The following is a 68,386-nucleotide window of genomic DNA, read 5'->3' on the forward strand; positions in this document are numbered from 1 at the left end:
CACAGACCACCTGAGCCCCACACACCACCTGAGCCCTCCCACACCACCTGAGCCCCCAACACCACCTGAGCCCCCACACACCACCTGAGCCCCCACACACCACCTGAGCCCCCACACCACCTGAGCCCCCCACAGAGCACCTGAGCCCCACAGACCACCTGAGCCCCCCCACACCACCTGAGCCCTCCACACACCACTGAGCCCCCACACACCACCTGAGCCCCACAGACCACCTGAGCCCCCCACAGACCACCTGAGCCCCACACACACACCTGAGCCCCCCCACAGACCACCTGAGCCCCCCACACCACCTGAGCCCCCACAGACCACCTGAGCCCCCACAGACCACCTGAGCCCCACACAGAGCACCTGAGCCCCCACAGACCACCTGAGCCCCCACACACCACCTGAGCCCCCCCACAGACCACCTGAGCCCCCCACACCACCTGAGCCCCACAGACCACCTGAGCCCCCCACAGACCACCTGAGCCCCCACACACCACCTGAGCCCCCCACAGACCACCTGAGCCCCACAGACCACCTGAGCCCCCCCACACCACCTGAGCCCCCACACACCACCTGAGCCCCCACAGACCACCTGAGCCCCACACCACCTGAGCCCCCACAGACCACCTGAGCCCCCACAGACCACCTGAGCCCCCCACACCACCTGACGCCCCCCACAGACCACCTGAGCCCCCACAGACCACCTGAGCCCCCACAGACCACCTGAGCCCCCACACCACCTGAGCCCCCCTCCCCAGGGAGCCGGGAGTCTCGCAGACTCAGCGCCCACAGTTGCAAGGCAGGGAGCAGGATGCCCTCCCCCAGCTCCTGTGAGGGTCAGGTGAGGCCATGGTGGGGGTGGGCAGGACAGGGTGGCCACCCAGGCCGCCCCTCCGAGCCGCTCCCAGGCTTAGGGTGCTGCGGTCCGTAGCCTGGATGGCAGGCCGGTGGCAGAGCGGAGGAGGGGCTGGCCGAGGGTGCACCTGCTCGCACTTCCAGGTGTAGGAGGGGCACAGAGACCATCTGCCCAACAGAGCCCACACCGCACCCCCACGGGGGTCCCCGAGCAGTGTCTTGGGCTGGGCGTGGCCCTGGAAGGGGCTGGGGAATGACCCAGAACGCAGGAAGCTGTGCCCGCCGCCTGCCGTGTGGCGCCAGGCTGTCCCCCACCCTCTCCGCACCTCCGCCTCTGCCTCGCCTCCTCCCCAGGAGAGAGGCCGCAGGAGGTGAGGGGGCTGCGCCTGTGCTCCGGACCAGCCCTTGCTGTCTGCCCCGGACGGCGGCTCGGCAGTGTTAGGTAACAGCCCAGCCTGCTCAGCTCCGAGCCACGGCTGCGGCTGAGCCGGGTCTGCAGGGTGCCCGGCAGGCGTCTGCGGGCAGCTGGGGGGGCCGTGCCCGAGGGCCCCTGGGGGTGCAGCAGGGATTGCGGGTCTGAGACCCCGAGTGCCGCCGGGACCTGCAGCGCCTCCCACCCTGGCGGGCGGCAGTCGTGGCACAGTCCCAAGTCGGCTGCCTGTGGTCAGACTCCACGTCCCGGGCTGCTCCAGACGGGGACGGCGGCAGGTCCCCCACCCCCCCCGCCAGGACGAGCCTCCGCTGGGGGCCCTGCCATTGGCCGGGCGCACTCGGTCGGTCGGCACAGCCCACGGGACCGGGACCGCAGAGCTGAGCGCGGAGGCGCAGCACGGACCAGCCCTGCCGGGAGGAGGGACCCCAGCCCGCAGGCTCATGCCGTGCTGCACGGTGAGTGCTGGCCTCGCGCCTGGCGGCTGGGGAGGGCGCCGCCCTGCGGGCAGGGTCTTGGAAGCACGTGGGGAGGGGGGCCACGGAACAGCCTCTACCTGGGAGTGCACACCCTGCCCCCGCCGCCCCCGGCCCTGAAGAGTCCCTGGGGCAGGGCGCCCGCGCCAGCTGGGGCAATGAGCTCTGCCAGGGCACCGCCGCCCACCTGCTGTGTCCCCGGCGGTGCCCAGCCCCGCGGGAGCACAGGGGCAGGTTGGGGTCCCAGCATCGTGGTGTGCAGTGCCCTCAGGGCACGCTGCTGCATTGCACCCACATCAGGGCTCCCAGCTCCTGCCTCCGGGATGGCTCCCCCCACCCCAACTGCCACCTGCAGGGCCAGGGCGGGGCAGGGGCACAGCCCCTGGGGCCCCCGCCCCCCTCCTCTGTGCCTTTGCGTCTCTCCTGTTCCACTGCTGCTCCCAAGTTCCCATCTCAGGAACCTGGCTTCAGGGGCCGCTTCCGGGCAGGCGGAGGGGAGTTGGGGGTGGAGAACAAGGAGGGGCTGCCCGGGGCGGGTACACACGGGGGTCAGCAGGGCCCAGCTGTGGCCAGAGCTGACCCCTCCCGCACCACTCCTGGGGGAAGTGCAGCCCAGGGCGTGGGCACCGGGGTCCTGGGGTCAGGGTCCCTGGCACTGCGTGGTGAGGGGCAGGGCCAGTGCAGGCTCCTGGGGCAGGGGGGCCCCCCACCGTGTTCCAGCGTTTTCCCGAGGAGTCCGTGAGGGGCTGCTGGCTGGACCAAGCCCCCCTCCCGCATTTGTACTGGAGGGGCTGGGGTCACACAGGCAGAGTGCGTGGCAAGGAGGAGGGGGCGGAGGCTTGGGGGCAGCCATGGGCCAGGCACTGGCCACTCCGGAGACTGCACTCCCCCGCCCCGTGTAGACAGAGAGCCCCCGTGCCTGCTGGCCATGTGGCAGTCACAGGTGCCGTGGGTGGGCTGTGCTGCTGAGGGGCGCGGCGGAGGTCGGGGCCACCACTCGCCCACAGCACGAGATGTCCATCGCTGTCCCCCAGCAGTGGGTACAGCTGGCCCTGAGCCTGCTCGGCTGTCACATCCAGGGCCCCAGGGCCGGAAGGAGGCCACTGTCTCTGTGTGGTGCGGTTTCACAGAGAGCAGAGCAACCTGGTGCCTCCTCCAGGCAGGCCCCTGGGGCACAGGCCTGGGCTGAGGCCGGGCACTGGAGGCCGGGGGCCGGGGAGCCGGGGCCTGGGTGGGGCTCCAGCTGTGTGACCAGGCCCCTGGGCTCCTCACACAGCCTGGCTCTCCCCACCTGCAAGGTGAGAGGACGGACTCGCTCCAGGCTGGGAAGGGCGGCAGGGGGCGGAGAGTCCGCAGGCCTTGAGCGTGGCGATTGGCTGCGTGCCCGGCTGGCTGTCGCCAAGGCCAGCAGTCAGCCCAGGCGGGCCATTGTGGTCCTGCACTGGGCCCAGCTCCTGCTCGTGAACGGGGATGGCACCACTGCCCGAGGTCCCCAGGGTCTGAGGTTCTGGTAGGAGTCTGGCAGTGAGTCCCCAGGCCCTGCCGCCCCCTGCTGTCCCCTGCTGCCCACCCTGCCGCCCCCAGGTCCCCTGCAGCCCCTGCTGTCCCCAGGCCCCTGCCACCCCCTGCTGCCCCTGCTGTCCCCTGCTGCCCTGCCATCCCCTGTTGTCCCCTACCACCCCCTGCCGTCCCCAGGCCCCCTGCTGTCCCCTGCGGTCCCCTGCCGTCCCCTGCCCCCTGCCCCGAGGACCGGGCAGGACAGGGTGGGGGTGCTGCTGTGCTGCTGGCCCTGTAGGCACACCCGGCCGCTCGGCGTTCCCACACGGCGACCCTCTCTGGTCCTCAGGGCAGAGAAACCTATTTCCTGCCCCCGCCCTGGGCCCCCTGATTGGCAGAGCCCCCCTCGCCGGCCAGTTTTAAAGGGCCCGGGGACATGCGCAGGGTCGCCCGGGGCTGCTCCCTCGGGTCCCAGCCTCTCTTGCAGGGAGCTGGGGTGGCCCCAGGCGCCTGGGACGAGGGAGCAGCGGCCAGGCCTGGACCCCTGGCAGCTGCCGTCCTGGGGCCCTGACGAGCCTCCCTGCCTCAGTGTTCCCGTCTGTGGTGTGGGACCAGCAGCCACGCGCACCGTACCCTCTTCTAGGGAATTCCGTGAGCCACACGCGTGGGGAGCCTGGCGCTGGGCACAGCGCTGTGACATTAACTGACACGCGCTGGACAGCCGTGATTTCCACGTCGTGTGTCCTCCAGGACACGCCCGAGGCCAGCAGAGGCTCTTCCACGTGGGAAGGGGACACCATGCTGCCCCCCGCCCCAGAGGGCCCTGGCTGGGCCTGCCGGCCCCAGGGAGGCTGTGCCCTCTGTCCTCTGGGACCTGGGCCCACTCGCCGCTCACCGCCATCCACCGCTGGCCGGCTGCTGGTGAGGACAGGAGCAGCAATGGCACGCGAAGCCGGCTGCCCTGGGGGGCCATTGCTGGCTCTCCCGGGCCGGGGGCTCTGCATGGCCGTGCTGGTGGGCATGGTGTGGGGCTGGGCCGGGCAGGAGCCCGGAGCGGGGGTGTGGGACATCACTCGGGGTGCCCCAAGCCCAGCACCCAGGAGAGCCCCACAGACCGCCAAGCACCCTGAGCCCAACAGGCCCAGTGGGTCAGACACCACTGGGCCTCCTCCCACCCCCAGGGCGAGGCTGCAGCAGGCACAAAGGACACCCCGGACCCCGGCCAGAGGAGCCTCAAGACCCCTAGCACCAAGGTGACTCGGGCCCCAGGGCATGTCCTGGGCCCCCTTCAGGGATGGCTGGGCCCGGAGCCACCTCGTCGGGGTGACAGGGCCTGTGGCTGGTGGGGGAACTCCTCCCGGGCACTCGGGCGTCCCACCTCTCGGGCCCCCTGCCTGCCGTGGCTGCCCAGTAGTGCCAGCTGGTGTTCTGCTCCGTCCTCCAGGCCCTGGCCGGAGCTCCCTGCGGTCGCGAGGGGCGAGGGCCAGCATCGCTGCTGTCGCCACACAGGCGGAGCGTGGCGGGGTCTCTGGGCAAGCACAGCCTTGAGCCAGCCCGGTGCTGCTGTCTGCTTGGCCGGCATGCCCACTCCCGGGCACTGCCCCACAGCCCACCTGGATAGCCTGCCAGGCCCCCAGGGCCTCCCAGCAAGCTGAGGGCCAGGCCCCCAGGGCAGCCTGGGACAAGGACAGGCCGAAGCCGCACAGCTCTGCGGCGCTCAGAGCCGGCCTGTGCACTGGACCGGCTTCGCGTTGCCGTCTTGGTCGGGTGTGGGAAGGGGCAAGGTCGGGGGCGGCCTCCTGGCTGGCTGGCTCGGTCACTGCTGCCCCGGCCCGGCTGCCACACCTTCGCCTGGGCCCCCCGGCCAGCGCCGTCTCTCCCACACGGAGACGCCGCGTCTGTGCCAGTGCTGCCGTGCAATCCGTGCCCTTCAGGCGTCTGCTCGGGGTCACCAGCTGCACCTGTGCACAGCCCCGCCGGAACCCGGGCGCAGCCTGGCACGGCCTCTATCCCTCCGCACGAATGCACCCGGCTTAGCTTCCCGGGCTGCCTCGCCCCAGGAGGCCGCAGCCAGGACCCAGGTGTGGGCAGGGGGCAGGCTCCTCCGTCTCACCAGGGTCTGGCCCAGCCTCTCTCGGCTCCGTGCTCTCCGGTGGATGGAACTTGGCCAGGCCCCACCCCCTGCCACCCACACACCCACCCACCCACCCACCCACACACACACACACACACAGGATGTGCGGTGCCCTGTCCCCCTCCATCAGCGTCCTCTGCCAGCAGGGGTCAGTGTGGTTGGGGCTGGGCTGAAGGCTTCCTGGCAGAAGCGTCCCTAGGACAAGGACAGCAGGTGGGGGGGCGGCTGAGCGGCCAGGCACGGGGAGACCAGGGCTGAAGTGAGGAGGGCTGGGCCGCGCTCCCTCCCGTGCCCCATCCAGCCCTAAGAGGACCTGGAAGCCCCTCTCACAGACGGCGGGACAGCCACAGACTGCAGGCTCCGGGCAGCTCTGAGGGCCCGCCCCTCCCCTCCCCTCCTCTCCTCTCCCACCCCGCAGTGACACACAGGGGAGGGGACAGCAGCCACGCATTCGCATTCCTTTTGGATGAGGAGAGGCTTGGCTTCTCATTACTATGCAAAAAAACATTTTCAAGGAAAGACTACACTACTAGCAACCACTCACACCCTAGTGAGAGTTAGAGGGCGGCTAGCCTTGTGGCCCTGGGCAGGGTCTGCCCTGCCCACGTCTTTTTGCTGGCGCTGTGGCCGTTTGTCCATCTTCCATTCTGTCTATTCCAGACTTGCTCTTGTTATTTATTTATTATTTATTATTATTACAGGAGAGACGGAGAGAGTCTCTCACCCACTGGTTCACTCTCACAATGACCGAGGCTGGGCCAGGCACAAAGCCAGAGCCAGGAGCTCCATCCGGGTCTCCCACACAGGTGCAGGGGCCCAAGCACTTGGCCGTCTTCCGCCACTTTCCCAGATGCATCAGCAGGGAGCTTTGGGGGGGGGGGGAGCAGCCGGACTGGAAGCAGCAACCACGTGGGCTGCCGCCGGCAGTGCCCTTGCCGGCCACCCGGGACGCACGGTGGCTCCCTGGAGGCAGCCCGGCTTCCACACCTTTCTTCTCTTGCTCCTACTTCTAATGTTGTATCTAAAAACCAGCATGAGAATGGACCAAAGACCCGAGTCTAACAGAACGGTAGCAGCTGCCAAAGCGCTGTGCGAGGCGGGGACTCCACCCCCACTGTGCACCTGGGCCTGGCAACCCCCTGGCTGCCCTCACCCAGCCCGGGGCCAGGCGGTGGCTGCTCCCCTGCAGACCCTCGCCCATGGCTCGGGTTTCACTCTCAGAGACCCCGGAATGGCTGTGACCGTGGGGCCCCTGCCCCCACCACGGGGCCCTGGCACAGCCCTGGGGTCAGCCAGTGTGAGCACTGAGCTTCCCGACCCTGGCGCCGGACCCTCTCGGCAGCTCCGCCGGCGCCCGTGGTCTCCTGGTGCCGCCGCCAAGGCCGCCCTGGGCTCCCGGGGTCTCGGGGTCCGCAGCCCCCGCCCAGCCCCCGGCAGAGCGACTCTGCGTCTCAGTGCCCGCGCTCCCGCGGGGCCGCGAGGCCGGGGACTCCGGGTCCTCCCCGCAGCCGATCGCGGTGAGGCGCGCGTCCTCGCCGGTGGCGGAGCCCGTCGCTCCGATGGCAGCGTCCCGCGCGGCTTTTCGGGGGACACCGCTTTCAGTCCCCGAGCCAGCAGCGCGGCCCGACTGCCCCGCCGCCGGGGCTCGCGAGCGCTCCGTCCGCGCGGGTGGCCGCCCGCGCCCCTGGCGCGGCGTGGTGGCGCACCCCTGTGGCCGCCTGGCCGTGGCCCACCCGCGCGTCGTCTGCGGCTCCCGGGTCCTCAGCGCCGCACCTGCTTCCGGACCTGCGTCTTCTCACGCTCCCAAGCATCTCAGAGAGAAGCTTTTGCTTCTCATGAATGCAGCTGATCATTTCATTCCAGGTTGGCGGGTAAAATCCCGGTGTGGGGGCCGGCGCTGTGGCGCAGCGAGTTCACCGTCTGCAGCTCCAGCATCCCATGTGGGCACGGGTTCGAGTCCGGCTGCTCCACTTCCGATCTGGCTCCCTGCTGTGGCCTGGAAAGCGGTGGAAGATGCCTCAAGTCCTTGGACCCTGCACCCGCGTGGGAGACCTGGAGGAAGCTCCTGGCTCCCGGCTTCAGTCTGGCGCAGCCCTAGCCACTGTGGCCATTTGGGGAGTGAACCAGAGAGGATGGAAGACCTCTCTCTCTCTCTGCCCCTCTCTCTCCCTCTCTATAACCTGCCTTTCAAATAAAATAGATAAATCGTTTTTAAAAAACTTTTCAAATTACTTGCAAACAAATCCCGAACTGAGGTAAGAGCGATTCTTCTCCGGAGAGTTTTCTCGGGAGGTGTGCGGTGTTGGCCATGACGTGTAGGTCTACGGTGCGGGCCGTGGTGATTCTGGGGCCAGGCAGGGGTGAGGTTTGTCCCCTGCTACCGGTGGGTTGCCGGGGGGCGCCGGTGTCTCTGCACCCGTGTGGGAAACAACACTCGTCTACACCACTCTGCCCCTCATCCGCGCATCTCTGCTCTGCCGAGGCCCGGCCGGGGCCGGGGCCGGGGCCAGGCTGTGCCCTCATGGTCGGGGTGGAGGAAGTCGGGCAGTCCCCCGCGCCGGCCTCACCTTTCAAAATGGCTTTGGCTATTCCGGATCCTTTGCCTTTCCGGAAATCTTCGGAGCCGCGGGCCGCGGGGCCCAGGACAGCCTGCTGGGATCTTCCCACCGGGATTGTGTCGCCGTGGGGCGGCGTTGGGAGGGCGAACGTCTCGGCCCTCCGTGGTTCAGGCTCATCAGACAGACATCTCTCGTGTTTCCACAGACGCTGTTGTAATAGTAGCAGGGACCTTCCATAAGCTTGTGGCAAATGGAACTGACAGGTGAGTTTGTATTTGTGCAAAAACGTTGGAACCCATGCACGCCAGGGGCTCACGCAGGGATCCCAGCACCAGACGAAACGCTTCGCGCGCCGTGTTCCGTGAGCCCTCGGAGGCGCCGGCTCGTGTTGGCCTCCACGGTGCGTGTTCACTGCTGCGCGCAGGGACGGGCCCGCCCAGGCTGGCGGCGGAGCGGGCTCTGCGTGGGTGATTCCGGCACCCGCAGACAGCTCCTGGACGGCCGTGCCGGGCTCTCGGCGAGCTGCCGGGGGCGGCTGCTGGGCTCCGGGCTCGCACTGGGCGGCCTGCGGCCGCAGTGGGCGCTTCGTGGGCGTTCTTTGCCGGGTCGGAGGTGTCCCTGGCTCACGGCAATCCCCAAGCGTGGGTGCTGAGTTCCGCCAGATGTCCTTCTGCGCCGACTGACGCGGTCACGCGGTCTTTGTGGTCACGCGGTTGCTGTGGTCACGTGGTCACTGACGGGCATGTGGTCGCTTCTTGCTGCCTTGTTGCTGCGGTAAGTCCTGTCGATTGACTCCCGGATGCCCCGCCAGCCTTGCGTCCCGTGGCCAGTCCCGCTGGCTCCCGGTGCCGTGCCTTGTCGACGCTCCTGGGTGCCCGGGGGCTCGTCGCCGCTGTTTGTAGCTTCGTTCGCGAGGTGCCGGGGCCCATGGTTTTGTCTTCACTTTGGAGCACGGGGTGGGGGGGGCCTCTGGAGAGGAAGTCAGACCATGCCCAGCTCTCACTCAGGGCCTGAAATGCGCCCCAAGCCCCCAGAAATCACTGACTCCCCCCACCTCACCTCGGGTCCCTCCCCCCTCACCTCAGGTCCCCTCCCACCTTGGGTCCTTCCCTTCACCTCGGGTCCTTCCCCCCTCACCTCCTATCCCTCCCCCCTCACCATGGGTCCCCCTCACCTCAGGTCCCTACCCCCTCACCTCAAGTCCCCCCAGCCTTGGGTCCCTCCCTTATACCTCGGGTCCTTCCCCCCACACCTCGGGTCCCTCCCCAAACCTCAGGTCCCTCCACCCCACCTCACCTCGGGTCCTCCCCCTCACCTCGGGTCCCTCCCCCCCTCAGACCCCCCACCTCACCTGGGCCCCGCTCTCCCCACGGCACTAGTCTCCCTGGGAGGGGCTTCTCCTGGGGCGGCGTGTGCTCCCCAGCAGTGGTGACAATCCCAGCAGCTAAGAACGGGGGAAACCGGCTTGGGTGGCTTCCTGGGGTTGGGCGGTGGCCGGCGGTGCCGTGCTGGGAGATGTGCTCAGCCTTTGTGAGTCCTGCTTCCTGCGTGGGATTTGAACACCTGCGCGGCAGAGCCCAGGGGACCACAGGTGACGGCTGTGTGGCGCCCAGCACGGTGTGCGCACAGCCGAGGGGACGTGGTGGCTGGGACGAGGAAGGCAGCGGTGGGACTGTGGTCATGGTCATCGTAGGGGCAGATACGCTGGTGGTGGAGATGATGGCAAGGGTGAGGGTGGTGATGGTGGTGATGGTGGAAATGATGGTGAGGGTGGTGATGGTGAAGGTGGTGGTGATGGGGTGGAAGTGATGGTGATGGTGACGATAGTGACGCTGGGGTGGTGGTGATGGTGGTGATGATGGTGGTGAGGGTGAGGGTGATGGAGATGATGGCGACGGTGATGGTGGTGGTGATGGCGATGGGGATGATGGTGATGATGACGATGGTGGAAATGATGGTGATGGTGGTGATGGTGAAGGTGATGGTGATGATGGTGGTGAGGGTGAGGGTGATGGTGAAGGTGATGATGGCGATGGTGAAGATGATGGTGATGATGGTAAGAGTGATGGTGGTGAGGGTGAGGGTGATGGTGGTGATGCTAGTGGTAAAGGTGATGATGGCGATGGTGAAGGTGATGGTGATGATGGTGGTGGTGGTGATGATGGTAGTGGTGCTCATGCTGGGGTGGAGGTGATGGTGGGAGTAGAGGAACAGATGGGGACGGCACAACCTGGTCCTCACCTGCGCTGACCTCAAAGCCCTTGCCTCACCCCCCACTGCACAGTGCACCTGCGCTTCTCGGACCATTTGGTCTCGGGACCCCAGTAGAAGCGTGTTTCAAACCTCCATATGTTTGGGGACAATAAAATGAAAAAGAGAACATTATTTGGGTACAAAGGTCTTGAACCCAGTGCACGTGAGGGGCCTTTACAATTCATGGAAAAGGGCCGGCACCGTGGTGTAGCCGGTTAAAGCCATGCCACACAGTGCCGGCATCCCATCTGGACAGCTGGTCGAGTCCTGGCTGCTCCAGTAACCATCCAGCTCCCTGCTGTGGCCTGGGAAAGCAGTAGAAGATGGCCCAGGTGCTTGGGCCCCTGCACCCGCGTGGGAGACTGGAGGAAGCTCCTGGCGTCTATTTCTGCGGGTTCTGTCCGTCGGTACCCACTCCCGGTCTTTACGAACGCACTCACCCACTCCCAAGTGGCAAGGAGAAGCCCGCTGTGCTAACAACCCGTCCTCTAAGGTGAAGTGGGTGGCGCTGAGGTGCCCAGAGACCCCCAGCCCTGCCCGGAGCCTGCACTCCGTCTGCCCCAGAAATATGGCCTGAGATGCAGGGGGGGAAAAATGAGGCCCTGGGCGCCTGGTGGTGCCTGGTGTGACCACGACCGCGGCTGCAGCGGCTCAGGCCCCTGGGGGCTGGGTCTGCCCATCTGGGAGGCTCCAGGCGCCCCCTGGGGACGGCCAGGCAGGTTCCCCACAGCGTCAGCTTCAGGGTGTCGAGGTGAAGAGCCCAGAGTCACCTCCCCAGGGCTGACTTGTCCTGTGACGGGGGGGGGGGGGACTCAGTCACCCTCGGGGGGGCTCGGTCACCCTCGGGGGCAGGAGCTCACCCGGGGCGGCCCCGCAGGCAGGGGCAGGTGGCCAGCAGCACAGGGTCGGGACCAGCAGCCCCACAGTCTGCAGAGCTGCCCCTGGCCCCCGCCCCTGTGGGTTTCAGCCTCTCCCGAGTCTACATCCTGCTGGGGCCCCACCTGGGGGAGAAGGAATGTGCCGGATTCCTCGCGGTCCCCCAAGGCAGGCTGGAGACCCCCGGGGGCAGCCAGCCTCCCACCCCAGGCACATCTCCCAAATCCTGTCCCGGCAGGAGGTCCCGTGGGTCCCAGCTGACCAGCAGTCACCTGGCTGACAGCTCAGCCACCCACTGCTCAGGGGAGCGTCCTGGGCACCGGCCTGGCCGCTCCGTGGCTGTGGGCTGTTCCAGCTCGAGGCGCAGGGCCAGGACACCCGGTCCAGCAGCTGGCGTTCGGCCCCCGAGGCTGTGTGCTCACTGGAAGGCCCTTCCGAACAGGAAGAGCCCAGCGCAAGTGAGAGGCCAGCTGCCCAAGGCACACCCACCGGTGTCCACAGGGAAGCCGGAGCAGGGCCGCCGAGGTCACCTGGGGGGCTGCAGTGACCTGTGTGCCCCAAAGCACGGGCCCACGTCCACCCTGCCACACCTGGTGATGCTGACCTTGTTTGGAAGCGGGCTTGGCAGAGTTCACGAAATCAGACAGCTGGCAGCGCCGTGAGAGGAGGGAGGGTTGGGACACAGCACACGGGGACGATGCGGGGGAGACGGAGACAGGAGCTGGGCCGGCACCTCCAGCCGGGATGCCGAGGGCCACCACAGCCTTGGATGGGGAATTCTGGCCCCAGGACCGAGAGCAGGTCCCGGGCTTCGGGAGCCCCGGGCGCCTGTTCCGCAGCCGGCAGGAGAAGCGTAGTGGAGCCTGCCGTCTCCCGTCTGCCCGGCACAGCCCATCGGGCCTGCGTGCCTGCACAAAGCCGTCCCCCGAGAGTCCTCGTGGCTGCGGGAGGCTCAGGCTGCGTCCGTCAGGAGCCGGAACTGCCCAGGGTGGCCCTGGACGGTGAGGGCTGAGTCCAGGGAGTGTCCGAGAGTCCTCTCTCGCAGTGGACACGCCGGCTGCCTCTGATGGACAGGGACAGCTCCCAGGCTCCCGCAGCCGCGTCCGCATTTTCTTTTCTTTTTAGAGATTTATTTATTTATTTGAAAGTCAGAGTTATACAGAGAGAGAAGGAGAGAGAGAGAGAGAGAGAGTTGGTTCCCTCCCAATGGTTCACTCCCCAATTGGCCGCAACGGCTGGAGCTGTGCTGATCCGAAGCCAGGAGCCAGGAGCTTCCTCCAGGTCTCCCACGTGAGTGCAGAGGCCCAAGCACCTGGGCCATCTTCTACTGCTTCCCAGACCACAGCAGAGAGCTGGATGGGAAGTGGAGCAGCTGGGACTAGAACCGGCGTCCATACCAGATGCTGGCACTGCAGGCGGCGGCTTTACCTACTACTCCACAGCACTAGGCCCCAATGTCCTCCATTTCTGTGTCCCGTGGCTCCTCCCTCTCTGCTCTCGGCCTCAGCCCCACCCTCCTTCCTACCTTAGGAAGCCACCCAGAAGCAATGCCTGGCACCCATAGGTGGAGTGAGCGGCTCCCTGGACCTCTGTCTGGGGCCTCCAGGAGACAGGCAGCGCCTCCTGGGTGAGGGCTCGGGGGGGTCACCCCCTCATGATGCCCCCTGGTCTGCTCTTGGACAGTTGAGCCCCCCTTCCCCGGTCCCCAGGGCCTCACCCCGACTCCAGTCCACGTCTGCTCCCAGTAGCCCCAGGCAGAAGCCTCCGGCCACCCCTCGTGGCTCCCCACCCTAGGCTCCCGTCCACCTGCCCTGCCACGGCCCCCCCACAGCCAGGAGGACACTGCAGGACCGGCCTGCCCAGCGGGCCCCAGGTTCAATCGTGGGCTCACCGGCATCGCCAGTGCTGGCCGGCAGCACCCACCGCCCTTTCCGGCCGCCCAAGCCTCCTCCAGTCTTTCAGAGGACTTGACGCTAGAAACAGCACCTGCCACACACTGGACATGGCCCGAGAGTGTCCCGCACTGAGCGCCGACTCGGGTCCTGGCTGCTCGGCGTCCAATGCAGCTCCCTGCTGAGGGCCTGGGCAAGCAACCGAGGACGGCTCAGGGGCTTGGGCCCCTGCACCCAGGTGGACAGCAAGGAGGGAGCTCTGGGTTCCCAGCCTCAGCCTGGCCCAGCCCCAGCCGTTATGGCCATTTGGGGTGTGAGCCAGCCGATGGAGGGTCTCTCTCCCTCTCTCTGCCCTCTCTCTCTCTCTCTCTCCCTCTCTTTCTCTGGATCCCCCTCTCTCTCCCTCTCTCCCCTCCCCCCCCTCTCTCCCCCTCTCCCCCTCTCTCCTTATCTCTCCCTCCCCCTCTCCCCCTCTCTCCTTATCTCTCCCTCTCCTCCCTCCCCTCCCTCTCTCCCTCTCTCCCTCTCCTCCCTCCCCTCCCTCTCTCCCTCTCTCCCTCTCTCCCCCCCTCCCCCCTCCCCCTCTCCCCCTCTCTCCCTCTCTCCCCTCCCCCCTCCCTCTCTGCCTCTGCCTTTCAAATAGCTAAACCTTTAAAACAACAACAACAATAACAAAAAAATAAACACCTTCCTGACCATTCAACGTGGTGTTGCGGCCATCTGGGGAGGAAATCAGCAGATGGGAAATCGCTCTCTCCTTCTCTCTGTATTTCCGACTTTCAAATCCATCAATCAAATTTTAAAAACAAGAAAGTCCAAACGCTGTCACAGAGAGTGGGGAATCCCGTTTTTATGATAATCGGTGTTTGCCTGAGTCACGGGTCTGGATGTCTTCCTGGAAGACGGATGTGTGTGTGTGCACATGTATGTGTGTGCGTGTATGTATGTGTGTCTCTGTGTGTGCACGTGTGTGCTTGTGTGCGTGTATGTGTGTGCATGTGTGTGTTCATGTGTGTCTGCCTGTGTGTGCGTGTGCCTGTGTGTATGTGTCTGCCTGTGTGTGCGTGTGCCTGTGTGTATGTCTCTGTGTGTCTGTGTGTGCGTGTGCCTGTGTGTATGTCTGTGTGTGCCTGTGTGTGCGTGTGCCTGTGTGTATGTCTGTGTGTGCCTGTGTGTGCGTGTGCCTGTGTGTATGTCTGTGTCTGCATGTGCGTGCGTGTGCCTGTGTGTATGTCTGTGTGTGCCTGTGCGTGCGTGTGTGAGAGGCAGACGGGGAGGGCCACAGCGGCCATACAGGCAGAGGCCTGTTCCGCAGGCACCAGGGCTGTGGGCAGCACCGCCCGGCACTGAAGGAGACCCTGGCTGAGCTGTGCGGCAGCTGCCCCCCCCCCCTGGCTTGGCACAGGGAGCCCAGGCTTCAGGTGTGGGGAGGGGGGGGTGGGGGCGTGGAGCTCTCTGCTCCTCCCCATCCCCACCTGTGGCCTTGGGATCCCCGATGGCCGACAGCTGCTGAGCCACCACGGTGGCCGCGAGGTCCAGCGGGTCTGGGCCACGGGGGCGCAGAGGGTAGCCAGCTGCTGCGCCCTAGGCCCCGGCCCTGCCACCCAGCCTGGAGCTGGTCCCCCATGTCCTGAGCCCCCAGCTCCGCCTGCACGAGGAGGCAGATGCTGGCCCCGAGCCTGCAGGGCGTGGGGAGGAGGTGACTTGGGCACCAGTGCAAAGCTGAGGCTGTGGCGCCGGGCGCACAGCACACGGTCAGCAGTCGGCATTGCCACACCGGGGGCTCCACCCACTTCCACGGTCCTGTAAGCCCCGCCCCTCCAGGAAGCCACAGGGCCCTGGGACAGGTGTGCCCTCGGGCAGCCGCTCACCCGTGGGTCACTGCCTGCGTACAGCCCAGACTGACGCCCAGCGAGGAGGCGGGGACCCCGTCAGCCCAGCTGCGCCCCTTACCCAGCGAGGAGGCGGGGACCCCGTCAGCCCAGCTGCGCCCCTTACCGCCTGGGTGAGTGGGGAGAAGCCATGGCCCCAGGCGGCTGGAGAGGATCAGCACACGAAAGGGCACCTGGCGTCCTCCTGAGGGCCCCTCCCCCGTGGAGGCAGCAGCCACCTGTGCAGGGCTCCGGGGGTCTCCCCCGGCCAAGGCCCAGAGCTGAGTGGTCAGGGCTGAGCTCAGCGCCAGGCCGCGAGGGTCAGCCCTCGCTGTGAGAGCCCGGCCTCAGTTTGCTCAGCTGTAAGATGGCCCACCGTGCTGCACTGCAGGGGGATGTTGGGTGGACTCAGCCTGCCAGCAGAGACACCGCCTTTAACCCTTCCGTGTCAGGAGCCTGGGAGGGGCCCGGGGGCTCCTGCCGTCCTCACACCCCAGGCCCCAGGGCGAGGGGCGAGCGCCACGGGGGCAGGGTGTTGCTCCTAGAGGAGGCTTCTTCCCTCGGGCCAGCCGTGCTGGGTGTGTTCAGCAGTGCAGCCGCCCCCACTGACCAGGGCAACAGTCCTGGCTGCAAATCCCTTCCTCCTGGTAATGCAAAGACGACTTCAACAAGCTCACCGATCACCGATCACCGATCACCGACACAGCGGGCGCCTCCGCACACGCCCCAGCGGGAGCTTGCCTTCCTGCCCCCAGGGTGCCCCCGAAGTCATGGGCTCTGCGGGGACCAGGAGGAAGCTGCTCTCGGGGCTGCCGTTCCCGGGCGAGGAATCAGGCACAGACCCCCGGGAGCGGGCAAGGGCCCGCCCGTCTCCAGGGCTGCCCCGGCTCCAGTGCCCTGAGCTGGCCAGCTCACACTGTGTTTGACAGGCAAGGAGCCGGCTTCCGGCAGCCGCGGGGCTCACACTGGCCCCGGCGGGGGGCGCCCCCTACTCCTGAGCAAGAAGGGGGGATTTCTGGAGGTGTCGCACCAGCAGGCCCCGACACCTGTCCTCATGCCCAGCACGGCGGCCAGCAGACTGTTGTGGGGAGGCTCAGGCCTCACCACACCCTGCCCCCGCCCCGCCTTGGGGCGCCCCGTGGGCCTCTGTGCCCGCAGTCCAGGGAGGAATCAGCCTCAGGGCCCCTGGGACCTGCACCCCGGCAACAGGGGCTCTGTTTTCCTGCACAACTCCCCACGGGGCGGCCCCAACCCACCAAGCTCCCGGCAGCCCCGCCCTGCCCTGCCAGCAGGTGTGTGTGGAGCGCAGACCCTGCCCGTGGCCCCGTCCTGCACCCCGAAGACCCCGTGGGCCCTGACATGGCTCTGAGCGTCTGGTCCGGGCAGTGCTGCATCCAAAGGCCGCGCAAGGTGACCCCGGTCGGGCAAGGCCAGTCCTGGGGGGAAGCCGGGAGAGGTCCAGGCAGCCCCTCTGGTCAGCTGCCGCAGCTGGGCTTCTGCCCTCGGGAGCCTGCCGGGGCGGAGGGGCAGGGCTGGGCTGAGGGTTCCCCAGAGTGCCCCCTCCTGCTGCGGGGCTGGGGGCTGCTCCAGGCCTGCCTTCCTCCCCCACCCCACTAGGGCCTGGCGGCAGCACCCCCTCCCCACAGTGGGTCTGCAGCAGGCGCATTGCACCTGGGATGGCCAAAGAGGTGCCCCAGCTCCCATCGGGGGACACTGGCAGAGTCCCAGGGCACCTCATGCAGGGCCAGGGGGCAGCGCAGTGAGCCTGTAGGGGTGGGGAGGGCTCCTGGGCCCCCACCTGGGGCTGTGCACAGAGGACCTGGAACAGGTGTCTTTTATGGGTTATATGGGGAGGGGCAGAAGGAACCCCCCCGGGGGGGGGCAGGTTCTCAGCCAGAGCCCCGGGAAAGCAGGCGGCTGGTGACTTTCGGGACAAGGACGCTGGATTTTGGGATTCCTCCCGCGTTCTGTGGCTTCTGAGACTGGGGGGAGATGTGCGGGGGGGGGGTGCTTCCGTGGCTCAGGAAAGGGGAGGGGACGCCGCTCACATCCGCGACCCTCCCACACCCCCACTCACCCATCCCTACCTCGGGGCCTTTTTCCACCGAGGGTCGCGACCCCCGGCCGCGGGGGCGCGCGGGCCCCTGGCAGCGCCGCGGAAGGGAACAGGGCCCCCGCCCCCCCAGCGCCCGCTCCGGCGCGGCCGATTCCGCCCGGGTTTTGCGGCCGCCGCGCCCTCGTCCCCCGCGCGCCTCCGCCCTCCGCCGCTCCCTCGCTCCGCCTAGCGCGGCCGGAGCCCTTCTCTGGCATTTCCTGCGGCCGGCCGGGCCGCACCGCCCGCCGACCCCGGCCCGCGGCCCGAGCCCCCAGCGCGAGGCACGGTAGGCGCGCGCCGCCCGGGAGGGGGCGCGGAGGGACGCGGGGAGCATCCGTGGGCACGGCGCTGCGCCGGGCCCGGAGCGTCTGGCGGGCCCGGCTGCGGGGTCTGGGGCGCCCGGCGCCGCGGACCCTCGCACCCGACACTGGGCGCCGCCCGGGGCCCCTGACAGTGGCCGGCGCTGGGAGCCCGGGCCTGGGCGCGGGGCGCTGAGGAGCCGAGGGCGCCTGGGCACGGCCCGGGGCGCGGTGTATGCGCGGGTGGGGCCCGCGTGCGGGAAGCGGCGCGCCCAGCCTGGCTAGCTCCCCGCTTGGCGGGGCTTAAAGGGGCCGGGGCGGAGGGGAAGGGTGTCGGGGGTGCGCGGCCCGTCGGGTCCAGCAGGGGCCGCCGGGATGGGGTCTGAGGCCCGCCCTGGTTCGGATCCGCAGAGTGAGGGGCCGCTTGGACCGCGGAGAGTCCCCTGAGGATGGGGAACCTCAGGGACTGAGATGGGGGCTCCCGGGTTCCAGGGGGGTGGGGCGGCCGGGAGGAGGGCGGAGCCTGGGGGCCCAGCCCCCTGCCCTGACAGCTGGGCCGGCAGAGGTGGGGTTCTGAGGGCGGAGGCGGGCGCTCCTCCGGGGCTCCTCCCCTGCCCCGCAGGGCCTGGCCGCCTGGTGTCCTGGCCTCTGCGCGGTTCACTGAGCGCAGTCACTCACCCCTCCCGGCCGCGACGCGGTGCCTCTGACAGGTGGGCTTCTGCCACGGGCCCTGCCGGGCTGGGAACCGAGAAACCTGTGTCTCTGGGAGCGCGGGCCCGGCCGTGTCTGCCCCACTTCTTGCACTTGGCAGGGTTGGAGGAGAGCCGGGGCTCCGGGGGTGGCGGGCCTGGCCGCGGGGACCCAGGGCCCGCCTCCCTGAGGGCCGCTCCCCTGCAGGCTCTCAGCGCCCTTGCCGCAGGTCCATTGTCTCCCTGCACGTGCGTGGGGCAGGCTGCGGGCCCTTTAATGCGGGGAGCCGGGGAGGCGGTGCCCGTGTCTGCCGGCCTGTCTGGCTGGGCTCTGTTTGGAGAAGGTGACAAAGCGGACGGCTGGGCCAGGAGCCGTGGAGCCCTCCACCGGTGGAGCTGTGCAGAGGTCCCAGGTCCCCGAGGGTGCAGCTCACGGCCCAGTGCAGCTCCCGGCTGCCCCGCCCCACCCCCAGGCTTCTGTTTACTGCGCCGTGGATGCCGGGTCCGTCTCTCTCCTGAAATCCTGGCTTCCCAGCTGCTTCTCGCTCTCCAGGGAACGTGGCTTTCGGTCGGGCAGAAAAACCCCGTGAGGGGCCAGCCGGCGGTCCAGGATGGTTGTGTGGCTCTGGCCGTGGTGTTCTGGGCCCCGGTGCTCTCTGCCCGTCTTGCGGTTTGGTCTGCGCTTGTGTGCACACACAGTGCTGTGTGTGCGCGTGCACTGCACCGGGGATAGAGGTGCACCTGCCCCACTCCCCGCCCTGCCCCAAGGCGCTGAGCGTGTGCCCAGCTGGCGTCCTGGCGAGGCCCTGCCTGCAAGCATGAACCTGTGCCTGGCCAGGCAGAGGGTGTCCACTGGCCCCTGGGACACGTGAGGGCTGCCCCGCGCGGCTGTCGGGGGCTTCAGCAGCCACGCCGCTGGTGGCGTGCGGCTGCGACCGGCTGCTGGGTGGGGCAGGACGCTGCCCCGGCCTCCTGAGGCCGACCGGCCCTGCTGCCCTGAGTGTCCGCGCACCACTGTGGAGACGGCGGCGCTCTGGGTGCCAGATGTGCCGTGTGACTTCCTGGGCCACCAAGGACCCCTGAGGGCTTGTGGGCCACAGCAGCTGGCCCCGGCCGGGACGGGGTAGCCCTCACTGTGCCACTGCTCACGTGCAGCTGGGCTTGGAGCTCCTGTTCTCTTAGCGTCTGTTCTGCTGAGCCAGGGCCCCTGGGAGTGTGCGTGTGCAGGTGTGCAGGTGCCTTGTGCTGCGTCTCAGCTGCACCCTGGGCACGGCGTGGGCTGGGAGTGGGCATGGGGCCTGCAGCCGGGGAGCCGACCATGCGAGACAAGGAAGGCCGCAAGGCAGGACCACGGCGTGGGGGTGCAGGGAGGAGAGCCCAGCACTCCCAGCAGGGGCTTAGCGTGGTCATCCAGGCTGTGCTCCTTACCTGTCAGACGGGGCCTTGCCGGCCAGCTCAGAAAGATCTGGAACACTCAGATCTCAGGGCAGCCTCCACAGCTGCTGGTTCACCCCGAGGCCCTGTCCTGCTCCTCGCCCGGGGCCTCCCCGGCCTGCAGGCCCTCCCAGTGGGTCTCCAGCCTGCAGCCAGCACCGTCTCTAACAGCTCAGACCATATCCCAGAGCTGGCCCCTCGGGGCCCTCTGTCCAGCAGCCGTGGGTCTCAGAGTGAGTTCCGGGACCAGGTCCTCAGCACCGTGGCCCCCACTGCCCCTCCAGGGCCCTGGCACCGGCCGTGCCCTCCACAGTCTGCGCGGGCCGGGCTCCGTCCTGTCCAGGTCTCTGAGACGTCGCACGGGGTCCTGTTTCATCAGCCGCGTGCGTCTGCGCCCGCAATGATCCTGGCTTTGTGTTTGTTCAATCGAGTGGCTTAATTCAGAGAAGGCCATCGGGCCGGAGTGGGCCCCGGGCAAGTGCTGCGAGCCCACACGAGGCCAGAGGAGACGCCCAAGCCGAGCGGTGCCAGCCAGGGGCAGCCGGGGCACGGCGAGCGGGTCACCTCCTCCCTCGGCCCCACGCCCGGGTCCCTGCACGGAGGAGTCAGGACCGCGGAGGCAGAGTGTGCGTCCCTTGTCCCAGCTGATGTAAGAGGGCTCGGGTGTACATTGGCTGAGACGAAGCTGGGCTGACAGAGGGGAGTTAAGACCCCCAAACTCCTCAGCTTCTGAAAACGTTCACAGAAACGCGAGGAGGGCGCCCTGGGGACGCTGCGCCCCTCCAGCCGCAGGCCAGGCTGCTCCTCGTCACCGCCCCTCTGTCCCTGGCAGGGATTGGAATCTCAGCGTGGGCCACACCGTGCTGGCCCGTGGGGTGGTCCAGGGAGGAAGCAGGCCAGGGCCCAGCCCGGCAGTTGGGCGCTCGGGTCCCTGTCCCCTCCCTGCTGGCCTGGGAGAAGTGGCCCCCTTCTGGGAGGGGCGGGAGAGCCTTGATGCGCGGCCTGTGGGGATCGGGGTGGGGGGAGCCGCCCTGGCCCCTGCCCCGGTCACTGGCACTGGATTTCTAGGCCCAGACATCGGGGTGCAGCCGTTCCCCTGCTGTGGCTTGAGGCTTGCAGCCGCGGTATTTCTCTGACGTATTTCTCTGCCCGCCTGGTCGGGTGAATACGGTTCAGGCTGCCCCTGCACTGGCTGGGCTGCAGGAGCAGGGGACTGACCTCCTGGGACGACCCTGCCCTCTCCCCTGCCCCCAGCTGTGTGGGATCCAATGGGATTCAGGCCAGGAAGTGGGTGGGGGCTGTGACCCCGTTCCCGGAGGGGAGCCCCTGGGTTGCTGCCGGCCACTGCTGAGCTGGGCAGTGTGGACCAAGCTCCCTCCGGGCCAGGCCACGCCTCCCGTGCGGGAGCCCAGAGATGCTTCTCAGGGTTTCTGGCCCCTGCCCCCGGATCAGAGCGAGCCCTTGACAGGTCCTTAGGTGGCTTCCCGGGGCGTGGGGGCCACGCCAGCCTTCCTCGCCCACCCCCAGGGCCTGGCCAAGGGTTTCCTCCGCCTGCCATCCGGGGACCCCAGTAGACCCTGCCTCTGCCGGGAGACCCTCCCTCCGCCTCCCTGCCCCCTCCTCTGCTCCTGGTGTGGCACCTGACCCAGCTGTCTTGAGCTGTCGCCTCCGTGGGAGGCGGCACCAGCCCTGCTTCCCTGTTTCAGAGCCGAGGCCGGCACCGCGGGGCAGCGAGCCCTGGGCATGGAGCGGCCAGCTTTGAAGGGAACCCTCGCCCACGCCGCACCCACGCTGGGCTCGGCCCCTGCGGGAGCACGTGGATCCCCTCCCGTCCCAAGACCTAGATTCGGCCCCTGAAGAGCGGCAGCCGGCTCTGCAGGGCCTGGAAGGGGTGAGGTGCTCGGCCCCACGAGGCTGGCAGAGTCCGTGGGGTGTGGCCATGACACCTTGACCCGGAAATGGAAGATGGGCCCAAACGTGGGAACCCCAGGGGGAGGACCTGGCCCCGCCCTGGGAGCCGCCAGGGGTCAGCCTGGCTGGTCAGGCCGGGGGGTCTCCTGCAGGCTGCGAGGCACAGAGGGCCCCCTGGATGACTGTCCCCACCATGTCTCAGTGTCTGTGGCACGGCTGTGCCGCCGCGAGGACGTGGCTACCACGTCCAGACCCTGCCCTTGCCCTCCCTGCCCTCAGCCCCTGCGCAGCACACAGCCACCCGGGGAGCCCGCCTGCCGCGTGGGCCTGGGCCGGCTCTCCCTGCGCCTGGGCTGCGAGATCCCAGTAAAACTGGTCACCCAGAGCCCCTCTCTGTCCTCTGGGGACTGCAGGCTGCTCCCTCGGGCGGGCCGCACCATTGCTGAGCACGGGGCTCACCGGGGGGTGCCAGCTCGGCTGCCTGCACCCCTCCGGCGTCACAGCTGCCCCTCCCGGCCTGGGGAGTCCACTCCTCTGCCTGCACCTGTAGCACTGACTCGGTGTCCCTGCAGGGCCTGGCCGCTGGCGGGTGTGCGTGCACCCAGGCCTGCCCCGGCCTCCCCGGGTCTCCTGGAGCCCCCACCTCCCCACAGAGTCCCATTGCCTCGGGGTGAGTCTGGCCACAGCCCTTCTCCGTCCCTTCCTGCCCTCCTCCAGGTCAGCATCGCCGTCCTGCTGGCCCTGCCCCTGGGATCCCGGCCCTCCCGGCTCAGCGAGCTCTGTGTTCGTGTCTCCTTGGGTGCGAAGGGGCAGCTCCTGTGGCTGGGGTGGGGTCCGGGCGAGGGGTCTTGGGCTCTGCACGGAGCCCCCAGCCCAGCGCCGCAGCCCCGAGCTCAGGCAGTCACCGGTGCCTTGTGGTGGCTCAGGAGGACTCGTGGCTCACGGGCGCAGAGCCCTGGGTGCTGCCCCGCCCCGTGCAGGGAGCCCTCAGAGCGCCCAGCTGGCCCTCGCACCCTGTGCTGGGGAGTGCAGGGCCTGGGGGCGCCGTGGAGACCCCCACGGAGGCTGGCAGCTCCCGGCTGGGACCCGCTGGAGGGGGCGTGGCTTCAGGGAGCCTGTGCTGCCCGCGGCTCTGCCTAGAGCCCCGGAGGCGGCTCCTTCCGCCAGGCGCCCTTGCCACCGTGGCAGCCGGAGGAGGCCGTGGGCGTCCAGGCAGAGGCTCAGCGAGTGACCACAGGCAGGTGCTGGCTCCGGCGGGCGCCTGGGCGTCCCTCCAGGGCCTCGGCCCGAGCGGCAGTGCCGTGGCTACTGCTACTAAGTGACCCCGGGCTCCTGTTCTTAACCGTGCTGCTCGAGGGTTTTGGTCTCTAAGAAGAGCTTCTTCCTCCGGTGCTGTGGTCTGGGAGCCCGACTGTTGGAAGCTGAGGAGCCCGAGCGCGCCCTGCGGTCCTGCGGCCCAGCCTGCCCTGCCGAGAGGCGGCCCCCGCCCTCCTGTGTCCTGCTTCCCGTGTGTGTCTGGGCCCCGCCCCTCCTGGGTGTCTTGGGGGCTTCTATGCTGTTGGAGCTCAGGACAGGTGGGGGGGCTCGGAGACCCCCCGGGGGCTGGACAGAGCCCGGGTGCTGCAGCCGGAGGGGGGAGGGGGCGGGGCCTGGGGCGGGCTGAGCAGGCTTGGTCCTCAGCCGACTGCCTCCATGGTTTCCGCTGCTCGCCTTTTATTCTATAATGAAAGCCGCCACAGGCACCCCTGCTGCTCTCGGGGGAAGGGGGCCTGGGCAAGCCGAGGTCCGGGCCCCACGCTCAGCGGCAGGGGGCACAGGGGCCTCCTGGTCAGGACGGGGCCCACGGGGTCAGACCTGGTTCTCGACATCAGCGCGCGTCTGCAGGCAAGAAACGCGGGGTTGTGGCAGCATTTAGAGAGCCCACGGCGGCCGAGACGCGCGAGCTTCGGCCACCCACGGGGGCTTTGCACCCACGGCCGCCCAGCTCGGGGCCACAGGTCGGAGGGTCAGGACTGTGCCGAGCCGGACCATGGGGTGCCGAGGGAAGCCCCCTTCAGCGCCCGTGGTCTCGGAGGCACAGGTGGTGTGGCGCTTTGCCTGGGCGGCCAGAGCCAGGGGTCAGGCAGCTGTGCCGGCCACAGAGTGGCCGCACGGAGGCCGGGAGAGGGTGACCCTGGCGACAGGCCGCCCCGCACCCCACGCCCCGCGTGGTGTTGTTCTGTCGCCTGGAAGCCCCTCCTGGGGCCGGGCTGGCATCCGTCAAGAAGCCGCCCACTTTCTCTCTGGGTTTGAGCCAGGACTGTGCAGTGGGTGCCGGCCTGGGAGGCCTGGGAACTGCTCTCCCGGCTCCTCAGCCGCGGGGAGGTCCCTGTGCCTGGGGCTTCCCCGTCAGCCCTGGCTTCTTGCTGGGCAGGGGCCGGAAGGCAGCTTGTCCCCTGGCCTCTCTGGGGCGCGAGGGTCCTGGGCAGCCGTGACCAATGCCCACAGCTGGGTGGCTTCAGGCCTCGCCTGGTTGTGGCCGCCTCCCTCCCCCCGCCCCAGCTTCACGTCCCTTTCTCCTCTGGCTCTGTGTCCCCAGGGTGGCCTCCTCGTAGCCTGAGTCTGTGAGCAGCTTCTGTGCCGGGGCCGGGGGCTAGGACGTGGACTTTCACCCAGCACAGGGCCCATGGGTGCAGGCAGTGGTCAGGCTGCTGCCACGCCTGGCGACATGGGTGCAGAGCCGGGTCTGCTGGCCCAGCCGAGTGGACTGGGAAGGAGGGGGAGAGGTCGTTCCTGGGGACCCAGGAGATGGAGCCGGTGCTCACGGCCGAGCGTGGGGCAGGGCGGGGCGAGAGCTGCCTGGTGTCACAGATGGGAAAAGTGAATCCGCGCCGGGAAACCCCTCCCTAGGGAGGGCTTGTGTCCTGCTCTGCCCAGAGACCCTGCCGGACACAGGCACCCATGGAGCCGGGTGCCGTGTCCCCCGTGTGAGCAGGCCTCTGCTGGCCCCCGGCTCCCACGTCCAGCCACAGTGGCCACCTGTTGGACGTGCCTACCTTGGGCCCGGTCCTTGCCCTGCCCCCTCCCCCGGCCCCCAGGAAGTTGACCTGAGAGAGAGCAGCTGCCAGTGCCGCAGACTTGTTGACCTGGAGACCAAAACACGGCTTCAGGAAGAGCCGGCAGCGTGCCGTCCACTCCCCGGGCCTCGGGGCCCTGGCTCCTGGCGCCCTCCCCCTGCGGAAGCTGCCTCCAGGCACCCCCAGGCCCCTGGGGACACGGTGGCTGACGGTGCAGAAGCCCGGGGCGCCCTCGTTTGCTCTATGTGTGAGTCTGTGTGTGCATGTGTGTCTGTGGTTGTATCTGTGTCTGTGTGATTGCGCATGTCTGTGTCTGCATGTGTGTCTGTGTGTCCACGTGTCTGTATGTGCACGTGTGTCTCTCTGGGCACATGTTCCGTGTCTCCAACTGCTGGGGACAGGTCCGTGAGAGGCGGTCACTTTGATGACCCAGGTCAGACAGCGCAGGGGCTCAGGCATCACGCGGCCGCGGGGCCGCTGTGTGCATCACTGACCGCGGGCACTCAGCCCCAGGCAGCACAGCCTCCCCGCCTCCCCGCTGCTGGGCCCGGCCTCCCCGCCTCCCTGACACTGGGCCCGGCCTCCCCGCCTCCCCGCTGCTGGGCCCAGCCTCCCCGCCTCCCCGCTGCTGGGCCCGGCCTCCCCGCCTCCCCGGCGCTGGGCCCGGCCTCCCCGCCTCCCCGGCGCTGGGCCCGGCCTCCCCGCCTCCCCGCTGCTGGGCCCGGCCTCCCCGCTGCTGGGCCCGGCCTCCCAGCCTCCCCGATGCTGGGCCCGGCCTCCCCGCCTCCCCGGCGCTGGGCCCGGCCTCCCCGCCTCCCCGGCGCTGGGCCCGGCCTCCCCGCCTCCCCGCTGCTGGGCCCGGCCTCCCCGCCTCCCCGACACTGGGCCCCGCCTCCCCGCCTCCCCACCACGGGCCCGGACTCCCCGCCTCCCTGCTGCTGGGCCCGGCCTCCCTGCGTGGCCCTGAGAGCTGACCCGTGGCCGAGGCTGAAAAGCTGGCCAGGCCAGCCGCGAGCTCCGGGCAGGGGCCAGCGCTGCCTCGGGCAGGTGCACAAACCGTCCCTGAGGTCTGTGAGGGCGGCCTCGCCGGTCCTCGGAGCCCAGGGAGGGGCCATGTGCAGGCTGAGGGCAGGGAGGCCGGGGAGCAGAGTTCCCGTGGTGATGATGGCAGGGAGGGCGTGGGGGCGGCCGTGAGGTCACGACCCTTCCAGGCCCCCATGCAGGGGAGCTAGGACGATGTGGGCTCCAGGGGCTGATGGCTCTGGCGGTTGGCCCCTGGGGCTGGACGCAGGGAGAGCCTCTGGGGGCCTCTGGAAGGGTCTGATTGACAGGAGGCAGGGCGCGAGGCCCTGGGCAGTGGCAGCGGCTTTGACAGCTGGAGGCGGGGCTGGGGGGGAGGGGACCTGGAGACACCAAGGAGATGGGCAGGCCCCCGCCGTGTGCCTGCTGTGGTGGGGCCACGGGAGGCGGGGTGGAGCCAGTGGAGCGCCGGGTTGGCTGGGGCCTGTGGACGAGAGGCCGGTGCTGTCCCTGCGGCCATAGCCGGCAGCAGAGTCGACAGCCCAAGGGGCCTGCTGGCCGTGGAGGCTTGGGGAACCCCAGGGCTGCCCCAGCTGCACGGGGTCGTCGGGGTCAATGCCGCCATCATCTCGGGGGGCCTGGCTGCTGGCCGGCCTCCCTAGGAAGCAGGTGCCTCGTGTGGGGTCTGGCCAGGCCAGGGTGCTGGGTCCAGGGGCCGGGCGAGCCTGGTCGCCGGTGCTGTGGGTCCGGATGGTGGGGCTCAGGGTCCCTCGCCCCTCGCTGGCCGCCGGTCTGGCCGGTCAGCGGGTGGACGAGGCCAGAGCTGGAGGCGGCAGCGGGTTCCAGGCCACCATGGCTCCCGGCTCCGTCTGGGGCAGGATTTTGGCTTCCTGGCAGAGGGGACTCCGCCACTGCCTGCTTCCCGGGAACCCTCAGGGGCCTGTCCCTGGGGCTTGGTGCTGGGGCCCAAGCAGGTCCGTGTCGGGGCAGGGGAGGGGACCTGGGAGGGGCGGTCGAGGGGTCTGCGGCCCCCTCCCCAGCTGCCTCTGTGAGCCCCCTGTGGCCCCCCGTGCTGTCATCACAATCGCAGCAAGAGGAGAGGACAGGCAGACGGGCAGAGCCAGCAGGAAGCGGCCGCCCCCAGCAGCAGCCGGCCCAGGCAGCCATGGAGTCAGACGAGGCCCGGCGGCTGCGGGGCCCGAGCCGGAGACCAGGACGGCCGCGGTGTCCAAGCACGGCGGACGGCAGCGAGCGCGCTGATGTCCTGGCCCACAGTCAGTGAGGTGAGGGGGGCCGAGGCCGGGGCCGGGGCCGGGGCAGGCAGAGGCCCACAGACACCGCTGGTGCGCGGCCGGGCCTGCCCTAGCCTCTTGGCCTTCTCCCTCTCTCTCGGGCCAGCTCAGTGATGTCCGCCCCAGGGGTCTCCATGAGGGCAGGCGGGGGAGGGGCAGGGTCTGGGGCCAGAGCAGGTGTTAGCATCCACTGAGCCACCACCCCCACCCCTGGCCTCTGAGCCTTGGGGGCCCCCGTCTGCTGGGGAGGGAGCGAGGCAGACCTGGGCTTGGGTGTCTGGCAACCTGTGGCCAGCAGTCTTCCTGTGGGGTTCTCCTGCCCCCAGGCCAGGCACAGGGGCAGAGCGTCTCTCCAGGGCATGGGTGTGGAGTCCCTGGGAGCCCAGGCACTGTGGCTGGCAGGGGCGGGGCTGAGAGTGACAGGGTCCCCTGCTGGCTGCAGAGCCCCCTCCCACGCCTGCTTGCGCAGCCCCCAGGGGAGCTTTAGGTTGCCCCTGAGTATTAGAGTCCTTCCAGTTGGGACAGGCAGGCGGGGTCTGTGGGACCACGTCCGGCATGGCCCCCGTGGACTGGCGGAGCGAGTGGCAGGTGTGTACGCCCGGGACAGCTGACCACACACTACAGAGCTGCATTGAGGGCCGGGGTGGTCGAGGCTGACTGAGCACAGCCAGGCCGGCCCCGTGCCATCCCCTGCTCGCCGGGCCGTGTCTGGGAGGCCCCCGTCCTGCCTGCCTGTCTGCCCTCAGCCATCCCCAGTGCAGAGGACTCGCTGCGCTCGCCTGGGGAGGTTCTGGGCACGGCTGGGGCCCCTGCGTCTTGGGGCCTCCCCACCTGTCAGCCGTCCCGACCCAGGCAGAAAGAATGTAAGGGCCGGGGCTCCGAGGGCCCATCGGCACAGCGGGAGGCCTGGAGGGGCCGCCCCCTGCTCCTTAGGGCCCAGCTCCCAAGCCAGAGTGGGTGCCAGGGGGCCCTGAAGAGACGGCCTAAGAGAGCCCCGCGCTGTCAGCCCAGCCCAGGGACAGCAGCCTGGCAGGTTCCAGCCCTCGTGCTGGTGTTTCCTGGCGGAGACAGCTCTGCTGGGCTGGGCCGGTGCTGGCCTCCGGTGGGGGGGGGGGGCACTCAGAAGGCACCAGGCTGCGTCCAGCGGCTTGGGCCAGCCTGCTGTGGCGCCCATGACCTTCTGCACAAGGCCGCATTGTGCTGGCTGAAGGTGGGCATCTGGGAATGCAGCAGGCGGGGGCGGGGAGCGCACATGGGGCCAGACGGAAGGCAGCGTGGGCGGGCACGGCTTGCGCGGGGCCCGGGGAGACTGCTGCCCGCCAGCCGGCCTCAGCGTGGGGTTGGAGAGCTTGGTGCCTCCCCGGCTGCCTGGAGGTGGGCACCCCGAGGGGCCCGGGGCTGCCCAGGGAGGAAAGGCCTGACCCGTCTCCGCCGTGTGCGCCAGGAGCTGGCCCCCCCGACGCTGGATGTGTGGACGCGGCTCTCAGGCCCACGGAGTTGGATCTGCCTCCCCCCCAGCTGTCCCCTGGGCCCCTCCCCAACTCCCAGGTGGCCCAGGAACCTGTGCAGGGCAGGGGGAGGGGGGCCCGCAGGGGCCTGTGACCCAGCAGTGGGTGGGAACTGGGGTCGGCTTGGCAGGGTTCCCAGGGCGCACGTGACCCCAGTGGTGGGGTTCCAGCCTTCCACAGCCGTGAGGGTGAGACCTTCCGGAAGGCGGAGGCTCGGTGCTGTCTCCAGGGACAGACAGGAGGGCCATGCAGTGGGAAGCACTTCGGGCCACACCCTGGTCTCCCGCAGAGGACGGGCCTGACCTTCCACGGTGCAGGCGGCCAGCTTGGACGTGGTGTCCGCAGGGGAGGCCGTCCCACGGCCTGTGCCATTTCCTGTGAGCTCCCTGCACCCCTGCCCGGGCCGGGCAGCGTCCCCTTCTGCACCTGGGCCTCGGGATCCTAAGGGCCAGGGGAGGCCACGGCCCATGTATGAAGGGCAGGACCATGGCCGAGGACCGGCCGCATACAGACCAGCAATCGAGGGGCAGAAGGAGGGAGCATGGCTGGCACAGGCAGGAGCCAGGGTCCGAGGGTCCCAGGTGGGCCCAGGAAGTCAGCCGTCCCTGTATCTGAGACCACAGAAACCGAGAGATGGGGCCGGCGCTGCCCTCCGGGGACTTTGCGTAGTGCCAGTGTGGGCGGCCCCGCCCTCAGGGAGCGACATTTCAGCAGTGTGGAATCCGGGGAGGGGCCAGCTCTGTGGAGCCGGCAGGGGCATCCCGGCGGGAATGGGCTTGGCTTTCTCCAGGACCACAGCGGGGGCCGGCGTGGCCGAAGCCGAGCAGGCGAGAGCGCGGGCGTGGGGGCACCTGGGGGCATGGGAAGGGGGTGGAGGCTGGACTGTGGGCTGAGGGCCCAGAGGTGCGGCCTGGATTGACCTCTGACGTGACCAGGCAGCCCCTCCTTCCCCCCTCAAGGCACCTTTAACCCCAGGGCATGAGGAGGACTGAGGCAGGTGGGGTCCTCGCGGGCCAGGGCCCTCCCCGTCTGAGGTCAGAGTGTCTGCAGGGCCCAGCCACTGGCCTGCGGCTGTCAGCTGCCGGGCGGATGCCCTGAACTGTGCTGGGGCTGGTGGATCGGCACCTGATGTGTCTGATCGTGACAGGAGGGAAGGGGGAATTGGGCTGCAAGGCCGACTGACCCCAGAGATTCTTGGATTGAGTCAAGGAGCAGGGGAGGGGAGAGGGGATGGGGGGAGGCTGGGTGGATGGCGGGATGATGGGCGGGTACTGGGTGGATGTGTGGGTGGGTGGATGGATCGTGGATCTTGTGTGGGTAGTGAGCTCACCGGCTGGCGAGTCCCTCTGGTCGTGACCGGTGCTGGAAGAAACCGTGGTGAGAGAGGAAAGGCGGTTCGTGGTCCCCTCCCCACACCGCCTCAGGTGAACAGGGCGGAGGCCAGACAGGGTGGAGGCAGAGCTGTGGGCCAGGCTCCGGCCGGGCAGATGGCAGCCCTGCCCCTTCCCCAGTCTGCCAGACTCAGGTCCTGAAGAAGGGGGCTCCAGGAGAGGGAGCCCCCCACCCACGCTCCCCTGGCCCCCATGCCTGGGAGAGGGAGCCCCCCCCCCGGCCCACGCTCCCCTGGCCCCCGTGCCCGGGAGAGGGAGCCCCCCGCCCACGCTCCCCTGGGCCCTGTGCCCGGGAGAGGGAGCCCCCCCCCGGCCCACGCTCCCCTGGCCCCCGTGCCCTGTGCAGCCTGGGTGCTCCAGACTCCGGGCCTCCTAGGTGTTGACTCCCTGGCTGAGATGCACCTGCGTAGGTGGGCCGTGTTGTCCCTGACTCCGAAAAGCAGGAGCAGGTGCCCAGGCCCCGTCCTCTCTTTCCCAGTAGGCTGTGAGAGGCAGACACTCGGGAGCTGGGTGGCAGAAGCTGCCCGACTTCGCTCACATGCAGGCAGTGACCATCACTGGGTCAGAAGCCCCTGCCCCGGAAGACAGGGCTCCCTGGGTGCAGACCGGCCGGCCAGGTCACCACCAGCAGGGGGCGTGCTGGAGCTCGGGAAGGGGGGGTCGCAGGCCACAGCCCAACAGCCTCTCCCTCTCACCCCTGGGCTCCAGGGCTGGGGGCAGACCAGGGACACTTTGGGCCTTGCCGCCCACCTTGGAAGCACCGTCCAGTCCCTGAGTCCAGCAGGAAAGTCTGTGTGAGGCCCCCACCCAGGGAGACAGCAGGTGGCCGCCCCAAGAGTGGAGCGAGGCGGGGGCCCGGCCAGCAGGTCTTTAAGGTCATCCCTTGGGCTGGACAGACGGAGAGAACAGAGGCCTTGCTCTGTCCACACGGAGCCATGATCTCCGTAGAACCGGCTGAGCCTTGGTGGGTTCAGCACCATCAACTTGGAAGCACCCGGGGCGGGGATGGGGTCAGGGCTGTGAGAGGGCAGGAGGGAGAGCCGGCTGCTGCTGCCCACTGCCGGCTTCGGTCCAGTGAGGTGCTGCCGCGGGCGTGACCAGCAGCCTCAGCGACTGGCCGTCGCCCCCTCCTGGCCGCTGCTTGTGTCCGACCCGGGCACTGTCCTGGGGGCGCTGTGGGAGGCAGGAAGGAAGCTGCGTGGGCGGGGCGGGGCCGTGCACCTGCGCAGGTGAGTGGGGCTGCGGTGGCCGCGGGTCCCCGCCGTGCGCTGACCGCCTGCCCCCCGGCCCCTGCAGAAGCCCGCCGGCGGCCACGCCATGAAGGAGGAGACCTTGCTCAGGTGTCGCTTCGCGCTGTGCCCGCCGGCCTCCGCCCCGCCGAAGGCAGACCTGCGGAAGCTCAGCCGGAACCTGCTCCTGGGCACCGACAGCGAGCTCTGCCCTCTGGGCCCAGGTGCGTGCTGGCCGTGCGGGGGGCTGGCGGGGCGCCGGGTCCCTTTCTGGGCTGCTGGCACCGGCTTCATGCAGGTTTGATACACAGAGGGCTCGCTGGGTGGCAAGGCACGGAGTGGGGTGGCTTCCAGGAGGGACCTGTGGGGCCAGGTGCAGCCCGTGTGGCCGAGCAGAGGGAGGAGCGGCTCCTCGGGGCAGCCTCTGTCCCCGGGACCCCGAGTCCCGGCCAGCGACTGGACTGCTGTGAGCCCATTGTGTGAAATGTGGGCACTCCACACATGTTCCCCGGGGTCCTGGGCTCTGAGGGGGCAGCCGGCCCAGACCTGGCCGCTGAGGCCTCGGCACACAGCAGTGAGCACGTGGCACCCACACGTCCCCTCTGTGGCATCCCTGACGGCTCCGTGCCCACAAGGCTCAGCCGCGTCCCCTCTGCCCTGTGTGTGACAATGCCCCCCCCCCCCGAGCCCAGAGCCCCTCTGGGAAATCCTGCCTTGGCCATGGCCTCCCCGCTGCCTGGGGACAGCTGGCAGGACCCGGACTCCTGGGAAGGGAACCCTGTGGCCTTTGTTCCCTGCGGACCTTGAACCTGTGACCCTCGAACCTGTGACCCTCAGCAGAGAGGGGTGTAGAGGGGCGGGGCAGGTCCCCATGGGCTGTCAGTCTCGGGGGGAGGCGGGTTCCCATGGGCTGTCAGTCTCAGAGGGGCAGGGTGGGTCCCCACTGGCCGTCATTCCTGGAGGCGAGGGATGGGTCCCGTTGGCTGTCAATCTCAAAAAAGCAGACAAGTCCCCATGGGCTGTCCATCTCAGAGGGGCGGGACATGTCCCCATCGTCCGTCATTCCTGGAGGCAAGGGACGGTCCCATTGGTTGTCCACATCTGGAGATTCGGTCCCCAGGATAGCTAGGACCTGGCTGGAGGAGGCAGAGCAGGGAGGGCCATGGACAGGCTGGATGGAACCAGCGGTGGCCTCTACCTGCCTGACCAGCGCCCCTGAGTTCCTGGCTCTCAGGCTGGTGGCGTCTGGCTGCAGGAATGTGTGGTCCCTGCCCGCTCTGAGCCTGGACGCCACCCTTGTCCTCCAGGAATGGGAGGGCCAGGCTGTGCTCTCTGGGGGGCTCTGTGGGCTCCTCCACCCCCGTGGTCTTTGGACCGGGGCCCCTGAGGCATCCCCAAGGCAGTGTCCAGGTGCCCAGTCCTGGCCCCGGCCTCACCCCGACCGCTGTCTTGCAGGGAAGACCACGGAGCCCAACGGTCCATCGCTGCCGAGGGACGAGGGGCCCCCGACCCCAGGCTCTGCCACCAGGGTGCCACCGGTAAGAGCCCTCTGCAAGGACCGGGGTGGGGAGCCCGGCTCAGGGGTACTCGGCACTGTAGGTACTCAGTGCTGTGAGCACCCAGCACTGCGGGACTTGGTACTGCAGGTACTCACAGTGGAGTACTCAGTGCTGTGGGTGCTCAGCCCTGAGAGTACTCAGCACTGGAAGTACTCAGCACTGGAAGTACTCAGCACTGCAGGTACTCAGCGCTGTAGGTACTCAGTGCTGTGAGCACTCAGCATTGTGGGTACAGAAAAGCAGCCACAGGCGGTGTGTGCAGGGGCGGCCTGGCCCTGTGCCAAGCACCGGAGCTGAGTGTGAGACGTTCCGCTGTCACCTGACGTCCTTTGGGCTCTCGCTCGGCTCCGGTCCCGCAGAGCTGCCCTCTGCCTGTAGCCAGGCAGCCCGACAGCCCCGGCCTCGGTGTCGCCGTCTGTAGATGGACTCGGGGCTCCCTGTACCCCCAAAGCACGTGCCGGCCTTGCCCAGAGGTGGCCCCCGGGGAGGGACAGTGGAGTGTGGGTCTCGAGAAACAGCCTGGGGGCCGCGAACTCCACCTCTGCCACCCTGCCCACCCTGCCCCTGTGTGCGCCCAGGGGAGGGGCTTCCTGTGGCCCCCTCACTGGCCCCCCCAGATGTGCGGGGACCGGGGAGCCACATGCCGGGCGGGGACGAGGGCATCTTTCTCTAACTCCATGGCCTCAGGCCGGCCCTGCCACCAGCCTGTGGCTCAGCTGCCCCCCAGGGCCTTGGTCCCCCCACGCCCGCCTCTCTCTCTCGCAGGCAGAGTACAGGCTGTGCAATGGGTCCCCCAAGGAGTGTGTGTCCCCGACAGCCAGGGTCACCAAGAAGGAGACCCTGAAGGTGAGCCCGGGCCCTGGGAGGCCCCTGTCCCCACCCCCAGGGCTGCAGGGTGGCTGGGGCTGGGGGCAGCCAGGGCTCCCTGTGACCGCCCACCGGTGCCTGGCCAGGCGCAGAAGGAGAGCTACCGGCAGGAGAAGAAGCGAGCCACGAGACAGCTGCTGAGCGCGCTGACCGACCCCAGCGTGGTCATCATGGCCGACAGCCTGAAGGTAGGCGGACGCGAGGCCCTGCGACCACGGCCGGCTGGCCTCAGAGCCACAGACATCCGTTCCCTCGCCGTCACGGAGGCCAGAGCCTGGGGGTCCCTCCTGCCTCTTCCGCTTCCGGGGGTGCCGGGTCCCCAGGCTGCGGCCACATCGGCCCAGGCTGTGTCGCTGCCCCCATGGCCTTGTGTGTGTGTGTATGTGTGTCTCTGTGTCTCTGTGTGTGTGTATCTGTGGGTGTTTGTCTCTGTGTGTGTGTGTCTCTGTGTGTGTGTCTGTGTATCTGTGTGTCTGTGTCTGTGTGTGTTGTGTCTGTGCGTGTCTGTGTATCTGTGTGTCTGTGTGTGTCTATGTCTGCGTCTCTGTGTGTGTGTCTGTGTCTCTGTGTGTGTGTTTGTGTGTCTGTGTGTGTGTCTGTCTCTGTGTGTCTGTGTGTGTCTGTCTCTGTGTATCTCTGTGTGTCTGTGTCTGTGTCTGTGTCTGTGTCTCTGTGTGTGTCTGTGTCTCTGTGTGTGTCTCTGTGTCTGTGTGTGTGTCTGTGTGTGTCTCTGGGTGTGTCTGTGTCTCTGTGTCTGTGTCTCTGTGTGTGTGTCTCTGTGTGTGTCTCTGTGTGTGTGTCTGTGTCTCTGTGTGTCTTCTGTGTGTGTCTCTGTGTGTGTGTCTGTGTCTGTGTGTGTCTGTGTCTGTGTGTGTCTGTGTCTCTGTGTGTGTGTCTGTGTCTGTGTGTGTCTGTGTGTGTATCTGTCTCTGTGTATCTCTGTGTGTCTGTGTGGGTCTGTGTCTGTGTGTGTGTCTGTGTCTCTGTGTGTATGTCTGTGTGTGTGTCTCTGTGTGTCTGTGTCTCTGTGTGTGTGTGTGTGTGTGTGTGGCTCTAGGTCTAGGGCCCGCCCTGCTCCTGCCTCGCCTGGTGACATCCTCAGAGCCTCAGTTTCCAAATGCGGGGCAAGAGCCCAGATTGCTCAGGGTCCCCGCGGGGGGCGGGGGTGGGGACGGCCCAGCTGCCCCGGAGCAGAGTGGACGAGGTCAGGCCAGGAGTGTGTGCAGCCCTGTCCCAGCCCCCATGTGGTGGCTGCTGGGACCCCAGGGAGCCCCAGGCCTGGGTTGCTCCCCCAGACCAGTGACGCAGGGAAGTGACAGTCACTAACACGGAAATCTGCAGAGCTGACAGCTCCAGCCCTCAGGTGCTGGCTCCTCCCCTCTGAGGGCCTTGACCTTGAACCTGACCTCCAGGGCCCAGCAAACCTGTCCCCGACCACCCCGTGTCCCCCGATGCCCCGGCCTCGGCTGGGCGCGCGGCGGGCAGGGGATGCCCCTCCCCAAGGGGGCGAGGGAGGAGGACGGCCGTGCCCCGGGGTGACCCCGGCCGCCCCCCAGATCCGCGGGACCCTGAAGAGCTGGACGAAGCTGTGGTGCGTGCTGAAGCCGGGCGCGCTGCTCCTCTACAAGAAGCCGCAGGTGGGCCAGTGGGTGGGCACCGTGCTGCTGCACTGCTGCCAGCTCATGGAGCGGCCCTCCAAGAAGGACGGCTTCTGCTTCAAGCTCTTCCACCCGCTCGACCAGTCCGTGTGGGCCGTGAAGGTACGGCCGCCCGGCGGGGAGGGGCCGGGGAGGGACCCGTGACCCCGCCAGAGGGCAGCACGGGGCTGGGGTCCCCGCGTCTAGACCGCACCCCTCGTCCCCCGGGGTGGGGGCAGGTCGGTAGATGGCAGCCGGCGCGCCCCGTTGAAGCTGGGCTTCCGAGAATCAGCCGAGCTGTCGAGCAGATGTGGGCATGGGGTGCGAGGGCGGCGGGACCCCGATGCGGCTTGTTGAAGATGGCCCCAGGCCCGTGCCCCTCCCCTGCCGTATCCCCTTGGGGGACGCTGAGCGCTGTCCTGGCCGCCTCAGATGGGAAGGGGGAAGTGGGGGGCGGTGATGCTGTGCCTCCGCCTCCCTCACTCCCTCCCAGGCCCCGGGGCGTCAGGGCCAGGGTCTGCCTGTGCAGCTGGTGCCCGACCTCTGCCCCCACAGGGCCCCAAGGGCGAGAGCGTGGGCTCCATCACCCAGCCCCTCCCCAGCAGTTACCTGATCTTCAGAGCCGCCTCGGAGTCAGACGGTGAGCGCCCCCCCCCACCGCGGGGCTCCCGGGGGGCCCTGCCCCAGCCCAGTGCGGGTGGCCCCAGTTCAGGCTGTCCCTCCACCGCCGCCAGGGAGAAGGACCCAGCCTGAGGCCGGGGCCAGGCCGGCTGCCGCTGAGCCTCGGTGACCAGCAGCACCGGTTGCTGCAGTGTCAGGGGATCCAGAGGCCGCGGGCCAGGGGCCCCCAGAGCAGAGGCACTGGGGGTCAGGGCCTGCATCGCCCCCCAGCAGCTCCGCAGGTAGTTCTCCCTCTAGTGGCCGCTCCTGGTAACTGCAGCTGCCCCACCTCCCCCCAGACCCTCCTGCTGGCGCCTCCCAGAGCAGCCAGGGCAAAGGGCTCCCATCCTGGCCATGGTCCGTGGTGGGCAGGACCCTCCCTAAGGCACCCCGCTGGGGCCCAGCCCCTCTGGGCTTTGAGTCTCAGGTGGTGCCACATCGCCGCCTGGTGGTCGAATGTCACATCCTCCCTTCCCTCCCCAGCTGCCCTGAGCCCCTCCAGTATCAGTCCTGCCCCCCACTCCCGGAGCCAACAGGGCAGCCCTGCCCTCCTGAGCCTGCAAGCGGGGAGGGGACATGGGCCATGAGTTCACACAAGGCAGACTGGGCTGATGCCTGAACCCAGTGCCTGCTGGCCTGGGGCGACAGGGAAGAAAGGTGGCTGGCAGGACCCCAATGTCCCCAGGGCCCCCACTGTGTCCCAAAGGGCACCACCCAGGGCCGCTCTGCCAGGCACAGATGCCCTGGCTTTCCAGGCTGGGACAGGTGAGCCCTGGGCGAGATCCGCCTGTCACCAGCACATCGGGTGCCTTCCACACCCACGGGGACAGCCGGGTGGTGCCGGTCTCACCCCACACAAGCTCCAGGAGCCCAGAGCAGGGGCTACAGGTGGCCAGCTCTGTCTGCTGTCCCCCCCTGCGGCCCCGCGGCCCCCAGCTCCTCCCCCACCCTCTAGGCTGGCAGGAGCCCCCTCCCGTCCACCTGCAGGCCCCTGAGGGTAGGAGGCAGGCTCTGAGCGAGTGACCTTGGGGGAGTCATTAGCTGTCCTCATGGTCACCCAGCACCCCATGAGGCCGGCTCAGGCCTGTGCACCATGGCCTGGGTCCCCCAGGATTCCTGCTGCCCCCACCACACACAAGGCCAAGGCTGGGGTATTTCTAGAAGGGGGGACTCTCCCTGGTTGGAGAGTGGAGGACAGGCCAGCATTGGGGTTGGCTCAGGCTGGGGGTGACGGGTTCTGCATGGGGCTTCCTGGTTGAGAAGGAAGGCGAGGGCTCCTTGGACAGGGGAGGTTGGGGGTGAGGGGGAGGACTCACAGCCCGGGGTGGGGGTGCTGGCGCTCTCGTGAGGGGGAGGGGTGGGGCGGAGCTCACCCTGGCCCCTCCCCCAGGCCGCTGCTGGCTGGACGCCCTGGAGCTGGCCCTGCGCTGCTGTAGCCTCCTGCGCCTGGGCGCCTGCAGGCAGGGCCGTGATGGGGAGCCAGGGTCCTCGCCCGACGCCTCGCCTGCCTCGGCCGCCGTCCACCCCGACCGGCACCTGTTCCCGTGAGTGCAGGGCGGGAGCAGGCGGGGCTCAGCCCTGGGGGGAGCCCTGGGCCTGGAGCCTCTGTTTCTCCATCTGCAGTATGGGCCTGGTTGTGTGACACGCCCACGGCGGGGGGGTGTTGGACCCCGGGGAGCCGGCACCCACGGGCTCTCCCCCCTCCCAGACTGAACGGGGCCGCCTTGGAGACCCGCCTGGAGAGTGACGCTTTGTCAGACAAGTGGGAGAGAGAGGACGGTGAGGAGTCAGACGCCGACGCCCAGGACCAGAGCCGCAGGACCAACGGGAGCGGGAGCGACCAGTCAGAGCCCCCGGGGGGCCCGGTGCTCCGAGGGACCACCTACCTGGAGCAGGTCCATGAGGAGCTTGGCGAGGTGGGCGCCCACCTGGCGTGGGGGCGTGGGGGGGCTGGGTGCAGTGACAGGCAGTGCGGGGTGGGGTGGAGGCCTTGACCCTGTCTGGGGGTAGGGGCTGAGCTGAGCGGCGCGCAGACGCGGCACACACCGGCTGGGACAGACCTGGGCCCTGGGCAGGTCCCGTCCCCGCCCCCTAGGCTGCAGGCACCAAGACTCAGCCGGGCCGGAGGCCGTGGAGCCACTGTGACTCCCAGCAGCGCCGTGGACTCACCCGGTCCCCGGGGCAGCCAGGGCTGGGCCGGCCCCCCGCCAGCAGCACCCAGCGGGCCGGCCTCCTGGCCGTCCCTGGCCAGCACTTTGACCCTTTTTTTTTTTTTTGACAGGCAGAGTAGATAGTGAGAGAGAGAGAGAGACAGAGAGAAAGGTCTTCCTTTTTGCAGTTGGTTCACCCTCCAATGGCCGCCGCGTTAGGCGCATCGCGCTGATCCGAAGCCAGGAGCCAGGCGCTTCTCCTGGTCTTCCATGCAGGTGCAGGGCCCAAGGACTTGGGCCATCCTCCACTGCACTCCCTGGCCATAGCAGAGAGCTGGCCTGGAAGAGGGGCAACCGGGATAGAATCCGGCTCCCCAACCGGGACTAGAACCCGGTGTGCCAGCGCCGCAAGGCGGAGGATTAGCCTGTTAAGCCACGGCGCCGGCCCACTGTGACCCTTTTAAAGATCATTCTACCCACTTGCTCATTGGTGTCGGGGGAAGACCCCAGGCCCGGGCGGGAGCAGGGCCGCGGGGAAGCCCTGTCCAGTCCCAGATGCGAGCCCCGAGGGTTTCTTCTCCAAGGGAGCTCAGGCCTCCCGGAGGGGACGGGGCCGTGGCCGCCCACGCGTGTGCTCCCCTGCAGCCGTAGAAGCGATGAGAAACTGAGGCCGTGCCCTAACGGGAGCCGGGCGGCCGTGCAGGTCACAGGGCCCTGGACAGGGGCGAGCGGCCAGGCCAGCGGGGGCGCGGGCGGGGGCGGGGGCGTGGGCGTGACACGTGGCCCCGCGCAGCTGGGCGCGGCGTCGCAGGTGGAGGCGGTGTCGCAGGAGAGCCGGGGCCTGCTGTGGCTGCTGCTGCGGCAGCTGCGGCCCGGCGTGGACCTGGCCCGCGTCGCGCTGCCCACCGGCGTGCTGGAGCCGCGCTCCTTCCTCAGCAAGCTCTCGGACCACTACTACCACGCCGACCTGCTGTCCAGGTGCGCGGCCAGGCGGGGCGGGGGGCCGGGGGAGGGTGGGAGGGTCCAGGGGTCTTCCTGGAGGCGGGGCTGCCCTGGCACTCGGTGGCCAGAGCAGGGAGTCCGCCCGCTTCCGGGCTGCCTGGGCAGGACGGGGCTGGGGCCGGCGCGGGGGCGGCAGAGGAGCGGCGGGGGTGTGGCCGGGCCGAGTCCGAGCTGAGGGCGCCCGCAGGGCCGTGCTGGAGGACGACGCCTACGGCCGCATGAGGCTGGTGCTGCAGTGGTACCTGTCCGGCTTCTACAAAAAGCCCAAGGTGAGAAACGGCCCCCGGGCCTCACTCAGCCCTCATCCCCGTGCACCTGCCCCAGGCCGCCGGGGGCCCCGCCCCCACGGCCTTGAAGGCTCCCAGCCCCCAGCAGTGAGGCTCCCCTGACGCCCAGTGTTCCCAGTTCCTGGAAGGGCCCAAGCTGGACGCTCTGTCTACCCCAAGACAATGACCCTGCCCCCCCCCCGGGTCGTGTTACACGGGGGCTGTGACCTGGGGCCTGGGGCTTCAGACTCCCCAGTCCTGGAACCCCTTCTTGCGCCCTCACGCTGGGACCCAACCACCCCCCACCCCGGGGTTGCAGTGCAGGGGGAGGGGCTGCAGCTCCAGTTTGTAAACCGTGGTGACACTGGGTCACCTCTTCCTTGTGCACTGGGGGGGGGGGGGGAGGGCCCCAGACTCCCAGCTGCGATGGGGGCGGAGCCTGACTCCGGGGCCTTGCAGAGCTGAGCTTTGAGGGCTGCACGGGCAGTGGACAGGGTCTCCTGCCTCGCTGTGAGCCGAGGTGTGGACAGATGTCCCTGGAGAACGCAAGCCGGGCAGAAGCGGGCGCTGCCCCCCACCCAGAGAGCAGGGCCGCGGGCGGCGTGCCCACACCGTGCCTGGCGCACCTGCCCCACGGCCCTGCCTGGCTCCTCCGACAGTGTCTGTCGCCGCCTGCAGGGAATCAAGAAGCCGTACAACCCCGTGCTAGGGGAGACCTTCCGCTGCTGCTGGTTCCACCCCGAGACCGAGAGCCACACCTTCTACCTGGCAGAGCAGGCAGGGCCTCCGCGGGACCCTGGGGGCGGGCGCTGGCAGCCATGGGGGTGGGCGCTGGGCTCCCTGTGGAGGGGGCGCTGGGCTCCCTGGGGCAGGTGCTGGGCTCCCTGGGGCAGGTGCTGGGCTTCCTGTGGAGGGGGTTCTGGGCTCCCTGGGGGAGGCGCTGGGCTTCCTGGGGCAGGTGCTGGGCTCCCTGTGGAGGGGGCGCTGGGCTCCCTGGGGGCAGGCGCTGGGCTCCCTGGGAGCAGGGTGCTGGGCTCCCTGGGGGTGGGACACTGGGCTCCCTGGGGGCGGGCACTGGGCTCCCTGCGGGAGGGGGTGCCCGGCGCCCTGGGAGTTGGGTGCTGGGGTCCCTGGGGGTGGGACAGTGGGGTCCCTGGGGGCGCCCGTTCGCACGGCCAATGCCAGAGCTGTCCCTCGACCCGCAGGTGTCACACCGCCCCCCGGTGTCCGCATTCCACGTGAGCAACCGCAAGGACGGATTCTGCCTCAGCGGCAGCGTCACAGCTCGGTCCCGGTTCTACGGTGAGTGCCAGAGGCGGCCGGTCCCGGTTCTGTGGTGAGTGCCAGAGGCGGCTGGTCCCGGTTCTGTGGTGAGTGCCAGAGGCGGCTGGTCCCAGTTCTGTGGTGAGTGCCAGAGGCGGCCGGTCCTGGTTCTGCGGTGAGTGCCAGAGGCGGGCAAGGGCGCCCCAGGAGCAGTGGACGCCAAGACCTGCGGGGCTGGCCGTGTGCCCGGCCCTTCCACTCTGCGTGGTCAGAGCCCGCCAGGGGAGCAGTGCAGAGCTGCGCTGTCCAGGTAGCGGCCACCGGCCTGGGGACACGCAGGAACCAGGGCCTGGGGCTGGACGGCCTGGCGGGGAGCATCCACGGCCAGCCCTTGGGCGGTTCTCTCTCCACTTTTGCTGCCTGGTGTGGCTCAGTGGCCGCTGCCCGCGACCGGGTGCCGGGTGCCTCGTGCCTCGTGGCTGTGGCAGGTGGAGTGCCCTCGTCTCCAGTGGAGCTCCCCTCATGGCCCAGCCCTGGGCTGTTTAAAACCCGAGAGGCCTTGGGCTGGTCCCAGGCGTCCGGAACCCCTGGTTCAGTGGCTGTGAACCCTGTGGCAGGTGGCAGGTGGCCGGCGTCTGAGGACGGTGGCCGTGCCCACTGCACAGGGTCCCTATGGGCTATGAAGCCGTCCACCACAGCCACACAGCAGGAGGCGCCCGGCTCTCTCGGGGACCCTGTGATGGGCAGGGCCCCAGGTGCTCCGGTTCTATCCATACTCACTGCCCCCCCCCCCCGCCCCCGCAGGCAACTCCGTGTCGGCTCTGCTGGATGGCAAGGCCACGCTCACCTTCCCGAGCCGGGCGGAGGACTACACCCTCACCATGCCCTACGCCCACTGCAAAGGTGAGAGGCCCCCGGGGACGCGGCTGCGCCAGCTGGCTCCACGCCGGCACTCAGCGGCAACTGTCGGGGTCGGAGTCTCCGGAGACAGCTGGCCGGTTCTTCTCCTTTGGGCCCTGTGACGCCTCTGGCTTCCCCGAGGCTGCCGCCAGCCGGGGATGCCACCTGCCTTTCCCCACGGCTACCGTGAGGTCTTCTCAGAGAGAGAGAGAGAGAGAGAGAGAGAGGTCTTCCATCTGCTGGTTCACTCCCTAGATGGATGCAACAGCCAGGGCTGGGCCAATCCGAAGCCAGGAGCCAGGAGCTTCTTCTGGGTCTCCCACATGGGTGCAGGGGCCCTAGCACTTGGACCATCATCCACTGCTTTCCCAGGTGCATTAGCAGGGAGCTGGATGGGAAGTGGAGCAGCAGGGACTCGAACCAGCACCGTATGGGACGCCGGCATGCAGGCGGCGGCTTTACCCACTGCCCCACACCACCGCCACCCCCCGCATCCTGTGCAGCCCAGCCTGTGCCCGCCCTGGCTCAGTGAGGCTCTGGCTGCTTCCTCCAACCCCGCCATGCTCTCCCATCTGACGCACTGGCAGGAAGCCCCAGCCACGTCACGCGTGCTCACAAACTTCCTGTGACCGTGAACCCCGCCGTCACGTCAGAGAGATCAAGGCAGGCTCTTCCCTTCGCGTCATCGGGAACGCGGGCGGCGTCCCGAGCTCCTTGGCCGCCAGTGCCCCACGGCCCCGAGGCTGAGCCACGCGAGGTCTGTGCTCGGTGGGCGGTTCCTCCCCTGTGTCCCTGACTGGCCCCCCGCCCCCAAGGCATCCCAGCTGGCTCCAGCTTCCACCCTCGGTCTGTCACTGCCACCATCAGACACCGGGGCTAAGGTGTGCCGGGGTTGCAGGGCCACATCCTGTCAGCCCCACGAAGCCAACCTTGCCCTGTGCCTGTGGGCAGGGGGCAGCTTCCGTGGCTTAGGACCCCTCCTCGGTTGTTATCCTGACCGATACTCGGGCTGCCCCCATCGGCCTCCGGGGGCCATCGCTGGCCCCTGGGCCACATCACACCTCGGGAGCCTGGCGAGCTTTGCGCCCCGTGAGCACCTGGCCGTGTCTCATCCATTTCCTGGGGAGGGGAGCGCGGGAGCCATGATCTGGGGGGCAGTTCTGTGCCTTTCGCGTTTGTTACTGCGGTGGGCTGTGTAGCACAAAATTGGCTACGGTGACCGCTGGCAGGTGTCCCGCGGTGGGTGCAGCTCCACTGCCGGCTCCAGCCTGTTCCCGGTGCGAGTGGCCCGGCCGTTGTCTCAGGGCTTCCTGGCAGGCTGAACGCTGGAATCTTGCTGGTTTGATTCAAAAAAACGTCCGCGTCCGGCCCGGTTCCGGGTGGCAGAACATCCCTGTTCTGAATTCTCTGCCCCGACACCGAAAGCCAGTTTTTCTTCTTTTTTTTTTTTTTTTAATCTTTAAAAAAAATTTTTTTTTGACAGGCAGAGTTAGACAGTGAGAGAGAGAGACAGAGAGAAAGGTCTTCCTTCCATTGGTTCACCCCCCAAATGGCCGCTGTGGCTGGGGCTGTGCTGATCCGAAGCCAGGAGCCAGGTGCTTCCTCCTGGTCTCCCATGGGGTGCAGGGCCCAAGGACCTGGGCCATCCTCCACTGCCTTCCCGGGCCACAGCAGAGAGCTGGCCTGGAAGAGGAGCAACCGGGATAGAATCCGGCGCCCCAACCGGGACTAGAACCTGGTGTGCTGGCGCCGCAGGCGGAGGATTAGCCTAGTGAGCTGCAGCGCCGGCCCTCTCTATCTCTTCTTTTTCCTTTATTTGAAAGGCAGAGAGTCACAGAGAGAGGGACAGACAGACAGACAGACAGAGATCTTCCATCCTCTGGCCCCCTCCCCAAGCGCTTGCAACAGCCTGGGCTGAGCCAGGCCGAAGCCAGGAGCCCCAAACCAGTCCAGGTCTGCCGTGCGGGGGAGGGACCGGCACTGTCCCCTGCACCTCCCAGAGTGCCCATGAGCGGAAGCGGGCCGGAGTGGAGCCGAGACCTGAGCCAGGCACCCCCGTGGGGTGCAGGCGCCCCAGGCAGATCTCGGCCACGGAGCCAAGGCCTGCCGCGCCCCAAGGCCCGCTTTGCTCGGCACCACCACGGTCACTTTTCTGTCTTAGCCCAGGTCACCCCTGTGGCAGTCCCAGGACAACAGCCAGCCCTGCCGGCCACGGGCCAGCAAGTCACTCAGGCGGAGACTCGTGTTTGCTTGTCCTCGTCCTCTGTCGCACGGGGTCTCAAAGGCACCGGAGCGGCTCCCTAGACGGCGGCAGTGATGCCCAGCGCGGGCCGCTTGTTCCACTTGACTTTTTTAAAGATTGCTTTTATTTATTTGAAAGACAGAGTTACAGAGAGAGGTAGAGCCAGAGAGAGAGAGAGAGAGAGAGAGAGAGAGCGCTCTTCCATCCGCTGGTTCACTCCCCAATTGGCTGCAACGGCCAGAGCTGAGCTGATCCGAAGCCAGGAGCTTCTTCCAGGTCTCCAACGTGGGTGCAGGGGCCCAAGCACTTGGATTATTTTCTGTTGCTTTCCTAGGCCATAGAAGAGAGTTGGATTGGAAGAGGAGCAGCCGGGACTCGAACCAGAGCCCATATGGGATGCCGGCACTGCAGGCCAGGACTTTAATCCACTGCACCACAGCGCTGGCCCCTTTACTTTGCTTTTGATTTCTAGGAGTTGCTTTTCTTAGAGGGAGAGAGAGAGAGAGAGAGAGCTCCTATCCGCAGTGTCCAGGGCTGGACCGGGGTCGTCAGGGAGTCGGGACCCCAACCCGGGTCTCCCCCGTGGGGAACTTCAGCTGAGCACCTGCTGCCTACCAGAGCCGGGCATACACCTAGGCGCTCTGATGCGGGTCCTGGGGCCCTAACCGGTGCCGTGACCACGAGACAACAGGCTCAACCCGCCCTTCACACTAACACGTTTACCTGCTTCCAAATCCGAGCCACAAAGATGCCCGGGAGTCCTGCAGCCTCAGAGGGCGGGCGCCGGGCCCTGGCGCTGGGCTGGGGGTTCCCGTCCCGGGTCCTGGTGCTGGGCTGTGGGTTCCCCTCCCGGCGTACAGAGGGCGGGCGCCGGGTCCTGGCGCTGTGCTGGGGGTTCACGTCCCGGCGTAGCCCAGGAGTCCTGCAGCCTCAGAGGGCGGGCGCCGGGGCCCTGGTGCTGGGCTGGGGGTTCCCATCCCAGCGTACAGAGGGCGGGCGCCGGGCCCTGGCGCTGGGCTGGGGGTTCCCGTCCCGGCATACAGAGGGCGGGCGCCGGGCCCTGGTGCTGGGCTGGGGGTTCCCGTCCCGGGGTACAGAGGGCGGGCGCCGGGTCCTGGTGCTGGGCTGTGGGTTCCCGTCCCGGGGTACAGAGGGCGGGCGCCGGGCCCTGGTGCTGGGCTGGGGGTTCCCGTCCCGGTGTAGCCCAGGAGTCCTGCAGCCTCAGAGGGCAGGCGCCGGGTCCTGGTGCTGGGCTGGGGGTTCCCGTCCCGGGGTACAGAGGGCGGGCGCCGGGTCCTGGTGCTGGGCTGGGGGTTCACGTCCCGGCGTACAGAGGGCGGGCGCCGGGGCCCTGGTGCTGGGCTGGGGGTTCACGTCCCGGTGTAGCCCAGGAGTCCTGCAGCCTCAGAGGGCGGGCGCCGGGGCCCTGGTGCTGGGCTGGGGGTTCCCGTCCCGGAGTACAGAGGGCGGGCGCCGGGCCCTGGTGCTGGGCTGTGGGTTCCCGTCCCGGTACAGAGGGCGGGCACCGGGGCCCTGGCGCTGGGCTGCGCGTTCATATCCTGGGGCCGGGAAGCCATCAGTCCCTAGGAACAGGTGGATGGTGGGGACAGGGTGTTTGGAGCTGTCACTGTCGAAATGGCTGCCCTTTTTTTCTTAAGAGACAGCCAGTGGCACCGCTTACCCACGGGGCTGCGTCTCCCAGAGACGCGCGACCCCATGGACAGCAGCGTAGCCTGCACCTGCTACGCCAGGACTCTTAGCTCAGAAGTCAGGCACAGTGCAAGATACGCGACATCGACAGAGCAGACTGATGCTAGCAAGACACTGTGCTGAGCGTGGGGGAGTGTTCCCTCCGTCCCTGTGTGCTCTGTGCTGCTGGGTGACTGGGACTGCGCGGGGAGACTGTTGCGCCCCACTTACAGTTCGTGTGTTTTAGAGCGGAGATAAAGCTTTGAGTATCTCGGGGTGGGGGCAGGGGCGGTGGTGCCGGTGCTGTTAACTGGATCAGCGTAAGCCCTGCCAGTGGCCGCAAATACAAGATTCCTACTTCCCCGTTCATGGATACAGAGTTGCATTAACTCCCCGTTCATGGATACAGAGTTGCATTAACTCCCCGTTCATGGATACAGAGTTGCATTAACTCCCCGTTCATGGATACAGAGTTGCATTAACTCCCCGTTCATGGATACAGAGTTGCATTAACTCCCCGTTCATGGATACAGAGTTGCATTAACTCCCCGTTCATGGATACAGAGTTGCATTAACTGGGTGAACTGCTTAGCTCCGTCTCAGGTCTCCGGGCTCTGCCCCTCCCTGCTCTGTGGAGTCGCCTGGCCGAGAGGAGGCGGCGCCTGAGGCCAGGGACGGATGTGATGTGTCACAGGGGCCTAGGGGCCTCTGGGAGTCTGGGACAGGGTTCCTGGAGGCATTCACTCAGCAAACGGAGCGTTGGAGGGGGGGCTCTCAGACCCGAGTGAGGCCCTGGCGTGGATGTGGACGGAGTTCCCGATCCTGGGGGTTGGTCCTCAGGCTCGTCCCCAGGAGCCTTCCCCGTGCCGGCCATGCTCCCCGTCAGCCTCCTCCCCTCTCCGGATCTGACACGGCCGACCCCTCCCCCACCTGTGTTTCAGGAATCCTGTATGGCACCATGACCATGGAGCTGGGCGGGAGAGTGACCATCAGGTGTGAGAAGAACAGCTTGCAGGCCGAGCTGGAGTTCAAGCTCAAGGTGGCCCTGGACGAGCCCGGAGGGGGTGGGGCAGGGAGCTTGGGTGGGGAGCGCCCGGGCCTCCCAGACCACCTGCCGTCCTCCCACACCCCAAGCAGGTGCATGTGAGGCCTGAAGACAGGGGCCCCGGGCGGGAAGGTAGACAGGACAGCGGAAGCCCCTTCCCCACAGCGAGACCCCCAGCCTGAGACCAGCAGAGGCATGGGGAGAACTGAGGATCTGCCTGAGGGGGGCCCTGTGACCGGGGTCACCTCGGGGACCCCCTCACCGGCGCCCCGTCCCTGCAGCCGTTCTTCGGGGGTAGCGCCAGCATCAACCAGATCTCGGGGACGATCACGCGTGGGACGGAAGTCCTGGCGACGCTCAGCGGACACTGGGTACGGGGCTGTCCCCGGGGGCAGGGGGCCCTGGGGTCCGGGGCGCCTTTGCAGGAACCTTGACCCCTGACCCCGCCTGGCTCTGGGCAGGACCAGGACGTGTTCATCCAGGAGGCAGGGAGCGGCAGCACCAAGCTGTTCTGGTCCCCGCTTGGGGAGTTCCGCGGGCGGCGGCTAAAGCTGCGCACGGTGCCGCTGGAGGAGCAGACGGAGCTGGAGTCCGAGCGGTGAGGCCGCCCGGGGTGCAGGGGCCTGGCCACAGCCCGGCCGGCGCGGGTGGCCCTGGCAGGGAGGCAGCCCTCGGGACCCTTCACGGCGGGAGGCGGGTCCTGCTGGGAGGTGACCGTCAGCCGTGAGCTGGGAGCCTGCCTCCCGGGTGGGCCGCCGAGGCCGCGGCTCAGCGCGGGACCCTGGCCGCAGGCTGTGGCAGCACGTCACCAGGGCCATCCGCGAGGGCGACCAGCTCAGGGCCACGCAGGAGAAGTCGGCGCTGGAGGAGGCGCAGCGGCAGCGCAGCCGCGAGCGCCAGCAAAGCCTCACAGCCTGGCTGCCCCAGCTCTTCCAGCAGGACCCGGTCACCCAGGAGTGGCGCTACCGGCACGAGGAGTGAGTGCCGAGGGCGGGGCCCCGGGCGGGGCCGTGAGCCGGGCGGTGGGGTGGACCAGGAAGACTGCCTGGCCGGCCAAGCTCCCTGCCTGGACGAGAGAGTGCAAGGAGCCGAGGGGATCCGGTGGGCCGGTCCTCCCCAGCCGGCCCTCGCCGCAGGCCCTGCCTGAGGCCACGAGGGGGCAGCGGTCGCTCTCCCGAGGGGCACGGACACTGCCTCTGCCGACCGACGCCCTCTGCACCGTCCAGCCGCAGGCCCTGGGACCCCACCAAGGACATAGCCCAGTACGAGCAAGACGGGATCCTGCACACCCTGCAGCGTGAGACCCTGGCCCGTGAGACCCCCTTCCTGGGCAGCCCCGGGCCCGGGCACCAGGTCAGCACTGTCTCTTCCCACCAGGGCACAGCCCAGGCCCCACAGCCACTCCCCCCTCGCAGCCCCCGCCCCGTGTCTGTTGTCCCATCATTCCATTCTACCCGAGCAGAAACCGAGGCGCAGCGTGGCCCTAGCAGGCAGCGCAGTGGCTGAAGGCCGGGCAGGATCTGGTGTCCTCCGTGGTGCCATGCCCAAAGGTGCCACCAGGTGGCGCCAAACCCCAGGCCCGGAGTCCCAGCCCGGCACCGGCTGGACACCCCCTGGGTCAGCAGTCTGTTACCAGTGAGGAAGGTGCTGAGGCCCAGACAGGGTGCGACCACCCCATTGCCTCCATCCAGCCCCAGGCCAGGGGCCTCACTCTCTAAGAGGCCCCGCCCCCAGGCCCGCAGCAGGGAGCAGGGCCCCAGGGTCCCGGGCGGCAGGTGTGGGCGGTCTCCTGGCGGCAGCTGCCCCACCTCCCCACAGAGGCCGGGCCCCGAGCGGCGTCTCCGCAAAGCCAGCGACCAGCCGTCTGGCCACAGCCAGGTCACGGAGAGCAGCGGCTCCACGCCTGAGTCGTGCCCTGAGCTCTCGGACGAGGACGGGGACGAGGACGGGGACCTGGCGCCCGGTGAGCCTCCTAGGGCCCAGCCTGCAGGGCGGCCCGTGCAAGGGGAGAGGGCAGCGGGCCCAGGCTCCGGCCCCGTGTGCCCCCGCCTCGCCCCTGCCTCTGGACTGGGCGAGCTGTGCCGTGGCCACTGCTGTCTCCGAGCTTGCTGGCAGCTGGCCATGCCTGGGAGCCACTCTGGGGATGCGCCCGGTGCCTCTCCATGCCTGCCTGTGGTTTCCTGTGGGAGGGGCGGGGGCCCAAGCCAGATGCACCGCCCCGCTCATCCTCACTCCTCTCCCCACGCGGGGTCCCGTGCCCCGGCCTCCCAGGCAGCAAGAGCCCATGTCCCAGGTGCAGGAGGGCGGCGCAGCAGCTGCAGGCCCTGCACGAGGCCGTGCTGTCCATCCGGGGAGCCCAGCAGGAGCTGCACAGGTAGCGGTGGGGCTGGCAGGGGGGGCGGCTGCAGGCTGCCGAGACATGTGCCGGGGACGGGCATGGGGGGGACAGGTGCTGTGCCAGGCACAGGCACGGGGGGGACAGGCGCTGTGCCGGGGACGGACACGGGGGGACAGACGCTGTGCCGGGGACGGGCACGGGAGGACAGGCGCTGTCCCGGGCACAGGGAAGGGGGGACACGGGGAAGGGGGACAGGCGCTGTCCCGGGCACGGGGAAGGGGGGACAGGTGCTGTCCCGGGCACGGGGAAGGGCCCAGCCCCCAGTGTGGCGACGAGGCTCCCTTAGCACGGGATGTGCAGAGGGCAGAGCAGTGGGCGTCTGGGGCGGCCATGAGGCGTCCACCGCCTGGGCGGCTGAAATGTCAGACGTTCCTCGCCTCCCGCCCCGGGGAGGCCCAGGGGCCACAGGGCCGGCTGCCCCCGGCCCATGCTCCTGGACTGGCCGACAGCCGCTCCTCTGCCGCTTCTCACAAGGACGCGGCCCTGTGGGTCTGAGCCGCCCAGTGACCCCGTCAACTCCATCACCTCCTTAAAGGCCCCACCTCCCAGCTCAGGCCGGTCTCGGGTCAGGGCTTTAACATGGGGTGCATTGGCCGGGGTGGGGGCGGGGGGCGAGGACGCTCTTTGGCCGTCCCCAGGGAAAGGGGAGGGCTCCGGCTCCCCCGGGCCTGGCCCTCTGCACCCACAGCGGGCCGGGCACCCCAGGGCAGCCGCCACGCCGGCCCCAGCACAGCCACTGCCCTCTGCCTCCGCAGGCACCTGTCGGCCTTGCTGAGCTCCGCGGCGCAGCCCAGGCAGAGCCGCCGCTCCTGGCTCCTGCTCTGCGTGTTCCTGGCGTGTCAGCTGCTGGTGAACTACGTTCTCAAGTGAGCTCTGGGGCCAGCGTGGCCTCACGCGGGCCGACCCCGAGCCTCGCTGCCCGGCACACGGCAGCCACCGAGTCGCCGGAGCCGTGTGCAGGGACACAGCCGGCGGCTCCCGCGAGCCCCGCCCGGCGCCGGCCTTAACGCTCGAGCCAAATGCAGCTTCCATTGTGGGCACGCCCTGGCCATCTCGCTTGCTCATTCCTGGTCCGGCCTCCACGTGCCGCAAGGGACCAGTGGATTGGGGGCTGGGGGCGCTTGCCAGGCCTCGGACGGCCACACCCCAGCAGCAGTGAGGGGAAAGCTTTGGGGCGCAGGCTGGGAGCCCCTAAGACTGGCACGGCCCTGTGTCATCAGGGTCGCCCTGGAGGGGCCTCAGGTGGATTCCAGGGGCCACGGCGATGTGCCAGGGCCAGAGTCGTTGTGGTGCTGCTTGGACGTGAGCCCGGCGAGGTGGGCACTGGAAGCCCCAGGCCCCGGCCTGCCTGCCCGGCGAGGTGGGCACCGGAAGCCCCAGGCCCCGGCCTGCCTGCCCGGCGAGGTGGGCACCGGAAGCCCCAGACCCCGGCCTGCCTGCCCGGCGAGGTGGGCACGGGAGCGTGCCCGGGGAGCGGCTTCGCGGGCCCCAGCGCCCCCCCTCCAGGCCGGGGGACCCACGCTTGGCACTGTGCCCAGGCCAAGGCCGCCTCGCATTTTCCACTTTTTTGAACACTGCAATACTTCAGCCAGGCTGCGGCCCCAGGCCCCGCACCAGTGCCGCTCCGTGTGGGCGTCCACACGGACGTATCCACACAGAGCCTTAAACGCCGCCGTGGTGGCGCCCTCTCCGTGGAACTCACCGGCCCACTCTGCGGTTTTGCACCCACGTTTCTGTCTCTCTCCTCCCCAGTTCCCGCACTGTCTGTACTCCGTGCCTGGAAATAAACAGACACCTGTTCTGTGCGTTCTCTTCTTGGGGGGCTTCCCAGGGGAGTCTGGACGCCAGCCTGGGGCTGTCTGATGTGGGGGAGGGTCCTGGGGGCGTGCAGACTGACTGGGACTGTGGGAAGGCGGCCCGCGTGTGCTAAGCCGGGAACACGGCTGGTGGGCGGATCGCCAGCTGCGGACCCCCCCACCCACACTGCACACACGGGGCCTCCTGGCTCCCCTCTCCACCAGCCGCCAGACTTCTGGCCCCGCCTACCTGGAGTTCGCATCCAGTCCCGCAAGCCCACCTCAGGTGCCAATCACAAGTCCCCATCCTTGTGGTCACCCCACGTGGGCGTTGCTCCGCTTCCAGTCCAGCTCCTGCTAGTGCGCCTGGGGAGACGCCAGAAGACGGGCCAAGGACTGGACCTGGCCGCCCACGCGGGAGACCGGGTGGAGCTCCAGGTTCCTGGCCACCTCCCGAGCACCACGGCTGGCTTAAGCCGCCACCCTGAGGTGGCTTTAACTTCCACCCCGGGGGTTCCGGGTCCTGCCTGAGGAGCAGGGCCTTGGGTCAGCGGTAAAGACGCCGGAGAGGCCGCACCTGGCGCTGCCGCCCACCCGGGGTTCCTGATCCCAGAGCGCGGCGGCGGGGGGAGGGCTCAGGCGGCCGAGTTCCTGCCCCCACCCCGTGGGAGGCCTGCATTGCCTTCCTGACTCCCGGCCTCGCACCCACCCCTGCCCCCCGCCGCTGTGGGCGTTTAAGGAGTGAGCCAGCAAAAAGACACTCACTCTCTCCTGCTGGGTAAGTCAGCACAATCCTGTGTGAGACTGGTTGTAGAGACACAACCGTGAGGGACGTGTGCTGTGTCCCGGCCAAGTGCACGCACGCCAACTGCAGCTTTCCCGTGTGCAGCTCGGGGCTTCCAAGCGCCAGCGCCTCCATCGTCGGCACCGGTCACGTCGCCTTGAAACCGGAGACTGGGGTGCCCCACGATACCCCGTGTGCGTATCGATAAGTTTCCAGCATGAATAAGCCCGGGGGGTTCTTGCCTAACGGTCAGAGAATTCTGAACACCATCGCTGAGCGAGGCAGCCTGGGACACTATAAGCTTTTATTCAGTGCGAAAGATGCATGGGAGAGAGAGGGCTTTATCTACGAGAGGGGGAATCGGTTCACAGCGAGCACCAGGAGCCAGCACGCGGAGGCACATCCAGGCCGGGAAGCCTGGGGCGGGGGCCCGAAGGCCACGCACCCCGGAGGCGCAGGGCCACAGCCAACCCCGCACTGGCAAGAGGCCAGGGGAGGAGGGGCACACCGCGTCCCAGTCTTTTAACCCACTTTCAAAGGGGAGTGGCTAGTTAACCTGAGCAGCTGGGACTTGAACCTGTGCCCACGTGGATGCCGGCACTGCAGGCGGCGGCTCGATCCTGGGCCAGCAGCCGCGAGAGCTCCGGGGACGCCTGTTCCCGTTGCTGCCTGTGAGGTGTCCGTGGCAGCCGTCTTAGCGCACAAGGTGACTGCTCGTCGTAGCCTGGACTTGCGTTTCTCCACGGTTCCCAGCTCCGCGTTTTTCATGCACTCGTTGGCCATTTAGACGTCTTCTTTGGAAACATTCCGTTGGCTGTTTTTTTTTTTTTTTCAAAAGATTTTACTTATTTTTTGAGAGGTAGAGTTACAGAGAGAGAGAGAGAGAAGAGAGAGAAGAGAGAGAGGTCTTTCATCTGCTGGTTCACTCCCCAGATGGCTACGACAGATCTGGAGCCAGGAGCTTCTTCCAGGTCTCCCACGTGGGTGCAGGGGTCGAAGCACCTGGGCCATCTTACACTGCTTTCCCAGGCCACAGCAGAGAGCTGGACTGGAAGAGGCGCAGCTGGGACTCGAACTGGCGCCCGCATGGGATGCCGGCACCGCAGGTGGAAGCTTTAACACGCTCCGGCTTTCAGTCTGGCCCAGCCCTGCTGGCCGGTGCGGCTATCTGGGGAGTGAACCAGCGGGTTAAAGATCTCCTGTGCTGGGCGTGGCCGGGCAGGGGTTCAGGTCTGGAGAGGGTGTCCAGCCTGGAGCCTCCCCAGGGGGCAGTGGGGGTCCCAGGAGAACCTGCTGCAGCGGCCCTCCAGGGACTTCAGAGCGAGGATGCCGGCAGGCAGAGCCCCGGAGCAGCCCAGCCTCCTGCTGCCTCCAACACGCACCCCCCAAAGCTGCCAGTGCCCTCGGGGGAGGCGACTGTGCCGTGGCAGCGGCCACAGCCATGTGGCTCTCCCCACATGGGGTCTCGGACTGCACCACAGAGCTGACGTGTGGCATGCTGGGTAAAGCTGCCGCCGGTGGCACCAGCACCTGTAGAAGCAGCAGTTCGCGTCCCAGTCCAGCTCCCGGCTAACAGCCCGGGAATCAGCAGTGACGGCCGAGTCCCTGGGCCCTTGCACCGTGTGGGAGACCCGGAAGCAGCTCCTGGCTCCTGGACAAAGCCCCTGCCCTGCCGTGCTCCCAGCCCTTTGTGGGTTCAGATGCGTGTCAGGGTGTGCACACAGCCCGCTGCACACACGGGAACACTGGCCGGGCCTGCTGTGACCAGCAGCCAACCACAGTGTGTGGTTGTGCAGCCTGGGGTCCTCCCCGCCCGCGGCCCAGCGCAGGTGCCCTGCACCACGTGGCGGCGGGGTGTGGTGCCGGGAGCCCTACTCTGCTGCTGTTCTCGTAAGTTGGCTTCCTCACGGCCCCGCGGCGCTGCACCCACGCCCTTGTCATCCAGTGTAGGCAGCCTTTGGACAAGTTACGGCCGCTCGTGGCTTGTGGAGTTCCTGGGATAAGAAAGTCCCATACTCCCATCCTGAAGGAGGAGGATAGTCAGGGACGCTCTGTTAACATTATCTGAGCCACCGGAGGCCCCGGTAAGTTGGCTACGTAAGTTGTTGTCGTTTGTGCTTCTTTGTCCTGCAGCCGGCCATGTGTAAATACCACCGGGGCTTTAGAGTAAATGAGCCTGACCAGCCCTGCTGTCTTGGCTCCACTCTCTGCGCCCTTGTCCCTCTTTTCATTCTCACTCCCTCCTTCAGGTTCTGTTCGACAGGTGCGGCTGGCCCGCACAGGTGGCGCCTGCACAGGGACCTGAATACGAGGGACAATGTGAGGAGCCCCGCCAGAAAGGCTGCAGCGACGACACAGTACTGACAGGAAGACGGTAAGGACCCAATACCGCCTGCCTCCGGGTAGGTGTGAGAGGGGCAGTTATGGGACAAGCACAGGATACACAGGCCGTGGTGAAGGCTGCAAAGACTCCCTTGCAGAGGCAGGGAATAGGGTTAAAAAGCGAGCCATAGAACGTTCATTGATGCCATAGGAATAGTCAGTCCCTGGTTCGCTGAAGAAGGAGTCCTGGATGAGCAACATTGGGATTTGCTGGGAAAAGATCTAAATGCGCATTTACAGAAACAAAGCAAGCCGTGATCAAGGCTTAAAAACAAGGTAAGTAAGTGGCAAAGACTGTAAGAACTTATTGTAGACGCAAGGAATAGGGTTAAAGAAACAAACCGTAGAGCAATTTATCAGCGCTGTTGAAAAAATTAGTCCTTGGTTTGCTAAAGAGGGTGTTGTGGATGAAAATGTAACTGTTTACTCTGGGAGTGGAAAACGTAAATCAGTGTACACTGACACCCCCGCTCTACATTTAAATATTTCAGTTGAAGTAAAGGTTACCTTTGTAAAGTTAATATTACTATGTGAAACGAGGGACTGTGGTGACAGAGTGTCCGGACTCCCCATTCTGGTTTTGTATTATGTGCTAGCTCTGCCCCTCTTATTGGTGGGAACGCCTGGGCAGATTATGCTTGGTTTGCTTTACAAAAAGAATGTAAATCCAGATATGCCACAAATGGTTAAGATTCCACAAACCTGCAAGACTGTAACAATTACAGATAGTAAGAGGCTACTATCATTATGGCTACATGGTTACCCACCGTGTTCCATCCGCTGAAAAATTTGTTGTCTTATCAAAAAGAGATGTTACAAATATTTAATGAAACCCGAATCACTAATTTCAGAGTAATGCAAAATGTTAGCGCATTTGTTAATTGGACTGTGTGCGCCTCAACGTGTCTGTTTACCAAGTAACAATGCCTCAGATCTCCATGCCATGGGATTGTCTAGCCAGTTCTCAGGCTGTCTGCAGCAGCTTGAGTTGTTGTATTGGAACGGTACTGTTTGTTATGTCCTGACATGGGTGCCCAAGAGGCTAATTCCCCCTCGGATATGTCTCAATTTATCCTTAAAACACCTTAAATATTATTGTGTTTGCTGGACGTATACTTGTATGAGAAGTTTGTATTGTACTCTTATGATGATGTGTTAAGTACGCCTACACCTTGATGCAACCCTAGGGCCAAGTGTAAGGACCGATTTTTGAAATGGAGAGGCTTGTATCTAGGTTCGGCTCTGGTAGACTAGTAACTTTGCTGCCGGATGACCTTCTCCTGCTCCTTGGGAGCCTGGCCAGTTCCCGGGGAGGAGGATAAAGGAATGTTTCTGATAAACAGGTGGGCATGCTTCATGTCTCGGCTCTCTGGCCAAGATCCGAGACGGGACGCACTGCTTGCCTAAAGTCTTGGCAATGAGCCACCCTTGTCCTTGGGGGCTTTAAGAGGGAGCCAGAACAAGCCTCTGCTGCTGCTGTTCCATCCCGGGGGAACACGCAGTCAAGCTGAATGTTGAACGTGCCCGTGATGATTACTAATGATGTTTAATTCTCAGTATGGATCCTTTTCCGGTGCTGTGTGAAGATTGCCTAGTGATGACCACAGTACTGTAAATTCTACAAAACATAAGTACAATGCGAACATAAATCAATTGGCTACTGTGGCTGAGGTGTTCTGTGACAGTTCCTTTGATGAGGAATTAGCAAAATGGATTCACTTAAAGACAGGACATTCAGGACCTGCCGCTCCACTTGGTATGTCATTACAAAAATCAACAAGGAGGGCTATGCCTGATAAATGAGGCTGCTATAAATGTGGGCAGCAAAAATGTGTACAAAAAATTGTCCAAAAGTTAAAGATCAAAATAAGACTCCTCCTGGGATTTGCCCCCGGTGCAAAAGGGGAAGGCATTGGGCCAATGAACGTCACTCCAAAACTGATAAAAAAGGTAATTCATTAAAAGAACAAAGTTCAAAAAACTAGAAGCAGGGCTGGCCCCAGGCCCCATCCCAACAAAACCAACAAATTTTGGGGACCATGACATTTGTTCCTCAGCAGAACACCCTAAATCCATCCATTCCCTCCACAGAGCCACAGAGGGTAGTGCAGGGCTGGACCTCAGTGCCACCTCCTATGCAGTATTGACCCCGAGATGGGCCCACAAGCCCTCCCTGCAGGGATTTTGGTCCATAGCCAACTGGGTTTTTTGGCCTCCTACTGGGCAGAAGTAGTACAACCATGAAAGGGTTACAGGTTTTTCCTGGAGTTATAGATGCTGACTTTACTGGTGAAATAAAAATTATGGCTCAAGCCAATAATGTAATTGTAACCTTAACTCCAGGACAGCATATTTCTCAATTCATTCTGCTCCCCTTATCTTCAATTGGTAAGTCCTTCTCAAATAAAAGAGGAAATAAAGGTTTTGGATCTTCTGATGCTTATTGGATACAACCCATAACTAAGAACCGACCCAAATTTTCCTTAAAATTAAATAAAAAGTTATTCAAGAGTCTTTTAGATACGGGAGCTGATGTCTCTGTTATTTCAGCAGAAAGCTGGCCCACAAATTGGAAAAAGGAAATTACCATGACTCAGTTACGAGGTATTGGTCAGAGTCAGGGACTAGAACCAAGTTCAGAGTTGTTACAATGGAAAGATAAAACAGGCCATACAGACGCACTTTAATCATATATTCTAGGAGGACTGCCCTTTAACCTATGGGGGCAGGATGTTTTAACACAAAATGGGGGCTTTAATGTGTAGTCCAAATGAAGTTTACCGCTAATATGCTTCAATAGGGCCATTTCCCAGGTGAGGGTTTAGGCAAACAACAAGGCATCACATCTCCAGTTACTTTAACTGTCAATCAGGACCAGAAGGGCTTAGGTTTCCCTTGATGGCTGCTGATCAACCTGTGCCCCGTGCAGAAAAAATAAAATGGAAATCAGATGATCCCGTGTGTGTGGATCAGTGGCCTTACCACAGGGAAAGATACACGCTGCACAGCTAGTGGTGGAAGAACAATTATCAGCAGGACGTATGGTTTCCTCTAATTCTCCTCGGAACAAATAGTCCTGTTTTTGTTATCAGGAAGAGATCTGGGAGATGGCGGTCGCTTCAGGACCTTAGGGCTGTTAATGCTACTGTGGAAGTTATGGGGGCTTTACAACCGGGTCTACCGTTGCCCACTGCAATTCCAAAGGACTCTTATATTGCAATAATAGATCTAAAAGATTGTTTTTATACTATACCTTTACATCCAGAAGATTGTCCCCGATTTGCTTTCAGCGTTCCATCAGTAGATTTTAAAGAACCTACACAAAGATACCAGTGGAGGGTCTTACCTCAAGGAATGGCTAATAGCCCTACTTTGTGCCAACAATTCGTTGATGCTGCTCTTCAAAAAATTCGCAAAATATATAGCAATTTATATATTATACAGTATATGGATGATATTTTGATAGCTGGACCCGAGGAATTTTTGGTGATGTGATGTCTGACGGTAATGAAAGAGCAGTTATCTGGTTTTGGTCTTATCATAGTCCCTGAGAAAATGCAACTTCAATATCCTTATCAATATCTAGGCTTCCAAGTATACCCACGAAAAATACTTCCACAGAAAGTCACCTTACGAGTGGATTCTTTACGGACTTTAAATGATTTTCAAAAGCTTCTAGGGGATATTAATTGGCTTTGTCTACATCTCCACCTCACAACAGGAGACCTAAACCTTTATTCGATATCCTAAAGGGAGACAGTTCCCCTACCTCCCAACGAGTGCTTACTCCCGCTGCATGCCTACCCTGGGAAAAGGTACAACAAGCCTTATCTCAGAGCTTTGTTTCTTACATTGATTATAATCAACCTTTAATTCTTATTATTTTGGTTACAGACTATTTACCCACCACTCTGTTGTGGCAAGAGGCCCCTTTACCTTGGATATATTTATAGGCTACCCCTAAAAAGAATGTTGTACCACATTATAATGCAATAGCTGAGATTATAGCTAAAGGGAGACTAGAATGTAAAAAATATTTGGAATAGAGCTGACACGTATATGTCAACCACATACTAACAAACAGCTAATATGGCTCCTGTCTTTCACTGAACACTGGCCTCTTGCATTAGCTTCTTTTTCAGGACAAGTTCATAATACTATCCAGCAGATAAAGTGATACAATTCTTATGACATCATCCCTGTGTGTTTCCACGAAATACAAGCTTTCAACCCTTAGAGAATGCTGGCTTGATATTTATAGAGGGTTCCAGCACTGGTCAAGCTTCTGTAATTTGTGATGGTCACCGTACAGTTATTAACACCCCTTTTCATCTCTACAGCTAGTTGAATTAGCTGCTGTTGCACTTCCACTGCAGTCTACTTTGGATGTAGCGGTTAACATATACACCGACAGCAAATATGTGTTCCTATCGGTGCCTCAATTGGAAACGTGCTCATTCCTTCCTGAATCCTCAGCTGCTTCTCCTGTGTTTTCTTGCATTTGCACTGTCATTCGACAGCACACCTGCCCTTTCTCTATAGCTCATATTCGAGCACATTCCAGTCTCCCTGGACCTTTGGTAGAGAGCAATCGTTTGGCAGATTCTGCTCTCTGCATATATTCTATTGATACAGCAACAAAAGATCACGCTTTACATCATTTAAATGCTCATACGTTACGTTTAAAACATGATATTACTTGAAAGCAAATCCTGTTCTACTTGCTCCATCCAGTTACCAGTACCTCACTTTGGAATTAATTCCCGCGGTTTATTCCCCAATCAACTGTGGCAAATGGACATCACCCACTTCATGCAATTCGGTAAACAAAAATACACACATGTCCGTTGATACCTGTTCTGGATTTATTTTTGCCTCCTCACACACAGGTGAAGCTACAAGACACGTTATTGCCCGTTGCTTACAAGCTTTTGCTTCCCTAGGAACTCCACAGCAGATCAAAACGGATAATGGACCTGTTATATTTCTGCCTCTTTTAAAACTTTTTGTGTAACTTTTTTTATATCTCATGTTACTGACATTCCTTATAATCCTCAGGGTCAAGGCACTGTTAAAGTACACATAATACTTTAAAGTAATATTTCAATAAAATAAAAAGGGGGAGTTCGGGGTTTCTGCCCCTCCTCCTAACAGATCGCTCTCACATGCTTTATTCACTTTAAATTTTCTCACATTGGATAAGGATGGTCATTCTGCAGCTGATCAACACTGGCATCCACAACAGCTGCGAAAAGAGCAATGGTGAAATGGAGGGATCCTGTCCCCAATCATCGAATGGACCAGATCTGGTGCTGGTGTGGGACACGGGCTCCTAAGGGATGGGTATTTTTTTTTTTGACAGGCAGAGTGGACAGTGAGAGAGAGAGACAGAGAGAAAGGTCTTCCTTTTGCCGTTGGTTCACTCCAATGGCCGCCGCGGTAGGCGCACTGCGGCCGGCGCACCGCGCTGATCCGATGGCAGGAGCCAGGTGCTTCTCCTGGTCTCCCATGGGGTGCAGGACCCAAGCACTTGGGCCATCCTCCACTGCACTCCCTGGCCACAGCAGAGAGCTGGCCTGGAAGAGGGGCAACCGGGACAGAATCCGGTGCCCCGACCGGGACTAGAATCCGGTGTGCCGGTGCCGCAAGGCGGAGGATTAGTATTTTTATGCAACCACTTTGCTCTTACATCGTTAGCCCCTGATGATTTTCACAACTGCTCGTTGGGCTGTGTGGCCCGATGCTGACATCTGCATTTCCAAAGACACGACAGCGACGCTCATTACCTGAGAACTGTGATGATGATGTCATCTTAATTGGAGACCTGCCTTTACCGTGGCTGTATCGCTAGTGGGAGTTCCTGGATTGGCTTCTGGAATGATCGTGGACTATGAAGGCTTGCATGTTTGGTGACCAAAACCATCAATCTTACTGCTACTGCGCTATCCAATATAGCGGAAGAATTGGATCAAGTTCATTCGGGAGTACTCTGAAACCGAGCAGCTCTCGATTATCTGCTGTTAAAAGATCATATAAGGTTTAGGCTGGCGCGGTGGCTCAACAGGCTAATCCTCTGCCTTGCGGCGCCGGCACACCGGGTTCTAGTCCCGGTCGGGGCGCCAGATTCTGTCCCGGTTGCCCCTCTTCCAGGCCAGCCCTCTGCTGTGGCCCGGGAGTGCAGTGGAGGATGGCTCAAGTGCTTGGGCCCTGCACCCCATGGGAGACCAGGAGAAGCACCTGGCTCCTGGCTTCGGATCAGCGTGGTGCACCGGCCACGGCGGCCATTGGAGGGTGAACCAATGGAAAAGGAAGACCTTTCTCTCTGTCTCTCTCTCTCACTGTCCACTCTGCCTGTCAAAAAAATAAAAAATAAAAAAATAAAAAATAATACAAAAAAAGGTCATATAAGCTGTAAATCTGTACCAGGGGGTGTTGTTTTAACATTACGAACAATGTGCCACATAGAGTCTGTCACTGATAAACTTAAAAGTGAAATGCAACACATGTTTATTACTAACCCCCTAACATTGGGAGGGTGTCAATGGATCCATTGGTTATTAATGCTGGCTGGACCACTACTGCTTTTCCTACTTTGCATGGGATGTTTTCCGTGTGTTCTGCAATTTATGCTAACCTCGCTACAGTCTGTATGGACTGACATTCATCATTGAAAGCTTCGTACCAAACCTCCTTTATAACCAAAATAATTGGTATTTGGCTGTGTATTTCATCTCTCACCGCTGGAATGGTCCTCAGAGACGGGTAAGACACTCAGCATCCTGCACCAACCTAAGACAGGGCTCTAGGCCAAGCTGCCAGAGTTACCAGTGACGGGTCAGGGCAGAGATGACTGAGGGCAACCTAAGACAGAGGCCATTCTCAATAAAATAACAAAGGGGGAGGTAGGCAGCTTTGGACAAGTTACGGCCGCTCGTGGCTTGTGGAGTTCCTGGGATAAGAAAGTCCCATACTCCCATCCTGAAGGAGGAGGATAGTCAGGAACGCTCTGTTAACATTATCTGAGCCACCGGAGGCCCCGGTAAGTTGGCTACGTAAGTTGTTATCGTTTGTGCTTCTTTGTCCTGCAGCCGGCCATGTGTAAATACCACCGGGGCTTTAGAATACATGAGCCTGACCAGCCTCGCTGTCTTGGCTCCACTCTCTGCGCCCTTGTCCCTCTTTTCATTCCCACTCCCTCCTTCAGGTTCTGTTCGACAGGTGCGGCTGGCCCACCCAGTCCAGGCCCCGTGCGGACCCTGGGGCGGCCGCTGAGGGGCCACGGAAGTGCTTGTCTCTTGGGGTCTTTTGCTTCCCTCTCTGTTCTTTCTGGGGGGCTGTCTCCTGGCTGGGGTGCCCACGGCCCCCTGCGGGGCCAGGCCCATGACTCAGGTACACCCCGGTTCTCTTCTGGGTCTGGGGCCCAGTCCGGCCAGGCTAGCGCCGAGGTGTCCCAAGAGCTGGCTCTCTCTAGAGCTTCTAGAAGAATCCGCCTTCCGGTCCTTCTGCACTTCTGTGGGACTGCCCCCGTGTATCCTGGCTTCCGGAAGGCAAACGGAAGAGTGTGCAGTGAGCTCACCCATGGAGGGTCTCCGTGGCGGAGAGACGGCAGCCCCGCAGCCCGGCGCGCGCTGCTCTGGCACGCGGCAACGCAGCAGGCACCAGGAGTCCCCCCGGGCCAGGCGGCCTCCGACACAAGCTTCATTCTTAGCGTCCGGCACAGGGCTGGGCCTGGGCTATTCATCCGGACACCCCCGGCCCACGGGACCGCTCCCCTGCCGGCCTCTTCTCTGCCCCGTGGCCTTGGCGTGGCCTCACAGCTCCTGCCTGCGTCCAGCCCAGTGTCCCTGTGCTCGGAGGACATCGCAGACGTGCTGAGGGAACGCCCACGCCCATCCAGCACCTGAGGACGGAGGTGCAGGTGTGCGGCCCAGGTCTGCGGCAGAGTGAACCCCTAGATGACCGTGACGCCCCTCCCCTGGAGCTCTGCAAAGCCTGCGCCAGGCAGGAGCCTCGCCGAGTCGGCTCTCCCCAGTCTCACCCGGGCGAGAGGAGAACAGCTTTTCCTGTGTCCCTTTCTTTTTTAAAATCAATTTACTTATTTGAGAGAGTTACAGAGAGGGGAGGTGGGGAGAGAGATCTGCCGACGGCTGGTTCACTCCCGAGATGGCCACATGGCCAGGGCTGGGCGAGGCTCCATCCGGGTCTCCCACGTGGGTGCGGGAGCCCAAGCACTTGGGCCAACCCCCCCTTCCCCGGGCAGGGAGCTGGATCCGAAGCGGAGCAGCCGGGACTCCAATGGGCACCGCAGAGGGAGGCTTTCCCCAGCTGCCCCACAGCGTTGGCCCCTGTCCCTTATTATGGAGAAGAGAATGAAGAGAAGAGAAGAGAAGAGAAGAGAAGAGAAGAGAAGAGAAGAGAAGAGAAGAGAAGAGAAGAGAAGAGAAGAGAAGAGAAGCTATTCATTTCATTTGAAAAGCAGAGAGACAGACTCCCATCCCCTAGGTTCTTCCACAACTGCGCCCAACAGCGAGGGCTGGGCTAGGTCCCTGCCCCCTGCCCACCCCCAGGCTGTGGACTAGGGAGCGGGTTGGGAGCCCAGGCCCCCGTGAGGGCTGCGCGCTCTCGGGAGGGGCCTGGTGTCCCAGATGCTGTCGGGAGGGGCCGACAGGGAGCAGTGCAGGGGGCGAGGCCAGGGCAGGTGCAGGGCTGACCAAAGGGCCTGGGAGAAGGCGTTGGGAGCCCTCTGCTCCGGGACAGAGCCGCGTTTGCCCCCTGCCCCCTCGGTGGTGCCACCGCTCTGTTCCCGGAACTCCAGCCTCTGCCACCTCAGCTGTGCACATTCAGCCTGGGAAGTCCCCTTCCCGCTGGGACGAAAGCTCCTCGCTTCCTGTGAGAGTGCTGGGGAATTCTGCCGGCCGAGCGCTCAGAGCCAGGAGGGCTCTTCCTGCCGGTCCTGCTCCTGCGCTGACGCCCGCAGGCCACAGGAAGCTCAGGGCTGCGTGCGTGCAGGGTGGGCGAGACCCAGCGAGGGCAACCAGGCGTGGGCCACGGTCCCAGCAAGGCTGGCCTCAACCCCACACACCGCTGTGTTTTTAAAGACTTGTTTATTTTATTCAAAAGGTAGAGTTACAGAGAGAGAGGGAGAAGTCAGAGGTCTTCCATCCGCTGGCCCACTCCCCGGGTGGCTGCAGCGGCCGGGGCTGGGCCAGGCTGAAGCCAGGAGCAGGCGCCAGGAGTGTTGAAATGAAATATATACACATACACACACACACACATAGAACCAGCGGATGCTGAGTATCCGTTGCTTTCTGCTTTGTGCTGTGCTGCTTGCCCAATGACTCGCGTGAGATGCCCCGCGTGAGAAGGGGGGTAGTGGTACAGCCGTGTCAGGCTTCACACACTCAGGGGAGATGGGAAGGCCCAATTCTCAGAAAACGAAACTAATGTTAGGTAGGAGGTCAGGTATGAGCTTCTGCGTGTGTGACAAAGGCCTAAAGAGAAGACGTCTATGTCCAGCATCTGCATCTCAAAGTCATCCCAATAATGTTTCAGGGGCAGCCTGGCCCTCGCATCCTGCCCTGCCCCCTTCTACCTGATAACCTGCCAGGTGGGGGTCCCCGCCCCTTCTGCCTGACAAATCTTCCACAATCTCCCAGGTGCAGCCCAGTATCTGCATGTCAAACACCCAGCTCCGGATCCCCATTCTCCAGGGGGTCCTGCTCACCCTTCCTCTAAACTCAGGATGGTGCCAGCTAGCCTTCCTCCTGTCTGATACCTTCAGGGGAAAACTCAGATAGGAGCTTCTTAATATTTACAGCCATAAAATCCTTTGTTTCAGGAGGAGATGTATGAAGACAGAGACCCATCTCCTTAAAAACCCCCGGCCTCAAGCGGACAGCGCACTCAGCTCTCTGATCCTCTGCTGAGCCCTCCGCCTGCCTGCCCAGGTGTAATCTCCCCACTCAACCATGTAACCTCGCTCTCCACCCCAATCCGAGTGACTGGGCACTCTCTCCCAGGTCCTGTCTGGAGAGGTGCCCATCCGTCCTTACAGATGTCCCTGCCCTAATAAACCTTGCTATTTTACCTCCCACTACTCTGTCTCACGCCTGAATTCTTTCTTGTGTGAAGACAAGAACCCTGCAATTTCTCTGGTAACATTTTTGGCGACCACGAAGGGACTTTGAGAAGACATCGGAGGTCAGTATTCCTTCCCTCAAGCGGGACCGGATCTGTGGAAGTGACCGTTGAGCGTCCGGCACCCCACAGCTCTCTGAGAACGTGGAGTCCCCCCGGCCACGGCTTAGCTACGGCCGAAACTCCAGAGGGATTTAAGGAATGGGAGGGCGATTAGGAAGGGCAGTTGGCTGAGAGCCTGGAGACCCCCTGAGCTCGCTTTGGCTTCCCGGCGGCCGGACTGCGACCCGAGGACCAGGTCTCTCTCTTGGAGGGACACCTGGTCACGCTGCCTACTGCTAGCGAGCAGGGCTTAGCCTCGGTCGAGGCTAATATTGGCCCTCCAGGTAAACTCAGACAACTAGGTAGTGGGCAATCTTGAGCGATAGGAGATTTCGAACCCCACTCAGCCCCCAGACACCAGGGCCTTTCCCTGTGCTCTCCTCCGGCTGAGATTCGTAGGGGAAGGTGAGCACACATCTTGTCCTCTGTTGCTTTCTGCCTTCCTCCTCCTCCCGGGGCTCCCTCCCCCACTCTTTGCTCTCCTCATCTCCTTTCCTATACCGCTGGCCAGGAGAAAGGGAGAGGGAATTCCACAGGTTTCTCCACTTAGGGAAAAGCTGTTACCAGTTAACCCTTTCCAACCTGGTAGAAGGTTTTCCGTCTTTGCAGCTTATGGTAGCTTTGGTGCGTCTTGAAGTTTTTGTGAGCTGTTACTGTTGCTAAGCTTTGATTGAGGACTGAATCTGGAAAGGAGCTCAAGTTAACTGTCTGTTTTAATTGACTGAGTGTTTGCAGTAGTCCTGATTGATCTGGCTTTGGCTGAATTATAGGAGGTTCCCAGCGCTCTTGGTGAAATGGCGCACCTACCCAACCCCACGGCCAGTCCTCCAGGCCCCGGTGTGCGCAGTCTTCCTTGTAAGTGGGGGACCACAGCCTTTCTCTGCACTCCATTCCAGTCCACGTGGCCTGCCGCACCCAGGCAGGCATAGCCAGATATCCCTATGGAAAGCGCCCCCCCCCCCCCCAGGGCTGCTTTTTTTCCTCTCCTGGAGGAATTTCCAATCCAATACTACTGCTGGCCTTCCCTAAGGGAGCCAGAACCTTAATCCATTAACCCTTTCCAACCTGATGGGTTTTTCTCTTTGCAGTTTATGGAAGCCTAAGCAATGGGTCATATGCTGATGTCTAGTTCTTTTCTGTGCTGCTGTCCCTGACTTAGCTGATGAGAGTGTTCACGTGTCTTAGAGGTTTCACGTTTTTCTATTGCCATTATGAGTCTTGACTGGGAAAACTGCAATGTGAAGTTGTTCACGTTACTTGTCTGTTTCTAACGTTTGAGTGCTTACCCACCTGATCAGAAACGTACTGATTTCGGCTAAATGGTTTGACTCTCTGACAGCTTAAATTCTAAACCGAGTTTTCCAACTTTGGGCTTCCAGTCGGATCCCTGGAACTCTCAAAGGATGAGACTCTAAATTTGTTAAAGTAACAGCTGCTTGAGTCAATTCAGATTATGTGAAATGTATTAAAATGTTGTAAATGGTGTCAGCCCTGTGCTGTATTCATGTTCTTGCTTTCCAGCTAGAGTGGTCTTATGGAGATGAGAGTAAATTCTGTGTATACAAGCCCTTATGTTGTTAACTAAAGTAAGCCAGTACAGATTGGTTCGGAGAATTGACTTAGTGCAAACGCCTTAGGTTTGCTCAGTGGTTCACCTGCATGTCTTTGATTTGCTTTAAACTTGTTTCTCTTAACGATGAAGATCTCTTCAAAGTTGTAAACATGCACTAGTGTTTGCTGTCCAGGAGGTGGTATTCATTAACAACTCAGTGTCTTAAGTCATCTAGGCATCTGTGCTAAGTAAAACTTGGGAAAATGTGCTATGTGTACTTTTCACATCTTAAATTCGATAAGAGAGACTGTTTGAGTTTGTTAGCAGGTATTCTCATAGGTTGTCCATACATGACAATTCAAGACTATGTAAAAGTAACTACAGGTGTAAAGTTTCAGAAGGTGTGAGCAAGTCATGAAAAGTTTTGGTCGGCGCCGTGGCTTAACAGGCTAATCCTCCACCTTGCGGCGCCGGCACACTGGGTTCTAGTCCCGGTTGGGGCGCCGGATTCTAACCCGGTTGCCCCTCTTCCAGGCCAGCTCTCTGCTGTGGCCAGGGAGTGCAGTGGAGGATGGCCCAAGTGTTTGGGCCCTGCACCCGCATGGGAGACCAGGAGAAGCACCTGGCTCCTGGCTTCAGATCAGCACGATGTGCCGGCGGTAGCAGCCATTGGAGGGTGAACCAATGGCAAAAAGGAAGACCTTTCTGTCTCTCTCTCTCTCTCTCTCTCACTATCCACTCTGTCAAAAAAAAAAAAAAGAAAAAGAAAAGTTTTAAAAGGTTTACAATTTTAAAATTGTTTACAGAGTTTTCTTTAAGTGGAGTGCTAATGCCAAAATTACACTGACCTAAAGCTGAAGTCTGATCTTCTGTTATAACAATGGGGTTTTTTTGTTTGTTTGTTTTTTAAAAAATGTGTACTAATGTTAGTAAATATCTGGAAATGGTCTCAATCGTAAATCTTAATCTGTTTTTGCAAAAACTGTAACGTCTATTTTAACAGTGTCTGCTTAATCGGTTGCTCTGCCATTTCTAAAGTTAGGTCGTGTAAGCTCTCTTTGACTCTGTTAAATAGTTCTGAATTATGTGAACCCTTATGTGCAAGGTTTTTATTTCTGGTTTATTCAACAACAAGAGACATAGAATTCATGTTCTGCCCAAGTAATCTATTGTGTGCTCTACTGTCTCTGTTAAGTTCAGATTGAAGAAAAGCATTGGTAAATATCATTATGACTAGATCTGGTCTAAGAGTGTTAAAATCACCCTGACTAGTGAATGGCTGTCATTTCAGGATGTTAAGGAATTCTGTTCTGCCCAGATACTCTAAGTTCTCTTGGCATCTTTAACAGACGTTCTGAAAATCAAAGTTCTAAATTCTCTGGACTGTTGGTATCTCCAGAGGGGCCCTTGGAGCTGTCCAAAGAGAGATCTCTCGTCTTGCAGAGATAATAACCAATCGGCTGTTTAGATTAAAAGTGGTGCCAAGATGTGAAATGATGCTAAACTTCAGCTATAAACATGTTTCTTTCTAGCTGCTCCAGTCTCTGGCTCAGAAGCCAGATCCTTTAAAGAGGGACAGACAGAGTCTCTGTCCAGCTAACACTGAACAACCAGGCATTGCTAGTTCAAATGTGGATCAAACGGGAGGTCTAGCCAAAAGGGAGAAAGTTTTCCAAGAGAGACTTAGAGACGATGGGAGATGGTTATGCGGCAGGTGCTAGAGAACTGGGTTCCAGGAGCCCAAGAAAGCTCTTGTGTCCACAGGCTACACGGTGAAAGCCCGGAAGCCCAAAAACTTATGGGTTACACGGTAAGACTAGTTAAACCCAGAAACCCAGGCCCATTTCCCACTGGCTACACGGTAAATAATCCGGAAGCCAAAGGATGGCAGAGACGTCAGCCACAATTTCTCCTCTAAGTCAGGCTACGCAGTAAGCACTGGTTAAACGCCAGTTAAATCTGAAAGCCCAGGAAGTCAGTCTAGAGACCCGACTCGCTGCCTCACTTCTCCTCTTTTCTTTTCCAGAAGGGAAGTTACTGCAGTTCTGCAGGACTCTCCACTGTGATGTACGGTTTGATCCCCAGACCTTATGTAAGGAATGGTTGACCTTTTCTGTAACAATGCCTGGCCACAGTATAGGGCACCAAACAGCATAGCCAGAATAAGAGGTTAAACCGCTGTGGCTTAACAGGCTAATCCTCCGCCTTACGGCACCGGCACACCGGGTTCTAGTCCCGGTTGGGGTGCCGGATTCTATCCCGGTTGCCCCTCTTCCAGGCCAGCTCTCTGCTGTGGCCAGGGAGTGCAGTGGAAGATGGCCCAAGTGTTTGGGCCCTGCACCCCATGGGAGACCAGGAGAAGCACCTGGCTCCTGCCTTCGGATCAGCGTGAAGTGCTGGCCGCAGTGGCCATTGGAGAGTGAACCAATGGCAAAAAGGAAGACCTTTCTCTCTGTCTCTCCCTCTCATTCTCCACTCTGCCTGTCAAAAAAAAAATCTTAAAAAAAAAAAAAGAGGTTTAAGAGGTTAAACTATGAAATAATGTGACAGCTAGATCGGTTTTTCGGTGCACGCGGTAAATGGGCAGAACTTCCCTTTAAACCAAACTGAGGGATAGACAGGAAGCTGCACTGACAACCTCAAAGTATGCAAGGTCACCACAGCTGATCTTACCTAAAAGGTCATAGTTCTCCTCATGGGCACGGTCTTAACTCGCAGGAAAATACTGTGTCAGAATTTGCCCATGACCATAGTTTTTTTTTTTTTAGCTCACCCTGATATTAAAGAAATCTTCAAAAATCAGGAATGGGTTGAGCACCCCCTTGACTGACATCATAGAGGCTGCCTCCTTGGTCTACTTTATTAGAGACCAGGGGAATGAGGAGCAAGCTAGCAGCTGAGGATAGGCAACAGGCCAATCTATGGCTGCTTTACATGGTGATCTGCCACCAAGGAGACCCAGCAAGGCCAGTGCACCCCAAAAGGCACCTGTTTCCGATATGAGGAGCCAGGGCATTGGGCAAGCAGCTGTCGTGACAGAAACCGGCTTCTGCCAGCTCTGCCAAGAGCACGGCCACTGGACACGGAACTGCCCTGGGTGTCGAAGGACTCCTGGTTCAGAACCGCAGACCCTGGGGCCCCGAGCTAAAAAGCCTTTGGCTCTGCCCAGCCTCTGCCCAGCTT

The 68,386-nt window shown here is 64.1% G+C and overlaps 1 protein-coding gene across 1 annotated transcript; it reads left to right on the forward strand.

The window, feature by feature from the left end:
• The first annotated feature begins 30,839 nt into the window (after nt 1–30,839).
• OSBPL5 (oxysterol binding protein like 5) lies at nt 30,840–50,245 on the forward strand. The gene is made up of 21 exons (XM_062195634.1): nt 30,840–30,996; nt 32,228–32,310; nt 33,097–33,177; nt 33,285–33,386; nt 34,755–34,958; nt 35,391–35,475; nt 36,886–37,039; nt 37,204–37,411; nt 38,439–38,623; nt 38,835–38,916; nt 39,592–39,690; nt 40,119–40,215; nt 40,981–41,079; nt 45,949–46,046; nt 46,334–46,423; nt 46,514–46,650; nt 46,844–47,029; nt 47,279–47,405; nt 47,871–48,015; nt 48,324–48,426; nt 49,206–50,245. The coding sequence occupies exons 1-21, from the start codon at nt 30,861–30,863 to the stop codon at nt 49,318–49,320; spliced, it is 2,616 nt and encodes an 871-aa protein (XP_062051618.1). The 5' UTR covers nt 30,840–30,860; the 3' UTR covers nt 49,321–50,245.
• Nucleotides 50,246–68,386: the final 18,141 nt, after the last annotated feature.

Source organism: Lepus europaeus, chromosome 7, assembly GCF_033115175.1.
Source record: "Lepus europaeus isolate LE1 chromosome 7, mLepTim1.pri, whole genome shotgun sequence".
NCBI lineage: Eukaryota > Metazoa > Chordata > Mammalia > Lagomorpha > Leporidae > Lepus > Lepus europaeus.

Excerpts from the sequence above, each read along its gene's own strand:
- OSBPL5 (XM_062195634.1), top strand. The coding sequence starts at position 30,861 with ATGAAGGAGGAGACCTTGCTCAGGTGTCGCTTCGCGCTGTGCCCGCCG. Across the intron at positions 33,387-34,754 it reads TCATGGCCGACAGCCTGAAG|ATCCGCGGGACCCTGAAGAG; the intron begins GTAGGCGGACGC and ends GCCGCCCCCCAG. Across the intron at positions 41,080-45,948 it reads GCCCTACGCCCACTGCAAAG|GAATCCTGTATGGCACCATG; the intron begins GTGAGAGGCCCC and ends CCTGTGTTTCAG.